The sequence below is a fragment of the Alosa alosa genome, chromosome 1 (genome assembly GCF_017589495.1).
Source record: "Alosa alosa isolate M-15738 ecotype Scorff River chromosome 1, AALO_Geno_1.1, whole genome shotgun sequence".
Lineage (NCBI taxonomy): Eukaryota > Metazoa > Chordata > Actinopteri > Clupeiformes > Clupeidae > Alosa > Alosa alosa.
This window is the reverse complement of record NC_063189.1, coordinates 34281094-34341811: the sequence shown is the minus strand read 5'-3', so window position 1 is coordinate 34341811 and position 60718 is coordinate 34281094. Positions and strand designations below refer to the sequence as shown.

Sequence of the window (60718 nt, the reverse complement as noted above, 5' to 3'; positions counted from 1 at the left end):
AGTGCAAACGGATGCCTTGAGAGTGAAATTAAACATAACATATTGCAAGTTACATTTCAATGTCATTTGTACCAACCCATGGCCAATTTTATGTTCTAGATCTCTCTATAAGTGCTTAACAGCTACAATTCAGGCCTGGGAATGGACTGAGTGCCTTCAATGAATTTACTCTGATATATGTTGATCAAACTTGCAAAATACTTGTCTATCATGAGCAGAAGTGTATAGCCAGGAATATTACACTTTTGTTGCCTTTATTAAACCCAAGAGGTGTTACACATTCATGCCAGTGCATTTATTTTTAGAGCACTGGCTTTCATCTGTTTGACAGGCAAGTGAGGTGTTCAAAGCAGACTTTGAACCCTGTCTGGGGCATCTTTTCCACATGAGTCTGCAGACATATAGACCACCAGAGAGCTGCAACTGTATATATTTGGTGTTTATGCAGTCTATGAAACTTTCGACTGTAAATGTATTTATTCGTTGTGGAGAAAGTGGGCATTATTATTCCTCACACTATCACTTACAGATATTTGAACATGTTCATGTAGCCCACACACACACACACACACACACACACACACACATCTTGGCCTTTAGGCTGCATTTAGGCTGCACATACACCAACCAACCCCCCACATTCACCAACACATATAGAAAAGAGGAATCAGACTTGAAATGCATTGATGCATTAATAGAGATGAAAGTTGTACCACAGTCTACTCAAGGATGGCTTGAGGTGTTGCATAACCTCTCCACTCTCTCTTCTGGGTGACAGTTGGTGAGCACTGATGCTACAATAATTAGATCCAGTCAGCCTCTGTTCACCCCTGGTTCCCTTCCTGCAAAGAGCTATAAGCACAAAGGCCAATCAGGGGTGGCTGGGGAAAAGTCTTTCCCAGGCCCATATGTGTTAAAACATGTACAGTAACCTTTCCTTTTACCTACAAGCGCTGCCTAATATGACCGAAATATAATTACTGGTATTACTGGTATTTTGGCCTACTACTACAACCTAACAACTGAAAACTGATAGTTGAAGATCACTATCACAATGTGGTGATACACTCCCCCTGCTGGTCACTTTCCGGAGTGGTTCTCAAGGAAGTTATTGGCTTTAATGTGGACGTTAAAAGCATAATTGAATGTTCAGTTTAGTGTTTATCATGGTGTTTACAGCACACAATCCAATCAAAAGCAGCTTGTTTCCAATTTAAATTTCAATGACCTTGAATGGATTTTTGGTCTGGAGACCGTGACGCTAGCTCCCAACTTCCGTTTCCGTTGTCTCTTTGGTTACCACTGTAAACACTTCGAACTGTAAATAGATTAGCACATGGACTGGACTAGTTGGGCTTCTGAATTTGAAACATTTAGGATACCAGGCTGCGAATTCACCTTACCCGTTTGGGTAGTGAAAGTTGCTGCGCTGACCAGACCAACTGGAAATCTACCCACTGCGTTCATTACAAAATATTAAGGTATCCCAGTTAGATCATTCCGATGTTGGAGTAAACTGGTCTCCTCGTTAGCTTATGCTTGCTTGCTTGCTTAGTTAGTAACTCCTTGAGTAGGTTGTAGTTACATCGATAGCTTCAGTTTTCTCAGCATATTTGCCTGACTTAAATATAATACACATTTTACACGACAAAAAATAGACATTTCAGGTATTCCAGATCTTTTTGTAATATCCTTAACGTGAAAGTTATTGTTCAGCGATACATTATTCGGATTAATTATTATCCGATTCACCACACGAATTTGCTCTAGGGAGGAGAGGAGGAGCTCCTCTGCGTTTCTGGTTGCAGCAGGGATTATATTAACATTATCGTTATGCATGATAGAAGCTGGTTGGTTGTGGTCAGAGCCATAGAGAGAAAGGTTCTCTCTATGGCTCTGGTTGTGGTGAAAAGGGGTTTTAAAGATCGCCAAGGTAACAGTCTTTCACCTGATGTCATGTCAGCGTTGTGGACAAATCTTGAACGGTTGAAAGTCATTGTCCTTCTTTTTCATCTAGATGTCTGATGATGATCCTTTCAGAACCCTCGCTTACAAAAAGAGTCCCAAAGTTTCAAAGAGAACCACTTTCCAGGTAATTCGTCCTGAAATGCATTGACCTAGTGTGATTGATTACATATTGTAGGCTCTTGTAGCCAACTGCGGCGCTTCTACTTAATATTTAAAGGTGCCATGTGTAATGTCCGGCAAAAAATCAATTCATACTCCACATTCCATAAAAGATGGGGGCAGTATACCTCCAGAAAGCGAGTTGGTCTACCCTAGAGTAACAACCGAGAGACGTGTATTGCAGTTTGGCTCGCGGTTATGTTGCCCGCATACCGCCTCCCGTGGCCGAAACTGGTATTATGACACCTGTCGGGCTGTGGCTAGTAATTTAGCATGCTAATTCAGGTTGATATCTCTGTTGCACTATACCTTGTCATTTTTTTTAAAGGTGCCATGTGTAAGAATTGAGGTAAAAATATCCAAAAAATGAGCTACACGCATCAAAAGAATGAGAAGAAATAAGGGTGATGATGTCATTAAAAAAATGGCAAGGTATAGTGCTGCAGAGATATCAACCAGAATTAGCATGCTAAATCACTAGCCACAGCCCGACAGGTGTCATAATACCAGCTTCGGCCATGGGAGGCGGTATGCGGGCAACATAACCGCCAGCCAAACTGCAATACACGTTTCTCGGTTGTTACTCTAGGGTAGACCAACTCACTTTCTGGAGGTATACTGCCTCCATCTTTTATGGAATGTGGAGTATGAATTGATTTTTTGGCGGATATTCCACATGTCACCTTTAATGACATCATCGCCCTTATTTCTTCTCATTATACGTGTAGCTCATTTTTTGGATATTTTTACCTCAATTCTTACACATGGCAGCTTTAAGATTACTTGATGTTGCTATGGAGCCCCTAAGGGGACATGTGCAAAACAAAAATAAATTCTCTAAACGTTTCTGGTGCACACCAGAAAGTTTTGCATGCACACCACAAAAGTGTCTGCTGAGCATATGTGGTGGTATGCACCAGAAAAGTACAAAGATTATTCTTTTTTGTTTGTCCCTGTCCTCTTTGGGGCTTTGAGTTTCTGGTGAGCACAAGTCTAGTTCTGGTGCTCGCAAGAAAGTTTATGGTGAGCACACAAAAGTATCTTGTGCGCACAATAACGTTAAACGTTTCTGGACATGTCCCTCTAGGGGCCCCATACATTGCCAACTTTGACGTTGCAACTTCAACCAGCATGCACCACAGAGAAGAGCAGTCTTTCCCTCTAGCTCCTGTTTCACTCATTTACAGTACCCCTGGAATTGAGACCACTAAATGTTGTGTTGGGGTTTTTGTGTCACTGCAAGCATGACAATTTTAGTAAAACAAAAATTTGAATTTTTCAAAAAGTTATATTATTGGGCTTTTTGGCCTTTGTTAACTAGAACAGTGAAAGAACGACAGGAAATGAGTGGCAGAGAGAGAGAGGGAGTGGGCTCAGGAAGTGACCCCAGGTGGGACTCAAACCTGCGTCCCCGTGGGCCCTGAGCCTGTTTGTAGTGTGAGACACCAACTTCTGCATACATTGGATATTGCTATAGATCTTACACCACTAGATAGTTTAACAAAAAAAATCTATTTAGTACACTGGAAAAAAACCCCATATGGTTTTCCTAACAAATAGCTTACTTCTAAACGTGCCTTTTCTCAACACGGAAACAAAGGCATGAGTGTCTTCAGAATCTACTTTCCTTTTGGCTGCTGCATCTTACTGCACCATCAAAATCACTCAATCTGAAATTGTAGTAATACCAGTAGTATGAAGATATTGATCAGATCAATATGGACCAGAAAGTGTAGTCGGGGCCAGTAGTGGCCAGCATATGCAAAACTGATACACGTGCAGACTCCAATGCATGTTTGGATCCTAGCCTTCTTAGTTTTTTTGAATTTTCCAATTTTTATAGATTTGTTTCTTTAAAGCAGATGTTATGTTTTAGGCACTCCTCCTATCAGCTTTGCTATTTAGCTTTGTATAGTTGTATCATTTATCTAGTATAAGTATACTCTTTTACGTCTAGTAGCCTATGCTGTATAGTATAGTATAGTATAGTATATATACTCTTTTGATCCTGTGAGGGAAATTTGGTCTCTGCATTTATCCCAATCCGTGAATTAGTGAAACACACTCAGCACACAGTGAACACACAGTGAGGTGAAGCACACACTAATCCCGGCGCAGTGACCTGCCTGCAACAACAGCGGCGCTCGGGGAGCAGTGAGGGGTTAGGTGCCTTGCTCAAGGGCAATTCAGCCGTTCCTACTGGTCGGAGTTCGAACCGGCAACCCTCGGAAAGAAGTCCGAAGCGCTAACCAGTAGGCCACGGCAACCATCTGTCAACAACCTACTGTATATCATCTGTATCTAACTTGTACTCATTTTAAAACGCTGTGATTTCCACTCCTCTCTCTTATTCCAAAGAGTTACTTCGGTAACACTTTACTTGACGGGTGAGTTCATAACACATTCATAGCAGCTGTCATAAACTGCACATAAAGCATTCATGACTGTTTCATGAGACATGACTCAACATTCATACCAAACCTTTCATGAATGTGGAAGACAGAACTACAAAAATGTGTCAAAATAAAATTGCAAAAAACAATTGCAAAGCAGCATTGTCGTTTTTGTTCCAAACCTCTTACCTGATCACGTCACATCTGAGTCAATGGCCTACTCCAGTGCCAAAAAGACAGAACATGGTCAAGCAAATGATTTTTGTTTCATAAAAATGTATTTGTTTTATGATACCTTTGCAGATGATTTCTCATCTTTTGCTACTGGGAATGTCCAACCGTTCCAGTTTACACAAATACGGGTCAGCTGAATGTAGGCTAGTTTACCTCCCAGTGTTAAATTCAGTGATTATGAATACTTCACAACTTGTATAGTAAAGTGACATTCGATGTAGACTTCATAAGATATTCATGAAATATTTACAAAGGCTGGAGAGAAAAGCCCATTGACTCAGATGTAACGTGATCAGGTAAGAGGTTTGGAACAAAAACGGCAATGCTGCTTTGCGATTGTTGGACTTTTATTTTGACAAGTTGTCATCGTTCTGTCTTCCACATTCATAAAAGGTTTGGTATGAATGTTGAGTCATGTCTCATGAAACAGTCATGAATGCTTTATGTGCAGTTTATGACAGCTGCTATGAATGTGTTATGAACTCACCCATCAAGTAAAGTGTTACCGTTACTTCTATACTTTTTGCTTATCCTGCTTGAAAATAGCACAGATTGAACCCAATAGTTGTAAATGGAACCTTAATAGTAAATGAATGAGTTCTGTCAACATGGAAACCTAATGTTACAGTATTACACAATATAGAGAAGAGACTGTGTCACATTGTAAATATTGTAATGTTTTTGCCTTCAACATTTTTTAGAACTGGTTATTGATTTTCTTCTAGGATGAGTTGGAGGCAGCTGTGTCTACAAGAGCAAGGAAGAAAAACAATAAGGAACATCAGTCTTACTCAGATGACTTTGAGGACGATGGTATGGTGTATGAGGTATACTTTTGAAATCCTGTTAAAATGAGCTAACATGGATCAGATGTAATTATTTGCATTTCCTCACAGATGTACTAACAGAAATACTCAACAGACGAAAGAAAAGGTTGGAAACATTCCGTAAAGGGAACAAGCAAGGCAAGGTTCAGGAATTTCAGCTGTCAGATGAAGAGGAGAATGCCAGACCCAAGAGGGTGTCCTTCTTGAAATCTAGGAAGACGAGCTCTCCTGTGGATGTCGAAAAGGATGAAACTGAAAAGACCGGTATCCACAGTGCACTGAATGAATCTTCACAGTCAACTTTGTCTAGTGGAAAATCAGAGAGTGGTCATCATGGCCATTCAGTTTTGACCCCGATGTCCGAAGGGAGCCCACATGACCCATTGCAGCTCTGGCAAGATCAGTCAGAAACTTCTGTCTCTCCGAGGGGCCAATCAGAATCTCCCATGGAAAAGAGAGATCTATCAGGATTTTCACCCCAGTGGGGTCCGTCAGAATCTATCCAATCCCATAAACACTTTTCATCTCGCAGTGGGAGATCTGATTCGTCAGCGTCAACTCTTTTCCACCCAGACAGCAGACAGGGGGACTCTTTGTCACCCCCCTTATCTAAAGAGGGGCTGGGAGTTGTGCCTGACTCAACAGAGAGTAGTGAACATGACAAAACACTTGCACCAGGTCCACAGAATCCACCTCTTCCACACCCAAGAGAGCGAAGTGTGAAAGAGAAGCCCACAGCAGGTCAGTGATAGCACATCGTTGTTGTATGAATTGAGTGAATTGAGGGCTCCATTCTCTGCCCGTTAGATACTATTTCATCACAACAGTTACAGGCATGCACAGTGTCATAAATCGTAAGTAAAATAGATTACTAAATGAAATTTCACAGAATTAGGTTTACTGAAATAACAGTGAGCACATGAATAGTTCATTGTAGAGAGAGAAGGCTGATAATTTGATAATTATTAATAATGGTACTTAGAAACAGTAATTATCAATTATTGATATCAAAATAAATCATTAGAGACCTACCAGTATGCACATGTTGACTGCAAGGTGTGCCAACAAGTGATGTTTATCTTTGGCAGGTCTCTAGGGGTAGTGCCCCTGTGATAATGGAATATCTTAACATTCTTTATTCTTATTTTTAATTTGTAGAATTTGTATTTATGCTAGATAATTCAACTGAATTGGACTGTTCTATACCGGTCTGTCCAGATTTGCTGCCAAGAACATCTTGTGTGCAGATCATGGATAATTTAATTGATTAATGGAGCCACTATTTTCATAAAGAGTGGTGAATAAACACTGCATACGCAATGAGCAAGTCAGTCAATAAGTCACAGTTGCATTAAGAGATGCATGCTAATTTTGCAAATTAGGTAAAAACAAATAAAATAGTCAGATGTACCAAACAAGAGAGCAAAAAACAAGAAGCAAAAGAATCAAACAGTCAATAACACAGGTTCTCATTCCCCTGCTTTTTCCTCCTGAAAGACATTAGCACTGAAGAAGGGCCTCCCAAACCCAAGCCACGTCAGAAGATGCATCGGGCGGGCAGCCCTACCATGGAGGAGAGGCCAGGAGCAGAGGGCCCCTCCAGCCCTACTCTCTCCTCTAAAGCTGTCTCCCAGTCTCCCACCAAGAGGGCCGGCACCTCCTCCTCTTCCTCCTCAGGGAAGAGAGGCCCATCCAGGGGTAGTCCTCAGGTCAGTAACACTACACTGACCCGCCTACACTGTCAGTAACACTACACTGACCCACCCACACTGTCAGTAAGACTACACTGACCCACCTACACTGTCAGTAACACTACACTGACCACCTACACTGACCCACCTACACTGTCAGTAACACTACACTGACCCACCTACACTGTCAATATCACTACACTGACCCACCTACACTGTCAGTAACACTACACTGACCCACCTACACTGTCAATATCACTACACTGACCCACCTACACTGTCAATAACACTACACTGACCCACCTACACTGACCCACCTACACTGTCAGTAACACTACACTGACCCACCTACACTGTCAATAACACTACACTGACCACCTACACTGACCCACCTACACTGTCAGTAACACTACACTGACCCACCTACACTGTCAGGTCCAGACAAAGACGTTATGTTTGGAGAATGACTGTCACCACTTACAGTTGGCTCACCTGTGCCAATGCACTCAAATTATGTTTCTAAAACGGATAGTTCCAGTCCTTGGTTGTGAATGGCTGAATCGTCTTTGATGCTATTGTAAAACCCAGCACAACCCTTCACCTTGGCTGCATTTCATTCTGTATTACTGCAACACTCACTGCGATACGAAAGTCAGAGTTGCGTCTCGGCATTGCTTGATAATCATTCTGATAAAAGAAATATAGTTCTTGGTTGAAGAATGATATCTATGACAAATATGATATGACAAATCATTATATTTCTCACTGCTGTGCCTTTATTTATTATGAAATATTGGCAAGTATACTGTATAGTAACCATTTTAGAAAAGCAATGATTCGCGTAGTGCCCTTCACTGGAATCACTGGAACTTAGGGCCTCTTGGGGCTTATTGGTTAAATGTAATGGATCTAGAACAGTGGTTCTCAAACTTTTTCTGTCATTCCCCATTTTGGAGGTGGGGAATTGCCCCACCTGACCTGACCCCTTCAACCCACATTTCGGTTCCATGTTACATTTCTTGGTCCGCTAGTTCAGATGTTATTTTAATTCATATGTTGGTCTGTTTATGACTCCTATGTTTGTGTGTGGCTATTTTGTTTTGAATCTATGATCTTCCTTGTCAAAAAAGAAAGGCATTGTGAAAGATAGGCACTAAAAAACTAATTTCCTCTTGTTCATCGCACCCGACCTGTCATGTCTCTGTTCCCCACGAGTGGAGCCCGCCCCACACTTTGAGAACCACTGATCTAGAATCTAGATCTTAATTGAGCATCTTATTGAGCATTTCATGACCTGATTATTCAAGTGAGTTACTGCCTAGCCATAAGTGAGACAGTAGTTAAGTTAATTATTACAAATTAAGTTGTAGAACTTTACATTTTGTCCCCAGGTTGTAGAAAGAGATCCCTCAGCATCATCGAAGCTGAGCAGGTACTCATCTTCTGCTGGTGATGGGATGTCTTTACCGAAATCTACTGAAGACTCTTCCTGCAATAGTAAGGGCTTCGTTCTAATTTGAATCAAAATGTTTATTTTTATTTTATCTCTTTATATCAAAACTTAAGCTAAATAGTTTAATAGCTACATATGTGTGTATTGCTTTTTTGTGTATTTAAGAGTAATTGTTTTTTATTTAGATGGTTTGGAAGAGACAGAGGAAGTCAAAGGAGATACATATTCAGTCAATTTTGAAGAATATGAAGTAAGTGTAATATCCTCCTTTATACCGTCATCTCCCTGCCTATTCAGGCCATGTCCACATGTAGCCGGGGATTTAAAGAGGAGATTTTTCCTCCTTCGTATTGCAAAATAATTCCATCCACACGGATATGCAAAATCAGCCATTGAAGGCCGTTAAGAACATGTCAGTCAAACAGAAGGCGACATTGGCCAGTCGGAGACCTGACGACATTTTAAAGAAAACAATCCAAAAACTCAGTTCAGTAAGCGAGAACAGTGCTTTCGTGTGAACGAAAGGCCAAAACGCAGCGGCGGCTCCTCATATGGGCAGCTGTCCGGGGGGTCGTTTCTAGAAAGCATCGTTTGCTAACTTGCGTCGCAACCTTGGTAGTTCGCTCCATCGTTCTTGGATTTGGTGTTTCTAGAAAGGGTAGTTCGAACTCTCAATCGCAAACAAGGACGCAAAGTTTGGTCGTTTGAACTACTGCCCCTAGGCAGTCGCACTTGTGTCGTTCCTTGGTAGTTCCTGTTGGTGTCCGGAGCGCACAACCAAAAATCACAACCGCCTAACCAAAAATTGCGAAGTGGATGTTTATGTCGTGACTCAATGATTGATCTATCCTGTAGCTTAATTTTGATTAAGACACTGACTCCCCTACTTGGCTCATTCTTGCTATTTATGTTAATTCAAGTATTGCCTTGCTTTTAGTATTATAATCTTCCCAGACCCTTATAACAGTAGTGATAAATGGTGTAGTGGCTAAAGCAGATGACTTATTATCCCAACGTTATAGGTACGTTGGGATAATAAGTCATGGTACGACGCAACTTGCGACCAAACAACGACACTTTTACACCTGTTTCCAGAAAGCATCGTACCTATGTCGCAATTCGCTACCTCCAACGTTCGAACACCATAGTTCCAACAACGTCGTTGATGATGCAGCGATACATATCATTGGTGGAAACAGTGGAAACGTGTAATACCCCACCCCCTAGAAATGTTCTGTCACGGCCTATGTCGACATGTTTCTAATCTAAACCGAGTGATTAATGCTGGTATTGTCATTGCCATCAGCCAAAACCTAAACCTATTGCAAGCATATAAAACAGTTAACTTAAGCAGACCAATATGAGTCATTATTTGTGTTAAATACCTGTATTGGAAAAAATATATAGCCTGGACAAATATCTGGGTATCCCATAGGTTATCAACTGTCTGGTATTAAACGGGCAGCGTTGGTGCACTTGGCGCTCGGCCGGAGTTCGCATCCTAGCTCTTCTTTTTATCTCTGAGTAGGCCTACGAGACACAACAATAGGTTTTGGCCATACATATTAATGTATATAGTTACTCTACATCGAGAGTACAATAGGTAGGTATCAGTCAAAAACAATTGAATCTACGTGTCACACTAGTTCACCTGCAGGTAGCGAGAAGCAAGAGGACAATCTCACATCATAAGAAAATCGAACCTACAACGTTGGGATAATAAGTCAGCTGCTTTAGCCACTACACCATTTAACACTGCTGTTGTTAGGGACTGTGAAGATTATAATACTAAAAGCAAGGCAATACTTTAATTAACATACATAGTAAGAATGAGCCAAGTAGGGGAGCAGTGTCTTCATCAAAATTAAGCTACAGGATAGATTAATCATTGAGTCACGAAATAAACATCCACTTCGCAATTTTTGGTTTGGCGGTTGTGGTTTTTGGTTAGGCGCTCCGGACACCAACAGGAACTACCAAGGAACGACACAAGTGCGACTGCCTAGGGGCAGTAGTTCAAACGACCAAACTTTGCGTCCTTGTTTGCGATTGAGAGTTCGAACTACCAAGGTTGCGACTCAAGTTAGCAAACGATGCTTTCTAGAAACGACCCCCAGGGCGGCATGAGCTCTTGCAAAAAATAGGAGTACCGGTATATGTTAGCTTTCAATTGCGCCAGTCGGTTTTCTATCGCTCATTTGCACATCAAGTCAATCATATGTGACCGTGTGGAGAGTGGGCACCCTATATTCTTTGCAGGCAGGTGTGTGTCCTTGCTGCTGAGAAGGTCTCACATACAGAAGTTGAGAAGGGAAAGGAGAAGGGGCAGGGGGGTTCACCTCTGGAGCACGTCTCCCTACTAGAACAGGGGGAGCGGGAAATAGTGCAACACAAGGAACACAATTAGTAGGCTAAAGTCAGTCACATAGGCTGCATGTTATGTTTCTGGACTGTGTGATGTTGTTAAATAATAAAATAATACAAAAATAATCTGGACATCAATATGAATTTGTTTTGTCTTTACAATTGATTGATGGTATTGAGGGATAGGTAATTTGATTCTGGACAAGAAAGGGTCAAAGCAATCAGGTAAAAGAGGAAAGACGGGGGCGCTGAGGGGGTGGTTGACCAGGGCCTCATACAAGCTATGTATGTAAAAATATCAGACGTGTAGACATGGCCTCAGTAGGAACAATGCTTAATGTGAATTCTTTTTGGATTGACATTGATGAATCAATTGATATTGATTCACATGATTATGTTGACATGCCATTCAAACACAATTGAAAAGTTTAATTACACAAATAGGTACGTAAATCTCTGTAAGTCAAAAATTACATTGAATGATGGTTGGCTCTGAACTGGCTTTAGTGTTTAGTCTAATTATCAAATTCTAAGTCTAAGTCTAATTGGACTAATCATCAAGGGTTAAAACAAAATGCAAGTACAGCTGTCTACCATATCATTCTTACCAGGGCCGAGCTCAACCAAGTTAGTGCCAATGGCAAAATTGGATCTGATTTAGTAAACAGTGGTAGGATGTACATATCAATACATAAGTTATGGGATTGCCTTCTACTAGGACATGACTAACTGATCTGGTAACATTGTACTGGTCTCTAACTAAAGTGTTTCACACTACAGTGAATAGAATAAAAATTATGGTGTGGCACCCTCATTCTCCTATATTAGATTCCGCTTGAAATTGGCCGTTGCACCCTTCAATAGCTGGTAACATTGCCTGGCTTGTGGTTAGATCAATACAGGCCAAACACCCTGAGCTTAACCAATGGATCAAAGGAGTCTTCTTTGGTCAGGTTATTTACTGAGTGTGACTGTGAGTGCATTTTAACCTCTATTTCCATAGAAAACACAGCAAAGGTAATAGTAGGATGTGCTTTATGTTTTCATGTGAAATCCTCAATATTGTGTTGCATTTTAAATGTAGGAGTCTGCAGATCGTCCAGATGGTGCAGTAAGCCAATTGAGCAACACCTCAGGCAAAATTGATACCATCAGGTAAACATCCTCCTCTTAGACATCTGCCAAAGATTTGCAGTCACTTCCATAATGCATATCCTCCTGAAGATATTGTTGTTTTAAGCAGAATGTGTTGTGTAAGTCCTCTGGTTTTTCTGATCCAAAATTCATAGTTGTTATTTATCCATCCCTCTGAAATCGCTATGACGAAGACACACAGCAAATCTATGTTTATTGTTGTTCTTAACATTTGAATGTCTGTGCATTTTCCCAAATGCAGGCCCTCAAGTGCCCAGCCATCCAGCTCCAAGAAGTCTGGTAGGGTGAGCTCCCGCACAGCCAAGTCTAAATACCTGGGGTCCCTCCAGGTCCTGGACAAGCAGCTGCCGGAGACGGACTCCCAGCCAGAGGCTACCTCCCTCCGGGCAGCTGTCTACCAGGTACTAAAGACAGCATCAGAGATCATCTGGGACACTGGGAATAGATATATATAAATATATAAAATATATAAAAATATATAAATATATAAAAATATATATTACCGGAGGTGCCATTTAATTCACACTTTTTTGACCCCACTAGTATGATGGAATGGAATGATGCTGCATTCACTGATGTCCTACACTTTACTAATGTGTGCCTTAATGTTTCTGGAAATGAACAGGAATGGCTTCAGAAGAAACAGGAGAAATTACGAGAAGAGTTGAAAGCCAAAAGGCATGAAGAGAAACTAAAGGAGGAAAAAAAGAGAGAGGTATAAACGCCTACATCATATCCAGACAAAACAGTTGCATGTTAGCAGTACTGAAAGGTAACACACTGTAGACATCCCACCCCCTGACTGAGTCTCTTGTCCCCTTAGGAGCAGCAGACCAAAAGAGAGGTTGCCATGGCCTCTTTTGAAGCATGGAAGGAGAAGAAGAGAGAAACGATCACAAACATGGTCAAAGATAAACAAGAGGCCCTAAGAAAAAGGAAAGGGAGATGAGTGAAAAAGAAGAGAAAAAAGAAACAGCAAAAAAGGTGAATCACTCACCGAAAAAATTAAGTTGGTGCTGGCAGGAAAATGTTTGGCTTAAAGGTGCTATATGTAAACATGTATTGTAATACATCATAAATGCCTTACCATAATATGCCTTCAGAGATTAAAGAAACATGTTAGTTTCAAATACTGGCTTTACTGACAACAATGGTACAGTCAGGATGCTCACAATTCAAACTTTCATTTGCAGTCTGCAAATCCTGTTTACTGTATGTTTTGAGTTTGTGTTTTGGCTTGCTGCGCCATCCTCCACCAGTTTACCAATCACATAGCTAGTAGCATTTCTGACTTTGGATTGCCAGATTAGCCTACTTAATGCTTTCAAATGTTTTGATTCCGTTTTAAACACTAGTGGTCGTTCTTACATATAGAACCTTTAAGTAGATTTCAGTGCAGTGAATTACTTTACATGGAAACCCATTTTTAAGATTTCTTTCACTGTGGCCTAGTGTTGGGATTCAAGTTTTAACATTTTACTTAGTGTCTTATTTCACAGGTGTTTGAGAAATGGAAACAAGAGCAAGATGAGATTTTGAAGGAGAGAATCAGGAAACAAACTCAGACTGAAAATAAGCTGAAGCAGAAGAAGGAAATGGACAAAGAAGAGAGAAAGAAAGATGCTTCTGCTGCTTTCTCCAAATGGTAGGACTAAAGACATTCCACACTGAATAACACTGAACTTTGAATTGTACACACACAAAGGCAGACATGAAAAAAAAATGTTCTCCTTTATGTAATCTGTTTGGTTAAAATAGTTGGGTGGAAATATTAAATATGGCTAATTACAGTGCCCAGGTTGTAAAGCTTTGGTCACAGCATATTTTAATTCTCTGTATAATTTCCATGCTGTCTCGTGTGGGTTAAAGTTAGGGGTGTCACAATTTCGGCTTTAAGTCGAAAATCGATCAAAATTAGACTGCATCTTGATCTCGAACTTCGAAATCAAAGGTAGAATCGACAATGTAGCCACACCCCCAATGTCACATCCAGCATGCATGCCGAGAGGCAAAAAGCCCACACGTGTTGAACTGCGGTGCGTCAACATTATCCTCAAACTAGAAGCTGAAGCCAGTTAAAAAAAACACATCAATCGAACTCACAGCCCCTTCTCCTGCTACTCTAAATTGTAGTTACAGTCAAAATTACTTTAAAGGGGAACTATGCAGGTTTTTAGCTTAATTTACCTTAACTGAACAGCTTCGGAGTCGTTGGAATGGTTATAATTTTTTTGGGTTGAGCGGTGGCCCTCTTGCTTCCCCCTAGCGCCTGTGAGTGGAAAAACCACCCATGCAACTTTGGGCCGGCCGGCCGACGGCCTCAGAGACAGAAAGTGTCGCAGCCTCACGATGTAACAAATTGCTTTACTGCACTACACACATACACGCCAGGTACCGGCTAGAACAAGGTAGCGATGGAGTTTCTCAGACATTTGCCACGGCAGAGCCAGGGAAAAGAAGCAGAAAGCGAGTAAACCGTTGTAGGAGGAACAGGGAAAGAGGAAACGGCAGACTGACCGATTGAGGAGTGTCGCAAAATACTCTGAAGCTGTAGGGGGAGCTCTGCAGAGAAACCTGTGAGCAAAAAGCGAGAAAACAGCAGTGCAGGTAGACTTGTTTTATTTCAAACCTGAATAAGACATTTCGCTACAAAACAATACAGACTGATGTAAAAGTTTGTGACTGTAGACTGTAAAGAGTAACCATAACTGTGATATAGAGACTTGTATCTGGTATAAATACCGATCAGGGGGTCGTTTCTAGAAAAGTTAGCAACGACGTTGCTCAACCACCATGGTACGACGCAACTTGCGACCAAACAACGACACTGTTACACCTGTTTCCAGAAAGCATCGTACCTGTGGTAACGTGTAAGACCCCACCCCCTAGAAATGTTCTGTCACGGCCTATGTCGACATGTTTCTAATCTAAACCGAGTGATTAATGCTGGTATTGTCATTGCCAGTTGACAATACCAGCATGTAGCAACAGTTAACTTAAGTAGACCAATATGAGTCATTATTTGTGTTAAATATCTATGTGTTGGAAAAAATATATAGCCTGGACAAATATCTGGGTATCCCATAGGTTATCAACTGTCTCGTGGCTTAATGGCAGCGCGTTGGTGCACTGTTCGCATCCTATCTCTTCTTTTCATCTCTGAGTAAGAGTAGGCCTACGAGACACAACAATAGGTTTTGACCATACATATTTATGTATATAGTTACTCTACATCGAGAGACCATAGGTACAATACATCAGTCAAAAACAATTGAATCTACGTGTCACACTAGTTCACCTGCAGGTAGCGAGAAGCAAGAGGACAATCTCACATCATAAGAAAATCGAACCTACAACGTTGGGATAATAAGTCATCTGCTTTAGCCACTACACCATTTAACACTGCTGTTGTTAGGGACTGTGAAGATTATAATACTAAAAGCAAGGCAATACTTTAATTAACATAAATAGCAAGAATGAGCCAAGTAGGGGAGTCAGTGTCTTAATCAAAATTAAGCTACAGGATAGATCAATCATTGAGTCACGAGATCAACATCCACTTCGCAAATTTTGGTAAGGCGGTTGTGATTTTTGGTTAGGCGCTCCGGACACCAACAGGAACTACCAAGGAACGACACAAGTGCGACTGCCTAGGGGCAGTAGTTCAAATGACCAAACTTTGCGTCCTTGTTTGCGATTGAGAGTTCGAACTACCCTTTCTAGAAACACCAAATCCAAGAACGATGGAGCGAACTACCAAGGTTGCAACGTAAGTTAGCAAACGATGCTTTCTAGAAACGACCCCCAGATTGGAGTACTAGTAGGTGTGAAGAATATGGATAAGTTTGGCTATCAGTTGGCCGAAAAACATTATTGACGCTTGAAAGGGGCTGAGAGAAATAATCTGGGGCCGCCGTTTACAATCAAGGGGCCGCATGGCTGTGAAGATCATACCGCTGTCTGATTGACCGGCCGACCCACGAGGGCCCGCTGCCCCTCTGGCATCTGCCCAGTTTCCAGATTACCAGTCCGTCACTGCTTTTGACATAATACGTTGTACAATAAAGAAAACTGATGCTCTGAATACTGATTCAGCTTTCTCTGAAAGTTTTTCTTATTGATGCATTTAACCACAATTTGGATTACACTTGCTTTTAACAGGCGGAAGCTTTTCACTGCAAAACAGACGTGCGCTGTTTTCATACATATGGTGGAATACCTAATCAATCGCTATTAGCACTTCTTCTCCCCTGTAATTGCACAATACTCCCACTTTTCCCTCGCCCTCCCATAAATGCATCAGTAAGAAAAGCGCAGATAGCCATTCTATGCTCCAGCGGCACGCAAAATGCACTTTGATACACATGCGATCAGTTTTGTACACACATGCCATGTTTTAAGGTGCAAAAAGCGTGAGAAACTCGGTAATTTGCCGATAATTCTTAGTACCGTACATCTAGGCCTGTGTGTTTAAGTGTGTGTTTGTGTGCATAATATGCGTGTGTGTGTGTGGGTGTTTTTGTGTGTGTATGTGTGCATGCCTGCGGGCACGTGTGTGTCTGTGTGCAGTGTGCGTGCTGTAGAAATGTAATAAGTACCGGCAACCCTTCGCTCAAATCCACCATCTGCAGGCCGATTGGTGTACAGTTACTATATGTGCACATAAATTCATTTATTGTATGCCCCCCCATGAACGGGGGGGGGGAAACCTAGCTACGCTAGCTGCGGTCATAATAAGGCAAAAAAGTAATCAACACAAGAAATGCATTAATAATAATATAATTAAAAAACGATCGAAAATCAAATCGAATCGCAACTTTAAAATCCAAAATTAAACCGAATCGAGGATTTGGAGAATCGTGACACCCCTAGATAAACTATTGCACAGGAATATATAAATAACTTTCCTCCTGCATACAATTCTAGGAGTGAGACCAAAAAGGATGTCATCAAAGAAAAAACTAAGACAGAAAGAAGAAAGGAGGAAGAAAAGCAAGAGGAGGAGCGATATGAAAAGGAGGAGAAAGACCAGCTGGCTTTGGAGATGTATGAGAAATGGATGGTATGTATATTGTTGGCACTGGAGATGTATGAGAAATTGATGGTATATCTACTGATCTTCCCTTTGGTCCTATACATCATTCAAGTATTGGTATTTTTTGCATTGTTTAAAGATTTGCTCTAACCACTCTTTCCCAGAAAAGAAAAGAATTCCAACTAAAACGAGAGAAGAATGAGAAACGAATCCAAGCCATTCTTCAGGATGAGCCTCGGCCTGCCTGGAGCCCCCCGAACAAAACTGTGCCTTTTGGAAAATGACCCTTCTAATACAACACTCAGAATGCACAACCACCCACCACCAGCTCCTGCGCACTGTGTGCTCACGAGAGACTTCCTGGAATTAGGACAAACCTTGTGCTTTATGCGCCATCTTCTTCGCTCTGTAATAATCAGTGATTCCAATTAATCCCTAAATGTTCGGTCTGTTGAGGTCTGAAATAGAGCTCATATCCATGAAAGCTACGTCACGTCGGCTGCTGGGAAAGCCTTATCCTGTTTTAATTTTTTTTTTGTTTATTTGTTTAATGCTTGTAATTTCATAGGGACTTGATATTTATTGTATATGTTTACAAAAAAACAGCACACTAAAGAAAACCATGACTTTTTTAATGCAACAGGTTGTTTTTCTTGATTCCACAGCATATCTTTAACAGACTAAACACAGTAAAAAAACAGTACTAAGAGATAGATCATGTAATACATTGAAACTCACATGATGAAACAACTAACACTAGTTCAAGCCCTTAGTTTAACAGATGCTTTGCCATCTACAGTTAAGTGTATTAGTTTTGGGAGTTTTTCAGACAATGGAACCTGGTGAACTTCTCAAAGTAAACAGTAACACTAAAACAAGGTGCTACATTGAGATTTTTGGTAGAAAAGATCAGGCAGTCTGCCGAGAGATCTGCCCCAATAGGCATCATTGGACCTCTATGATCCCAGGTCCCTACTAACCCTGCTAACGTCTGTATACTGACAAAGTAAACTCGTGTCTCTCTGAAGAACAAATCCACTATAACACACACAAGTAACAAATAACACTACTTACCCATCCAGGTAATCCACCGGTAGCTTCCATGTTGATCTTGTAGTTGCGATTGAGGCCAGAACCGGATACCAATGACTGTACAGCAAGAGCCTAGCTGTCGTTGCACAACGCCTTTGCACAACACTGCCATCTGCTGGTTGTTCAGTGGAGGGTGTCTTCGCATTCAAATCTAGTGGTATTTATTTGTGGATCTTGGTGTGCAGTAGGAATGTCTCAAAATTACGTCATCGGCATAAAAGCAAAAAGGAGATTCACAAATGCAGATTCCACATACAAAGTCAAGCATATTTATTTTCAAATCTCGAAAATTTATTTACAAAGACACGTTTATTTATATAAATTTGTTTATTTATTTGTATGTCACATTTTTATATTTGTATTTTGTATTTGGATATTTATAAATGTATGTATATGTATATCCTTTTATATACTTTTAAATCATTTTGAGACAATCCTCACTCCATAGTCTGCCTGGCCCTTTGATATTGATGCCTTAGGGCCCTTCCACACGGAGACACTTTTTGGGTTAAACGCAGAGGTTTTGCTTCGTCTTGGCCGAGCGTCCAAACGAATCCTGTAAATGCACTGCCCGAAACCGCACTTTTTTGAAACCTGGTCCCAGAGTGGAAAAATCTGAAACCGTAGCCCTTTTGAATTCGTTTGGACAGCTTAAACCAAGACATCCTACTTGGCGTGATCGATGATGTCATCGCCACACCTCAGCTGCCCTGGACGCCTAACAATACTAGTTTTCATACATGACATTACCTACGATTACACTCCGTAGGATAAATATCACAACTGGTGCTGCGCAGCGCCGATAGCTTATGACTTGGTGGACTGAGCACTGTTTTTCCCGTTTTTTTTTAATGCATTCTAGCTACTGTCAGTGACGCGAGAGAACTAACGGCTCGTGTCCATTATCGCGGGAAAGCCCACCTCGACTAACGCGAGGCGGTTAGCCAATGAAATGATAGCCAGTGAAGTTCGTCTCTTGCGGGTCCTACCGGAACGATAGAGCCTAGAAATATTTGTTCCGCTGATTAGTCGTGCAAAATGGAGGAAAAATTCATCGTGGCTGTGGCTAGTTTTCCCGTTCTTGTTTTGTGTGTGTGTAGCCTACGATTTTTGATAAAATAAAATGTTAAATTTGCTTGTAGCCCATTGGTTACATAGTAGGCTAGCCTATGTTTATGAGTTTAGCCGAAATATATGACTAGCGGTGGCGGAATTGAACAGTTTAAACTACACGCCCACAAGCGGCAACTGATTTCAGCCCGCGACCGAGAGATGGGCTAGGCATCTGCAAGCGTCTATGCGCCGCAATAATGGACACGAGCCGTTAAGTTATTAGGGAAGTGCGGTGTAAGTTTACATTAATTTGTGCGTTGTGCCGGTGTCATTCATTTATTTTACATGTCTTACAACATAAATAAATGCATTCATAGTGAAGTCAGATATGAGCATACAAAGACGCTTAGAACTCATGTTAAGCCTATAGACGCGCACTACATGCGAATGCGCGATTTGATGCAAGCAAAAGTATTGACTGTTACTAACAAAGGTATTATAGCAATATTATAGATGTGGCGACGGAATAGCCTAGAACTTGGGTACGCCTAGCCTTTGCACTTGCGGTGAGAACCAAAACTACTGTGAATCGCGGACTATCCTACAACCAAAGAAAGTAAAGATTATTTTTACCTGCGTTAGCCAAATAAAGGACGGGACTGCACCCTTCACAAACCGTAAAAATTAAGTTTATTAGTTTTACAGTTGACTACAGTTGACAGTTCACTATAAGTCCACACAAACAATTCTGGTTTCCTTGCACTAGCCAGTTTTGTCGTAGCCTACTCTGTCTGTTGTATGGCCTACACAGTGCGCAAGCTTTGGTCAATTTCTGTAACAAACAGTGCCACCTATAGGCCTGGGATATGAAGTAACGTGTTGAGTCGTGTTTCCGTGGATCCGTTTGGACGCAAATATTCTTGATACGGTTCCAGGGAAGACGGAGGAAAAAAATAGCGGTTTGAACCGATTTGAACCGATCTTTTTTTTCCTCCGTCTTGGTTTGAACCTATCTTTTTTTCCTCCGTCTTCCCTGGAACCGTATCAAGAATATTTGCGTCCAAACGGATCCATCTCAACACGACTCAACACGTTACTTCATTCCCCAGGCCTATAGGTGGCACTGTGTCTTTACAGAAATTCACCAAAACTTGCAAAACTTGCCCTGTAAAAACAGACAGAATAGGCTACGGCAAAATGGCTAGTGCAAGGAAACCAGAATTGTTTGTGTGGACTGATGGTGAACTGTCAACTGTAGTCAACTGTAAAACTAATAAACTTTATTTTACGGTTTGTGAAGGGTGCAGTCCCATCCTTTATTTGGCTAACGCAGGTAGGCCTAATCACCTTTACTTTCTTTGGTTGTAGGATAGTCCGTGATTCACATTAGTTTTGCCCATCACCGCAATTAGGCTACTAAACGCAAGGCTTACCCAAGTTCTAGGCTATTCTGTCGCCACATTTATAATATTGCTATAAAACCTTCGTTAGCAATACTTTTGCCTGCATCAAATCGTGCATTCGTGATTCAGTGTGCTACCATCGGCTTAACGTGAGTTAAGCGTCTTTGTATGCTTATATCTGATTTCACTCGACTGTGAATGCATGTATATATGTTGTAAGACATGTAAAATAAATGAATGACACTGGCACTACGCACAAATTAATGTAGCCTAAACTTACACCGCACTTTCCTAATAACTTAAGTTCTCTCGCGTCACTGACAGTAGCTAGAATGCATAAAAAACACCGGAAAAACAGTGTTCAGTCCACCAAGTCATAAGCTATCGGCTCGCGCAGCATCAGTTGTGATATTTATCTTAACGGAGTGTAATCGTAGGTAATGTCATGTATGAAAACTAGTATTGTTAAGCAATAGGCTACTATAAGTGCAAGTCCAGGGCAGCTGAGGTGTGGCGATGACATCATCGATACGCAAGCAGGATGTGTGGTTTCGCTGTCTTAACGAACTCAAACGGGCTACGGTTTCAGATTTCTCCACTCTGGGACCAGGTTTCAGAAAAGTGCGGTTTCGGGCAGTGCGTTTACTGGATTCGTTTGGACGCTCGGCCAAGACTAAGCAAAACCTCTGCGTTTAACCTAAACAGCGTCTCCGTGTGGACAGGCGCCTTAGAGAAGGAAAATCCACTGACCTTTGGTCCTCAGTGGAGTAATTTAAAGGTAATTACTCTCCAGTTGAATGCCCTTCATCTTAATGAATGCTTCAGAATGGCCCCAGTGGACAGCTGACGAGAAATCAATAGGCCTACTGCTCTGTGTCCATCATGTTTAATGTCTTGTGAGAGTGTTTGAGAAACGTCAGAAATGAGAGAAGTAAAAGAGAGAGGACGCAGGAGGAACGGAGGAACGGTTTGTTGCAGCATTCACTGTTTTACAGTGACTGTAGGCTACTCAAATACATTGAATAGCCAGCTCACCATTTCAGTGTATTGATTATGTTGTTCTTGAAGCATCTTAAAAGCAGCAATAACATTCAAGATTGTTATGGTTTCTCAGTTATATGATTATTTCCATTTGTCTTTCCATTTGTTGGCAATCATGTTCATTTCATTTAATGGAGAATCTTTCTCAAAGGGAAAAATACTGGAAATACTGGTCTTGAAATGCCTTTAAGCAATGACTGATGACCTAGACCAGTTCTCGAGGCTACAATATGTATAGCTGTAGCCTGTGGTCAATATAATTAAGGAACAATACGAAAGAGGGCATCCTCATTTAAGAGAAGCCATCACATGACTCTTGGGTAATTATCTGCAACTTAAGTTCATATTGAAAGCCATTAGACTGCACTAAAGACATTGACTGCACTTAAATAGCATGGATTGCAACAAGCAGGGGGACATCCATCATTATTTGAATTCAATTATGACACACTCACCATGATTTCTGCAGAATGGATTCATTTTGAAGATTTTAGTCAGACATCAGTATTTTTGTAGCCTATGCAGCCCTTAAACACAAATTCCAACGTCAACATCGACGATTAGCAGAAAAGCTCTATTACACAAAGAATAATCGTTTTCCTAATAATACTAACTGTGATTCTGGCTCAGATCCACATTAAAAACAATACATAATGGTAATGTAAAACTCTTCTTTCCTCTAACAATAAATGTGACAATACATGAATTGGAAAGAATTTAAGAATGTATATTGTCCTGTGACTATGAACATCTCTATTTAGAGGAATACATTATGTAAGCAACGATCAACAAGCAATAAGGTTGCCTCCTTCACTAAACAGAACAATTCTGTGTAGGCCTACAATGAGCAACGAACAATGAGTAGGCTACAATTTCGCAAACCCTCTCTATTCGTTGGAATGGATGTATAGCCTACAATGGTTCCTGCATATCTACCAGTAGCCTATTACACGACTAGGCTAATATCTCAGCATAATTACCAGCAGACCGAGGGAGCAGCAAATGCACATATATCATCTCGACTATTACCTTAGTGACACCACCTTCGCCTATATCACCTTAAATCTCCCTTACAATATGCCCTACAACAAACATGGCTAGGCCTACGTAAATTGCGTAAATCACCTTTACACGGATAATGCCCACAGATCTTATCTTAAACATTCGTTACGTGTGTATACAGACAGTTAATGCCCTTTCCTTCCTTCTCCATTCTTCTGACTGGACCCCTGTTGGCCCCAGCCTGATCAGCTGTCCAGATACACTTGCACACAGCAGTGAATGCAGTTCGGTAGTTCCGGTTCATCCAGCCGTACAGAATCGGGTTGGCAAAAGTGGAGCACATGGCAGTTATGTGGAAGGCGGTGTACAGGAGTTTAAAGTCTCTCATGTCGAGAATACTGTCGTGGAAGTCAACGGCGAGTTGAAAAGAATGAAGAGGCAACCAGCTGAGAGCAAACACCACTACCACGGCCACCAACATCTTTGTAGTTTTCTTGCGGCGTCGATGACGGTTGTTCCGGCCTCCACCGCCTGGACTTACATGCCTATGCAACTTGATCCAGATGCGAGCGTATGCGAAGGAGATGATGGAAAGTGGAATGCCGTACTGTAGTAAAAAGGTGGCAACACTGTACACGGTCCCGTCAACACCGCCACCTGGCCACTTCTCCGTGCACACCTGTATGGACTGCTCAGGTGTCAGATCAAGGGACGCATACTCGCGAAAGATGGCGAGTGGACTGGCCAGAATTGCACTGGCAATCCAGGTGAAAACTATGACCACTGCGCACATATACCGTGACATTTTAGTCTCCATGTGATAGACAATGCTGCGATACCGGTCCATTGCTATAACATTAAGTGTTATAGTAGAGACGTGCACAGCAAGGCCTTGGGCGTAAGGTAGCATGAAGCAAAGTGTCCACCCAAACTTCCACTCGCCGTGGAGCGTGTACATGAGTGTGAAGGGCAGGCACAAGGTGTTCACCAGCAGGTCTGCCACGGCTAGGTTCACTATGAAAAAATTTGTCACTGTATGCAAGTTTTTAAATTTATACACAACATATAGAACAAGAGAGTTACCTATCACCCCCAAAAGAATTATGGTACTGTAGGCAAATATTAAAACCGCTTGAACTCCAACTAGTTTTGTACTGTCTTCCAGAAGAAAGTGTTCATCTTGCACAGTCGTTGGCGGGTTGGAGGAATTAACTTGAGACCCGAAAACTTCGTCCTGAGAAACATTTCCAACATCGTGTGCATCCATTCCCAGAATGTGTGGTACAGCCTATAATTAGAGAAGCAGATGTACAATCGTTCGTTAGCGCGTCGCGCACATGAGGGAGCAGGGACGCGATTATATTGGTAAATCAATGGAAAAACGCGCTCAACACCTCCTGAGAATTGTACACTGGGTGCTGGATCCTTACATGTAAAATACTGAATATAAAGAAAAAGGACAGCACTCGCAGTTCCTTAAAAAAACTTTTAATCGCCCCGTTGACGTTTCGAACAGAAAGCTTTTCCTCAGCGTGTCAATGGCGATTATATTGGCCCATCCAGTGTGTTTGCCAAGTGTCTTCAGAATAGTTCAGAATCAACGTGTCACTAAATAATACGTATTTAACTTCAAACCACCTTTTAAGTGAATTCAGATGGAAGATGTAATTTTATTTAAATCTGTCTGTATTAATTCCTGAACTGTAGACTATTATTATATGTAATTACTTTTTACCAGATTGATTGATTGTTAAATATCGAAGTAACACTTACCTGGTTTCCAGAAATAAGGGTATTCCATGGATTTTTCCACGAACGCGTTTTTTCTTAACGCATTGTTTCAGAATTCATGGTTTCTGAATGTAAAGCTAGTATATCCAACTCAGTGAGGTATTAGACATGTTTTTCCTGTCATTACCTGTTTCCCCTCGCCGTCTGTTATGTGTACACCAAGCGCGTCTACCCAAACGGTGTGCGCAACGGAAGCCAATGCACTGCGCAATACAATAGGCTTGCCAGAGCGTCGTGGGTACGCCGGTGATGACTGGCCAGTGAGACAGACTGCACTCTTCCTCTGTTGCGTGTTTTCTAAACAGACCTTCCTATAAATAAAAAGAAAATGCGTCGAGATGTATTTAGATAATATACATACAAGGGCTTTACTATGCACCACTGGGTCGTTATTTCATTTCAGAACAAAATCCTTGATCATTTTGGTGAACAAATTAACAGACAGTTCTTGGAGACATCAACATAAGAAAAGAAATGTTATAATATGATGTCTGTAATATAGACTTTAATGCACAAGCCACAATATTTACAATGTTGGTAAATGTGATTAGATGAAGGACTCTAGGATTATGACACAAAAGGAACCATGATCTCTATCAAGCGGTAATGATCATTGTGCTGTGAGATAATTGTATTGCCATTAAGGTTAACCAACCTTGTCTATGTGAAACAGCTGCATGTTAAACACATTGTTGTAAAACTCATCTGGCTATATAATTTGGCGGCCAACATAAACATAATGACTTGAAGTCTGTTATATCAGCTTCACTGTGAAGTAATTGTTGTTCCTGTAGGGCCAATCTTTTCCCCTCCAGCTCAAATTCCTTCCTACATGCAGAGTTGATGACCTTGTCACAAAGAGAAGGTCAGTCTACTCCATCTTTGCCTTATTCAGCTTTCTTTGACTTGCTTTGAGATCTTTTGAGATTTTAAACCCTCACCACTGAAGCTTGTTTTGTAGAATTTTAGGAAATATTCATAATATAATACCACCAGATTTTTGACTTCTTTGTGTATAATAACTAGTGTATCAGTGTATAATAACTGGAGATGATCCGTTGTCTTTGTACTTGTACTCTGCACAATGACAATACAGTTAAATCAAATCTAATATAAAGATGAAACAGTTAAAAAATAAACAATATGTGCAGCCAGCTTGAGAGACAAACCCACAATGCTGGAGAGCTCAATTTGAGGCCAACATCTTAGCAGCCCTTTTCTGTATGGGTGCATGAGTAATTAAACAGTGAATCCATGTAACAAGGTGGTTGCTGCTTAAGGTCTGTGGTGTAGATATATCAATAGAAGCTTTTTTTAGAGACAATCAAACCTGGAACATGTTGTGGTCTGTTACAGGTAAGAGCTGACTCAGACTTGAACAGATAATACACTTGAAGACAAATGCAAAGCGATACCAACAGAGCCGATTATTGATTCCTCTCCTCTCCTTTTTAATTAAGCATCCTGTTGTCACATCAGTCAGTTCAGGCTCATAATACCCTGAGCTCAGCTCACTGACATTTTTTCATGAGAAGGGCTGGACACGGGAGGTGGAGAGTCCATTGTGTATTAAGTGCCCAAACAATAACCCCAATGATGTGGAACCTCTCTGTAACTCTCAATTATAGTTAGATTAGTTGAACTTAATTTATAGCTCTTGTTTGTCTGCATATAGCAAAATGTATTTGGATGCTAATTAGTTTTGAATGGCATTTGTAATAGAAATATGTTTTATTCATAATGTAATCGTGGTTGTGTGTTTTGTGGAGGACCATGCAGGCGCAGATGTGGCTATTCTCAAACACAGAGGAGGACAATGTGAAACTGAATGAAAAAGAGGAGTGGTCATGCAATGGGTTTTTCCATTTAATGTGAGGTAAATGTTTCTCGCTGGCTTTTCTCTGACGTGTTTGATTCTGTACACTTGCATAGATTTCTGGGCCCAACTGGCCCTTTGAGTACAATTTGACGTTTTGACGTTTGTTTCTTTTTTTTGTGTGGAGTGTAGCATGGAAGGCAGACAGTTCTCAAATTCTTTAGCAAATAATTACACCTCTGAAGCCAAACTAATGTTCATCACTGAAAGAGCACATGTGCAACATCCTTTTTATGACTTGTTTCCTACTCCAGATAATCACAGTTTTTGATGAAACACTTTGAAATTGTATTTAACTCACAATATAAAACTGACCTTGACTGCATGTCCAGTTTAGTCACTTTAGCTCTAGGGACACTCTACAACAATATAAAGACTGCCTTTAAAACAGGCTGGGATGTCAACTTGTGGTAGCAGCAATGTTTTGTGGGCCATTTTAATCCCCAGTGTAGCACACAATATCTGGTCCTATTGATTTATTCTGTAACTGTGCCTAAAAGGATAGGGATTTGTGATGATTAGTGTATGCCACTGGGGTCGATGTTAGGCTGTCCATTAACAGTCTGATCACTTAAGTGTTGTATAGTAGCCAAAGAAACAAAAGCTTATAAAACGTGGTTTATGTTCAATGCCAGGAGAGGACCAGGCCAGAGCAGACAGGTCCAAGGACGTTCACTCCACTGCTTTAACCATATTTCTCTGCCAGTCTTTTAAAGTAACCCCTTTCTCTCTCTAGGAGAAATAGTAGTTTCTCATTTGGCCTGTAAATACTCTGTAAATATGAACTGTCACACTGAACCTAAAATGTCATTAGTCAGTGCAGCGTACATAAAAAAAGCCTTTCTTGAATCGCCTCCCACTAAAGAAGCCTGTGGTAGCCTTCAGAAGTATGTGCAATTGGTGCATAATATTTCCTTTGGGATCAGTGGCTGTGGGGTGTGTCAAGCTGGGGCATACTAAAGAGGGTTCAGATGAAAAACAAAGACTCTCGGATGAAAAACAAAGACTCTGTTTTATGCCCAATTAAACTCAGATGTTGCTAAAAAGACGAAACAATTCAGTCACGCTTTTATTGAACAGTTATATTAAATTGCATCAGCGTTCATTAAGTGCAGTTAATTATTATAACAGTATTCTTACTTGCTTGCTTTGTCTGCTGTAAACGGGTGTGAGTGTTGGTGTATGTCTGTGGCATTTCATCTTGTAATTCTGTGCCTTTCTCCATGGTCCTTCCCATCCCACCGATTAACCTTTCTTTATCTTTTGATGTATCTTTAGGTCTCTTGCCAGGCCTACACTGAAGTATATATTATATCTCGTGGCATGTGGTCTTAATTATTTTACTGCCTTCCCAGCCGGCACACGACCGACCTTCAACGTTGAAATATAGGGGAAATAACGTCAGTTGTTGCGTCAATGTTGAAACAATGTTGAAACAATGTTTAATGCTAAATGGTTGTAAAAGGGTATGTAGACAAACATTGAAACAACGTTGGTTGTAAAAAGGTCAAGAAAATCAATGTTGAATTATAGGTGAAATAATGTTGTAGTGTCAATGTTGAAACACTGTTTTAATGCTAATTGTAAAATGTTGACAAATGGTTGTAAAATAAGAAATCAAGGAAATCAGCACCAATGTTGAAATGGCGGATGTTGAAATAATGTTGCGATATCAACGTTGATTCAATTTGCAAATCCAACACATAATTCAACGTTGATTCTCCCGTTTATAACGTTTATTTACCGTTGAATCAATGTTGAAATGCCAGCAGGGTTACTATAAGTACTATAATCTTACTATAATTTTACTGCCAAAGCCATTGAAATATGATATGTCCCTCGGATGGGACCTCAAACCCTCAGTTCACATTTGCTTTACTCACCCAAGTCCTCAATATGACCTGGGGGTCGTTTCTAGAAAGCATCGTTTGCTAACTTGCGTCGTAACCTTGGTAGTACGCTCCATCGTTCTTGGATTTGGTGTTTCTATAAAGGGTAGTTCGAACTCTCAATCGCAAAACAAGGACATAAAAGTTTGGTCGTTTGAACTACTGCCCCTAGGCAGTCGCACTTGTGTCGTTCCTTGGTAGTTCCTGTTGGTGTCCGGAGCGCCTAACCAAAAATCACAACCGCCTAACCAAAATTTGCCAAGTGGATGTTTATCTCGTGACTCAATGATTGATCTATCCTGTAGCTTAATTTTGATTAAGACACTGCTCCCCTACTTGGCTCATTCTTGCTATTTATGTTAATTCAAGTATTGCCTTGCTTTTAGTATTATAATCTTCACAGTCCCTAACAACAGCAGTGTTAAATGGTGTAGTGGCTAAAGCAGATGACTTATTATCCCAACGTTGTAGGTTCGATTTTCTTATGATGTGAGATTGTCCTCTTGCTTCTCGCTGCAGGTGAACTAGTGTGACACGTAGATTCAATTGTTTTTGACTGATGTATTGTACCTATGGTCTCTCGATGTAGAGTAACTATATACATAAATATGTATGGTCAAAACCTATTGTTGTGTCTCGTAGGCCTACTCTTACTCAGAGATGAAAAGAAGAGATAGGATGCTTGGTTTAGATTAGAAACATGCCGACATATAACCTGACCCTAGCCAGATGAATGTCGTTCCGCTTAGCTCCGCCTAGCTTCACTCACATCCATCTGGGACCTCTTCCATTGAGAGTGATTTCTCCAACCAACTTTATGGTTTAGCCAATCAGGACGCAGGGCGGGAGTTTCATAGATGTGACATAGCGTAGAAGCGACTGTGAGTCTGTTATTAGCGTCACGGGTTGGCTTCGATGTGAGTGGTTGAAGTAGCACGTCAATAGATGACGGACAAGTGGCTTATTCAATCATATGCAAGCATTTTTTGATTAGGCCCAGCCTTCTGAAGCAACACTTCAATGGATCGGTTCCAGATGGATGAGTGGAGCTAGGCGGAGCGAAATTCATCTGGCTATTGCCAGGTTAGCCGACATAGGCCGTGACAGAACATTTCTAGGGGGTGGGGTATTACACGTTGCCACTGTTTCCACCAATGATATGTATCGCTGCATCATCAACAACGTTGTTGGAACTATGGTGTTCGAACGTCGGAGGTAGCGAATTGCGACACAGGTACGATGCTTTCTGGAAACAGGTGTAACAGTGTCGTTGTTTGGTCGCAAGTTGCGTCGTACCATGGTGGTTGAGCAACGTCGTTGCTAACTTTTCTAGAAACGACCCCCAGGTCAGCACTATTATTGTTCATTTGTTAACTCCACCCACTCTTCAAACTGGATCATGGGTTTCAGCCGGGAATCAGGAAAAGTATAATGAGGCAAGATCCCACCACAAAACAGCGAGCCTTTTTTTCCACATCCATTACAGTACTCAACCTTCCATGTTGATGAGCATCCTACAAGACCCATTCCCACACTATGAGACATTCTTTCCCAGAACAATGGAAATAGCCTGTGGTCTCTCCAAGCAATTTCATCCCACCCCTATTTGTGATGTGCCTTCCAAAATCTGGCTCAAGCAGGTTTATTTCTTATTATAAAACACTTCTTATGTATGTTGATGACAGCTGATGTGCAGTTGCTGAGTCTTCCTCTGTACTGTAGTGCATTATGGCTAATGAGGCCTGGGGAACAGGACCAGCTGGGGTGTTTTCAAGGAAATTGACTGCATATAAATGTATTTCTATGAGATTACTCATGTGGTGAGGAAAATGAAATGTCATCTCTTGTTCATCTCTGTGGATAGTGTTCAAGCTAGTGCTCTCATGATGCCATAGCAACAAAGTCAGAATACAGTACATAGTTTTGGATGTGTGCGTGTGTGTGTGTGTGTGTGTGTGTGTGTGTGTGTGTTGTGCGTGCGCGTGTGTGTGTGTGTGTGTGTGTGTGTGTGTGTGTGTGTGTGTGTATGTGTGTGTGTGAAATGCAGAAATGTATTTACAGCAAAGGTACACCCACATACATTGTTTCCTGACTGTTGATGCTGTTTGTCAGTTTGTAAAGTTTATGCAAAGTAGGAGGTAACGTTAGGAATCACTGATCAATGTGATTGGTTAGGATGGACTAATGATTTCAAACGTAACATTACTACACCTCTATCTTTATCCATGCTAGCTTGTAACCAAATCTCAACCATGCAGTGACCAGACTCTATTCACTGTGTGAATGAGTCTTGCTTTTCCCAGGGGGGGGGGTTCTATCAGGAAGACTCAGGAAGCAAGAATAAGGTTTACCATATTTAATTGGATTTTGAAGAAGGTTAACATTGCTTCTCCTTAGAGGATTACTGATATATACAAGACAGTATAATGAAAAAGAGTCTTTGGCGTAGGCCCCGTCCTCGGTCCAGGGCTCGGAGCGTTGAGACCCTCACAGCTCCTGCCGGATGGGTACGGCAGAGGCGGAGCCTACCCCCGGACAGTATGGCAGGGACCAAACTGGTGGTGGTTGGGCAAGGAGGGAGGAAAATCGAAAGTTGGTACCTGAGAACAGCAAACAGGTATGTGAGTGAAAGTGTTTTAAAGCATGTGTAGACCGCTGATTGTCTATGAGAAATGAATGAATGAGTGACGTAGCATTGAGTCTTCCTAACAGAACTAAACGCTGATGCTTCCATTACTGTCAATTTCATGAACTCACATGAGCAGAGTACCACCTTGTACAAAGTGGATCATGTGTCAGCGCAGGTCCACATTGGCTACTCAGATTATTATTCATTATTTTTTCTGCATGTGTGTCCCTCGAGCAACTTGGAGTTAAGTGCCTTGCTCAAGGGCACAACTGTGGCAGTCAAGCCCAGGTGGCAACTGCGGGAATCAAGCCCAGGTGGCAACTGCACGCTAGCCAAGCTCCTCAGCCACTTCACTATCACCACCCTCAGATTCAAATGCTTTTTTTGTTATGTTATTGGATTCAAATGCTATTCTTGTTATGTTATAGGATTCAAATGTTATTTGATTATTTGAAGGTAGAACTATCTGATGTTGCTTTAAGACAAGAGACAAGACATAGAGGATGTTCACATCAGGATTCGTCCGTGTCAATGATAGATGCTTGTCTGACTTCTGCTCATTTTACTCTCTATGTCTTCACTCCACATCTCTCTCTCTCCCTCTCTCTCTCCCTCCCACTTTGTCCCACTCTCTCTGCTTTGGCATTTGCTTTATCAATGTTATTTAAACATTGCTGGAGACCCTGGCTCTCAACCTGATCACTGATGAGGTGCTCAGTCTGTCTGAGTCGGACTCCACTGCCATTCATCACAATTAGCCTAACTCCCATTATAGTCAGGGAAGAGCGAGCCTATACTTTTAATAGAGCCACATCAACTCGCCTACCATCCATTCTGCTAATCCATTAGGTAGGTGCAGCACATCAACAAGGGACAAGACATGAGACACACTTCCAGGCCAGTGAAGAGATCTGACTTCAATAAACCAGGCCAATATGAATACAGGCCAACATGAACACAGGGGTACATAAGGCAGAACTCATCGGTTAATTGCTAATTGGGTTTATTGATGCCTCTAAGGCCTTTGACAGAGTAATAAACTATTTGAAAAAACTGAGCCAAAGGGGTGCCGCTGACAGCATTATAGAAAATATGGTAACACTTTACCTGACGGGTGAGTTCATAACACATTCATAGCAGCTGTCATAAACTGCACATAAAGCATTCATGACTTTCATGAGACATGATCAACGTTCATACCAAACCTTTCATGAATGTGGAAGACAGAAGGACGACAACTTGTCAAAATAAAAGTCCAACAAGCGCAAAGCAGCATCGCTGTTTATGTAAACTAGCCTACATTCAGCTGACCCGTATTTGTGTAACCTGGATAGCCTACCATTGATTTAATCTCTCCAGCCTTTGTAAATATTTCATGAATATCTTATGAAGTCTACATCGACTATACATTTACTATACAAGTTGTGAAGTATTCGTAATCACGGAGTTTAACACTGGGAGGTAAACTAGCCTACATTCAGCTGACCCGTATTTGTGTAACCTGGAACAGTTTGACATTCCCAGTAGCAAAAGATGAGAAATCATCTGCAAAGGTTACATCATAAAACAAATATGTTTTAATTTATGTTTTATGAAACATAAATTATTTGCTTGACCATGTTCTGTCTTTTTGGCACTGGAGTAGCCCATTGACTCAGATGTGACGTGATCAGGTAAGAGGTTTGGAACAAAAACGGCAATGCTGCTTTGCGTTTAGGACTTTTATTGTCTTTAATCTTAAATTGCTGTCGTTCTGTCTTCCACATTCATGAAAGGTTTGGTATGAATGTTGAGTCATGTCTCATGAAACAGTCATGAATGCTTTATGTGCAGTTTATGACCGCTGCTATGAATGTGTTATGAACTCACCCGTCAAGTAGCCTAAAGTGTTACCGAAAATATTATATTATAAGAATCCGTGCTTACTGGTAGGCTTGCCAACCAGAGTAGGGGAGACCGGGGCTGGTTGGAACAGGGGCAGGTTGAAACACTGTTAATATCCAGGTTACTAGAGGGAGCTGCAACAAAATTCCAACACTAAACTGACGGCCTTATTGAGTAGAGTAAACTCACGTATGTAACTGGTCTCCAGGTCATTAACCCTTTAGGTGAGAACAACATTTTAATTTTGTAGTGTCAAAACTTAGAATATGCACCTCCCACTAAATACATCCTAGAAGGGTAATAGTTAGGGATATATAAAAAATATTCATTATAATTGATTGCTAGGGGACTCATCTAAATCTTAAAATGAAGTTTGAAAACCTGAGGTGACTGATATTAGCAGGCTAACAGCATTTGTGCAAAAAAGTTTGACCTAATGTGGGCGGGGCAGGTTGGCACACTGATTTTGGGGTTGGTTGGCACCTATATTCCCTATGGCTATTTTGTGACAAATCTATAAACTTTGTATTTTACACATAAAAACATAATCAATCTTTATTTTAGCATTGTTATTGTAATTACTGAATATAGTTTTACATTTGGAAGCATTTCAGACATTTTTAAACATTTGAAGTAAAAAAACAATCGGTAGGGACCAAATTGGTCTTGACGGTGGGCCCTACTGAAGAAAAACACACATGAATGACATCAGCAAAGCCCTACAGGCAGTGATATAGATGAGTAATTCAAACAAAAGCCAAAGGGGTACTGCAAAGGACTATAACATCGGTGTTCCAACCAACCCCAACTACATGTGCCAACCAATCCCGTGCATGGGGCAGGTTGGCACACGTGCACAACACCACTTTAATCATAAATAACTCAAAACAAGGGATAATTTGTTGACATTGAATGTATACATTTTGTAGCTGAGATCCCAAGCTTTCAGTTAATCACAATTTGACCATTTCAACGCATTTTAAGATGGAGAAATATAGCCGAGAGTGAAAAGTGTTCCAACCAGCCCCGGTCTCCCCTATGCAGGTTAAATGGGGTAATACAGTCTCTGTCAAAGCTTGTTGTGAATGTACTGCAATGTAAAAAATGTATGTGTATGAGCTTACATTATGTGACATTTCAGGTGAGATTATAACCTCAAATTTATAAATTATCTCGAGAAAATATGGGAATATACATTCTGGGAATATATATATTTAATAAATTGAAAACAAATTATTACGGTACTTTTTAATTTTCAATAATTCTACCTCATGCAACTGTCAGCATAATGTGTATATAATGTGTATAGTTCAGCATAGTTCATGCTGACTATCATAATACCCTATAAACCTGTTTTAGTCAGCAGTTACACACTTCTCAAACCTGATTTGTTGTAGGCAGGTTGAAGGCAACTTTTCACCATTATTCTGTATTTATTGCCGCTCTTTAATTGAAAGTGTGATTGATTCAGCTCAGTGTCAGTGTGTCACTCCTCAAGGCTTATAAAGTAGTAGAATATCAGTCGTGTCGGTGGTAGATTTACTCTCCTCTGCAGTGTCTTGTCACATAAGTCAAAATAGGACATCCCTGGATCTCACATTCCTCACAATGACACACAGAGTTTTGTTATAAAGAGTAGTAGACTAAGCAGGAAAGGCATTTGGAATTAGGAGTAATGGGCAGTAACCCATACAGTAGCTCTTCAGCTGTGTTACAGTGAGTATGTAATGCAATGGTCATGGGTGCCAGAGATATCATCTTATTTATTTGAATTTTTTTATATTTTCATTACAGCTCACACCATCCAGAGTTTCCAAACAAATTAGGAAATTCCCACTGATTTACATCATTGGTGACTATTAGATTATGTGTAGATTACTTTAACATTGAACCATGGACCTTTCTGTTGGTTAGTGAAGTAAGGGTTGCTTCATTGGACTTGCTTTTTTATAACCTCAGTAGTCTTTATTGGACTTCCTGCAAACACTTCTCCAGGGGTTGAGTCGAGGGGCAACATCAATAATTCCCAAAGTAATGCCGTTTCCAGGCATCATACCCTGCTGTTACTGCATTGGCAGATGGAGCTGTGTAATTAACCCAATAAGGTCGAAATCCAGTCGTGACTATCCCATGCCGGCTTCAGTGTCAGAGGAATCTGGCCAAACACCTATGTCTATTTTAGTAAGAGATTCAGGTGTCTTACACCGCACACACATTTTGGATATTGCAAATGGAGGTGTAATCACCATCTAAAATGTATTAGATAATTATCTTTGACTTGATATTGTTTTCAAGTCTTTGCCATTGCATTATGACATAAAGAAGCATCATGGACTGAATGCACAATTAGTTTCAGATTTAATCCACAGTGAGCTGCATCACCATAAAGTTTTTAGTTCCAGCTTTGCACACAACATAATAATATTTTGCACTTATTGCAAAAACATTCCTAGACTCAATGAATAATTCATATGCTCATTCATTTGATATTTTTGTGGTGCCGAGTCTGGCCAAGCACTGCTTAAAAGGAAAGAAGCATTGTTAATGCATATTGTTAATGTGTGACCAATATCAGGGAGACCGCAGGTTTACAGCTATATTTTGTTTTTGGTAAGGAGGGCTCTGTTGTGTGATTGTGTGATCAACACAGACCTGCCAAGTTACAAGATGTATTTCAGTGTAATAACACTCCACAGAATAGTTACTTGTCTGTCTCCACAAATGAATGTCCATTTGAAAAGCAAGCAATTGATCATCAATTGTACCAAGAGGGTACTACGTGAAAACACAAATCCCATCAGTTACTGTTCCCCTTGTCAGTATGGTAAGCCTATTCTCTAACCAAATGTCAAAATTGATCTCATCTTCCCAGAGTGTCTTTGTGTCTCCTTGGATCATGTTTGGTAATGGAATAATTTGCTATCTTTTCATGGGCACAATTTTACCATGTCATACACTGTAATTCCCCAATTCCCACAGTTCATTTTGCCCTGCCATGAGACAGAGAGAGAGAGAGAGAAATAGAGAAAGAGTAAGAGAGATGGAGAGAGAGAGAGAAAGAGAGAGAGGGCGAGAGATGGAGACTAACACACACACATACAGACAACAAATGTTTGCGCTGTGTGACACTGCCTCGTGGGTTAGATCTCAAGAGTACAATGGCAGATGCTTTGTGGAACTTCAGCCCCGGAAAGCAAATGAACTCTGTCTCCGGCTGAGGATAACGAGATCGTGACTCTGTCATCTGTTCATTTGCAGGGATAGAGTGCTTGCTTTCCTCTGCCAACTTGTACTCTATACAAAGGATGTAATTAAGGTTCTTCTGATGAGCATTTGTGTCTTGTGCATGAGAGCAGCACACATCTCTGGCCTCCACAGATATGCAGTGTATTCAATTTCATTCATCCCAGCCTGTGTGTTGAAGTAAACTCCAGGTACAGGAAAGCATCTCTGTCAAAAAGTGTTATGCACCTAGCGCAAAGCAAAGGTGGAGGGAATTGGTTTTGAGCCTGAGTTGAGCATCAAGGCTGTTACCCTTTCACATGTCTGTAAGTGGATTAGAGTGGATATGGCTGGCGTGTGTTTTCATTATCGAGAGCAGCTGGGGTGTCAACCTGCTGGCCAGTGCTCTGTAATGACTGCCGAGGGTCTGCGGAATATTCAGGGTGCGTGTGGATTGTTTGTGACAGGTTGGTCAGCAGCCACTGCTCTGGCTTTCTGCAGGTGTAGCAGAGGGCATCAGGACCTCCATCCCTCAGCGATGTGGGTATGGAGGTATCAGTGTCGTGGCCCGGGGGTAGCCTGGCCACAAAACCCCTTACTACAGCAGTCACATGATCCACCACATGGCTGTTGATTGGCCCATGAAGTATGTGCATGGAGTCATGTTCACATGGTGTAGGAGTTCAAGTACAAGTGCTTGAACTCTTGTGTACAGTGTAAATGTGTTTGTTTGTATGGCCACCATAAGAGATCTTGAAAGAGAAGTAATTTTCTATTTACTACTATTTACTCATTTTGAACACATGCATAATGTCATAGCAGCCTAGTTTAATCAAATATGTGACAATGTTATACATTGTGCATACCCAAATTTACTGAATACAAAAACGAATAAAAACGAATATATACGAACGTTATACGAATACAAAAAAGTTATATGACAATACATTAAAATATAAGCTTTAAGATTTACAACTGATTTAACAGTTAACAGTTAGAACTGCTATTCACCTCAATAATAGTTATCCTAACTGACTACTCACTATCTGTTACCTACATTTTCTCTAAAATAAGAAAGCTTTTAAATAACCTTTTAAACAAAATATTCACATCCCACATAAAACCTTTCTGTGACACTTTCTTTCAATACAGTACATTACATGCATCCTTCATAAAATACACACTGTACATATTTGTCCTACTCTTATGCATGTGGATGGCAAATACCCTTATAAAACCAAAAGGCATAAAATGACAAATAAAAGAGTGTGATGATCTGATAATGATCCATCTGAAAAGGGCAAAGCTGCCAGCTGGCTACGATGCCATCCAGATGAGGAAGGGGGTGAGGATGGTGGGCAGGGTGGTTAGTGGCGTGACGGAGCCGAGGTAGCTCATGATGCCCATGCCGGTCAGGGCCGACAGGAGGGCACACTTCCTGCTGCAGAAGATCTTCCTCACTGCCTTACAGAACTGGGAGAGGAAATGGACACAAGGAAGAAGGGCACACATGTAAGATTCTGAGACAGACAAAGTATGACAGAAAGATGCAGCAAAGACTTAACACAATGCAGAAAGTCCAGACTGACCAGACTGTCCTAAAACAGGTTGTTCTCTGAGGCATGGGATTGGATTGTGTTACTACTTTATTTTTAGCACTTTCCTTTTCAATTTTTATCATTTCAAATATAGAATTTTCAGCATATATTTAATGTTGGCTAAATGATTGTGTGTCTAAATGATCACAACTTGTGTTAGGGTAGCTTTGTACACTAGATGGAGCTGCTCTCATTATGATTGCCAATTATGCTCCCAGTCCCCCACAAACCAAGGCTTGCTTTTGAGATCAACTGTATTAACAGAAGGATTTAGGAGAAGGCTAAATGCCTGGGGAAGAACATTAGAGAAGTCTAGTTGATGATTGATGTACACTTCTTGCTATTCTGCAGAAGGTTGCAATTTACATTTCTCAATTTTCTTTGGTTTATCAGCATTGCTGTTTTCAAATATCAGCTGTAAAGGTCAATATGACCTTTAGTCATGACAGCTCTTCATCACTTGAATTCCTTCTGTTGGACAATACCGTCTATACAGCCCATATAGATGTATGGGATCACCAACATATCTACAGCCCATCCACAGTCTGCAATTATTCTATGAGATGTATCCCTGATCTCTCTATCCCCCTTATCCCCCCACCAATGTCAGCACAGTGGTGTAAATAACTCAGCTTTTAACAGAAAAAACACTTGTTTAGTCAGTTCTTAGTGTAATCTGAATACGCTCATTCCAAAGACTACCTACACGTGAAATAAAAGCCCCGTGGAATAAGTCTTAAGTTTAATTGCTCAGTAGTCTGCATTTCTGGCATTTTCACAAGAATTGCAACAACTCTCTTAAGAAGCACTTGGCCTCTTAAGATCCTTCACATGTGAGCATGACCTTAAAATACTCTGGCCTGAACTGTTGTTGCCTTATTTTCCCTGCTATAATTTCACACAGCCTCAAGAGCAAGCCCTCAAAAAAGTCTCGACTGACACAGATACAGTACTTTACACATTATTTCAACTCTCAGGAGCCCCCACCCCACCTCAAAACCAGGCTCCAGTCCCAGCTGCTCATTTTGTTCCATGTGCGGCCTCATCCCACCCAGCCTCCCCCATCCTCTACCTGGTAGGTCTGAAAGCTGATGGCCGTGCCATAGCGGCAGTACATGACGTAGTGCTCACAGTTAAACCACAGCAGGCTGTAGGCCACGTCGCCCAGCAGCTTCTCTGCCCCCTGAGCCACCTCCTCTGCGTCTAGGGCGGGCTGGCTGCACACATGGTCCATGTGGTTGACCAGAATCTTTGAGCCATAGGCAAAGTCCTCCACTGTGTCCACGCGTACGCTGGCCTGCTTGGCGATCACCCCCATGATGAGACGGTCGTTGGTCACCATCTCGCTGATAATGTCCTTGTTGGTGGAGAACAAAGGCACGATGTCTGGGATCAGGTGTGCCACCCTGTTGTTGCCCAGATAGATGCCAAAGTGGGTGAACAGGGTCTTGGGCACCTCCAGGAGGTCACCCCGTTTGTACAGGGACAGGTCGTACATGGGCCTCCTGCTGTCCTCCCCCTCCCTCCTCTTCTCCTCCCACCCCTCCTCATCCTCCCTCGGGTCCTCGTGGCCCTCCACACTGCTGCCGATGAAGAACACGGTGAGGAGATGGAGGGGGAACATGTTTGTGTGCAGTAGCTGAGTAGACCCTTGGCCCTGTTTTATGGAGGCCCTACTAGGAAGGGCCAGGAGAGGATTTAACAGCCTACAGAGTCCTGCAGAGCCCTACAGAGCATGAGTGTGTGAATAAACAGCTTTACTCCATCACATGTGGCGGTGGTGGAGGTTGTATTTCACAATACAGTTCCAAGCCTCTTTGTCCATACATTAATGTAGCCCATTAAGTAGCTTTGAAAGTTGAAGTGACTAAGTATTCGATTAGAATCAGTTGTATAATGCTTACTTGCTTTATGTGTGAAATGTGATCCATTCTCAAATAAAATTGGCCTCTTTTTTGATAGCGGTGCCGAGGTGTCAGTTCATTTTTTAATCAATAAATCAAGCAGCCAAAGCCGTTTAAGAACCAGAGAACTTGAGTACAGGCTATCTCTTATACCACTCACCTGGGCATCCAGCTCCAATGAGAATTTTACAGAATCTTCAGCCACAGAATTACTCAGCACAAAACTCATCTCATCCATATCCAGATAGTTTAGTTTAAACAAGCGTTTGACACGAGTGGCAAAGGAGTGCATACAGCCTTACACGGTGGCCTGTATCGGTCAGTCAAGGGTTCAGAAACAGTTCTGAATTTAGAGATCTGTCAATCGATTAGTCATTATAGATATTATCAATAATTAAAGGTCATTTAAAAAATGCTCCACTGAGGTCATAAAGTAATTTACATTATTAGAGCCAGAATAAAAAAGAAAATAACACAGACATCAATATTGTGTAAGCAGCACCTTCAGGTGTGCCGTGGAATTTTGAGGAACCCAATATGTTTTTTTACAGGCTCATGAAATAGACTATAGGGCTATTTTTAAATGCATAAATGACACAGCTTCTTAATTTAAAAAAAGCTCAGTTAAAATCATGTGAGCATACCTATTGCTGTGGTCTCAGCTCATTAACATTATGCACAGAGAAAATATGGGCATAAGAATGAACACCCCCGTTATAGCCTATAATAATGTGTGTGACATAACGCTATAATCAGCAGAGATGGCAAAAGTACTCACTTCCCGTACTCAAGTAGAAGTACAAATATTTGTGTTAAAAAATACTCTGGTAAAAGTAGAAGTACTGATTTAACTTCTTTACTCAAGTAAAAGTTACAAAGTACAGGCTTGGAAATTTAGTTAAAGTATAAAAGTAAAAGTCTTGTAAATGACAACCATTTTTTATGCAACGGCACCTGGATCACACACAGTGCCAGTCTCTCTTTTTAAATCTTCCCCTTAACCTGTTGGGCCATTTCTAGGCTTTCACCCCCAACATTGCACTGCCTACTTCAGAAGGCAGTGTGTTCTTTTGGCCTACCATCAAATGCTGGACATCTTTAGAAAGCTAAGATCCTGGGGCCTCATTTATAAAGCGTTCTTACGCACAGATTTGATCTTAGACCGTGCGTACGCTCAAATCCATGCCAACGCTCAGATTTATAAAAACCGTCTTTGACGTGGAAAAGTGCTTATCTCCACGTCAGGTTCAAACATGACGTACGACCATTTCCTTGTGGTAATGCCGCGGTACTGCAAGTAATCTGAGGTCCAAGTGCGATGCATTTTCAAAATTCCAAGACCAACGATCTCATGTCTTTCTTTGCCATATGCATGATCAATATCAGAAGATTTTTAAAGACGTTTTTGGACGCAGCTTAATGTTTCATGGTTTGGCATAAAACTGCTAATGAGAACTTTAGCCCACTTAAGAAAGTGAAAAGACGTATAGCTTACTTATTTCACAATATCTAAAAAACCCCACACCAAGACCTACGATAGAATAATTGAAACATTCTTACAGGTGATATAGTATATTTAGTATTATCACCAATCTAATATTGACCATCAAATGTCCAATTGCCCTCGTTTAGGAGAGGAAGGCATTCAAAAAGGCATTCGAACAGTTTGATAATGTTGGAGGTTATTGTGCAGTATTGGGAATATAGCAGAGGTGGGACCAAGTCACTGTTTGGCAAGTCACAAGTCTTAGCAGTCAAGTCCAAGTCAAGTCCCAAGTAAATACAGAGAAGGGCAAGTCGAGTCCAAGTCCAAGTCACATCAAAGCCAAGTCGAATCCAAGTCTAAGTCCCAATCTTTTTCAAGTCCTGAACAAGTCATCAGGTACTCTTCACTTAATAATGCCATTATTAGACTATCGATCATAATTTTAGCACTTCCATCTAATCCACAGTATTTTTTAAATACAGATTAAAATATGTTCAATGTTTCTGTCTTGTAATCTTTTACGACATATGCATGCGCATACCTGTGTAATCTGTAAACGGATAGCTACATAACACTCAGCACAGCTGCAAATATATATATTGTTTTTCCAAATTGCGGAGCCCACTGTAAGGATGAGTAATAATTTGACTGATGGCAGTTCACTGCGCTAGGCCACAGATTTGCCTGCAAACAATTTATTAGGCTGGCTGGCAGTGGCGACTCATAAGGGAAGCCAAAGTCAACACTTTTATATTATTTAAAAGATAATAATGACAGTAATTTTGTTTTAAAGTATTTCTTAAGAAATACTACACATTTGATGCTGTTTATCTCATTTGTAAATGGTGCACTGTCACTTTAAGCTCATTGTGTCACACGTTCTCATAATGATCTTTTTTTTACCAGCTCCGTTCAAATATAGCCTATGGCTAGTCCACAAACTCAAACATTGTTTGTGCCACATGTATAGCACAATATTAACAATGATAAGCATGATATTAAGTTGGCACAAACAGCTTTCATTCCCTTGGAAAGAGAAGCATGTATGACATGATGTTTGTTTGACATTTTCTGTTTGCAATTAAAAGTGAATTATGAGCCTGGTAGCCAGCCACCTAGCTACAGTAGCTGAGTGAAATGTGTTTCAATCGGCATATCATGTGCTTCATGTAAATAAATTATTGAATACTTCAAGACTATTAAGACCAGTTCCATTACACAAGGCAAAGACAACTCTTCATAATATTCTTGTCCACTTTCCAAATCACAGTGAGTGCAGCTATGTCATAGTGACCTGGATCTCATAGTTTATAACAGTACAGTAGGCTAGTGAGAACCGGATAATTCACAATCTCCTCTAATCTCGTATTTGTTGCCTTCACGATTTCCTTTTATTTAAAAGAAGATATCAATCATCATCAACAATGACAAGTCAGCTGGAACCTACTCATTTTTTCTCCCTTTCGTGCGTGCTTAGATGCGTTCTCAATTAAATGCAGTAGGCTAGCATAAGTTCAAGTCGGATCTTAATGGAGAGGACTCGAAAAGTATCAACTTTATGTAACATGCTGTTGGTGCTTTTTGACATTAAACGTTCTCTAACAAGAGTGCAAATCAGTTTGCAGTAAAGCTACTAGTGATTGGCTAAATGTTGGTCCTTCCTCTGTCTCTTGGTGCCCTACACACAGTGCGTAACGCGTGTGGGGGTAGCGGCAGTAGGCTACTGTACTGTGCTCTGGCCGCTTGTCTCCGCTATTTTTTTTTTTTTTTTTTTAGTCGCGGGAAAGCGTCTGTGGGGTGACTGGTCCACGATCAGGAAATTTAGTTTTTGATTCGAGACATGTCAAGTCATCACAAGTCAAAGAGGCAAAGTCCGAGTCAAGTCTCAAGTGAATAGTATTCAAGTCCAAGTCGAGTCGCAAGTCATGCCGAATTTTATCAAGTCAAGTCTGAAGTCATTAAAATCATGACTCGAGTCTGACTCGAGTCCAAGTCATGTGACTCGAGTCCACATGTCTGGAATATAGGATAGTATTTGATCATACCGTTTTGAATGTTAAAAGTGAATAAACTTTTTTGAGAGGTGGATAAACTCTAATAAGAGGTGGGTAGGCCTAAACTCTATTCCTGAAATTTCAGAGGTGGATAAACTGCGTTTACTCGCGTTTAGCATCCACTACATCCTAATTTGCGCTCATAGGCCTATTCCCAGCTTCGTAACAGAAAGGTAATATTTGACTGTAAGCTATACAATGTAGGCTATAGATATTTTATATCATATATAGCCTACACAACCAAGGGACGGAAGTTATCCTCTGAAAGCAGGGCATCTTCATATTTAGTGTTGCGTCTGAGTTGCAGAGCGCGCACCAGTTTGCTTTTTTTGACTGGCAGTGCCCAAGATCAGATGACAATACGTGCGTTGAATAATGTAGGATAAAAATGTAAAGGTAAGCCTAAAGCAAACAATAAAGGACAATGTTTAAGGCATTGGACATTATTGAAAGAAAATGATAGCAAAGATATGCAGAATGAATGAAAAATGACCGGCGAACTAGGCTACTTTTTCAGCAAAAACATAGCCTACCCTAAAAGAAACGTTAAGCCTACATGACATATCACGCTTATAATTTAGTCCTCTGTTTTGTAGGCTAAATCAGCATATTACCCTGGGTCATATTGGAAACGTACAGTAGCCTACTGTACCATAACGTACAGGATTATAGGCCTAGAGGTCTTTCCTTCATAAGCTAGGCCTACCCATTTTTTCTACAAAGTAGGCCTAAACATACGAAATGGACAATGGACATGGATGCATACGATCTCTTTCCAGAAAGCTTTGCTGGAAAAAACATAATTAGTTAAGTTATTCGAACTGACGCATATAGGCTAGTTAACATCAGATGGCATAGGCTAGACCTATACAATGTTTTCAATATATAATTGTACATAAGCTACAGCTTTTAGGTCATTGATTTCATTTAAACATATGCTAATGATATTGATGAGGGGGTGTTTACAAGGCGGAGACCTAAAACCATCCGGCTGCATGCGCACAAGTTGACGTTCATTTGTGATTTATAATGGGCACATCTGGAAGGGTGGCGTACGCACGTTTTTTGTGCGTACGTTCGTTTTCTCTGAATCACACGTACGATCATTTCAGAAATGATCTAAGATCAAATGAAGGATGGTTTCTACGCAACCCTTTTATAAATGAGGCCCCTGTAGTTTTTTAAGAAGCAGTGGCACAGAGCCTATAATATTGTTTTTTTATTTCTTTCTGCCGGATAACAAGCATCTCTGAAATGACCACATCACCATGTTTGGTGATGGTGGAGGTTATTGTCCAATGTTTATATAAAACAAGTGCCATTAAGTGGTTCATAGAGTGTTGATGAGTGTACATATTGTTATTGTGGATAATACCGTGATTTTTAAATGTTAACAGTTGTAATTGGTGGATAAACTCTAATAAGAGGTGGATAAACTATTTCTGAAATTTCAGGTGGGTAAACTGCGTTTAGCTTACTTGCGTTTAGCCTCCACTACATTCCTGTTCAAGACCCAATGCTGCATCTACTTATTATGACCGCCGCGCAGCGAAGCGGCGGTCATATATGTTTAGTCAGATTTTTTCTTTTTTTTCTTTCTTTTTCGCATGTCCAAATTTCCGTCAAGGATTCCCGGGACACTGAAAGACCCGGGTAGACGAAACTTGGTGGGCATGTAACCCCATATGGATAGCATGGAACCATCGTTTTTCGTTTTGATCTGTAGCCCCCGCTGGACTGCACCCCCGAAAGGAGGGTAGGGCAGACACAGTTTTCTGTGAATATCTCGAGAACCGTAAGGTTTAGGAGGACCATTTTTTTTTATGTTGATCTCAAGGGGCCATGTCAACCCATTCCATAAACACTCCTTTCATGTATAGCGCCACCTAGTTAAACACAAAAAAGTAAAAATGAGGTGTTGTAATCGCAGGTATCATAGTCAAAACTGCACGAAATTGGAAGTGTAGGATCATTATGACACCCTCTGAATGCACGCCAAGTTTTGTGGAATTCCGTTAATGGGGGGCCACACAATAAATTAATTTATGTTACTATACACCAACTGGCCGGTAGGTAGCCAGAGACAGTTTTCTGTGAATATCTCGAGAACCGTAGGGCCTAGGAGGTCCACCTTTTTTTAGTATGTTGGTCTTAAGGGGGCATGTCAACCCATCCCATTACCACTTATTTCATGTATAGCGCCACCTAAAAATTAAAAAGCAAAAAATTAGGTGTTTTCATCACAATATCTCTGGCTGACATGGTCAAAACTGCACGAAATTGAAAGTGTAGGGTCATTATGACACCCTCCGAATGCATGCCAAGTTTTGTGAACTTTCATTCATGGGGGGCCTTACAATAAAATAATTTATGTGTACATTTAGTGACCGTACACCAACAAGGATTCCCAGGACACTGAAAGTCCGGGGTACACGAAACTTGGTGGGCATGTAACCCCACATGGATAGCATGGAACCATCGTTTTTTGTTTTGATCTGTAGCCCCACTGTACTGGACCCACCGAAAGGAGGGTAGGGCAGACACAGTTTTCTGTGAATATCTTGAGAACCGTAGGGCCTAGGATGACCAATTTTTTCCGTATGTTTGCCTCCAGGGGTCATGTCAACCCATTCCATGTGCACACATGTGCATAAACAGATACACACGCACCCACATACATTCACAGTTATCATACGTATGACACATACTCACACAGTAGACATATGTACGCATGCACATACGCAGGCAAACACACAAGCACACACACACACACACACACACACACACACACACACACATAAACATAAACATAAACATGTACACGCACACATGAACACAATTCAAGAATTTCTTAGATTTATGAAAAGGCAAGATGGGGGTGGGGTTGTATAAAATGAATTTTACATGTGAAATCTATGAACTAATCATGTTTTGGTACTTGTTGTCTAGCAGATACCAGTGAGAATTGAGTGTGGATAATGCAATTTAGTGAGACAGTTAGAATCATATAGGCCTTTCAGCGTGATTTATTTTTGTTGAAAAAATGTGCTGGACTGGGCGGAGGTCATATTTTGTACCGCTCTGCGGTACATCTAGTTGCTAACGATATAGGCTACACTGCAGCTAGAAGTTAAGGAAGCACCAAAGGCATAGAGAGGAGGAGGGCATTTTGACTAAATTTAATTGAGACATAGCCTACTACTAACGTTAACGTTACTGCCATCAAGCTGCATATATTCCCACCCGCTATTGATGACGCGAAAAATAATAACGGTAGCCTAACTCCACTGAAATTATTTGAAACTAAAGTAACGAGCCAGTTTTGTAAAATGTAAGGAGTAGAAAGTACCGATATTCGTGTTAAAATGTAAGGAGTAAAACTAAGTCAAAAGTCGCCTCAAAAATAAATAGTAAAGTAAAACATATCTGAAAAACCTACTTGAGTACAGTAACGAAGTTACTTCCCATCTCTGATAATCAGTAACCATGAGTCGGTGTGCCTGGGCGTTTTGGTTTGACTTTGGTCAAGAGGTTGACAACCTCTGCTCTATTACACTATAATTGCATCACATTAAAGGATTATGTGGAAAACTCCCATGATCTATCTATCTATATCTATGATATATGATTAGTTTTCCTTCAAGACCAAAGCAAAAGTCTCTTTGTATGCAAACAGTTTTAAATGTGACTGATATCCATACCTGAAAACATGTTGTGCATCTTGTGAGCGTTGTGATTGGTCCAGAGGGAGGATGCTCTATGACAGGGAGTGCTGTCCTCTAACAGGACCATAGGATTCCCTAGTTTTCTGTGAGAGCTGGCTAAATTCAATATGCTGCATGGATCAATGGTGGGTGCAGTGTATCACAAACTTCTGGTGACTGCAAAGCAAATTCTATTCAGAGACATGATCAGAACATCAAATTCAAAATGAACATATATTTTCCATGAAATAGTCAAATTTGTAATTTTCAACATTTGATATGTTATCTGTGTCCTTTTTTGCAACTAAATATGAGTTTAAGAGATTTGCAGATTATTACATTCTGTTTTTTATTCACATTTTACACAACGTCCCAACTTTTTCTGTTTTGGGGTTGTACATATGTATGTATAAGGGGGAAATATATTCATTTTATTGGTTTTATTAAAAGCAAACTTTGTGAAATGGGCTTGGGACAGTCACACCATATGAGCTTTTCCTGGTTTGGCTGAAAATTGTGAAAAACAGGAATATGACTGGCATGAATGGTCTATTATGTTCATATAAAACAGCTTTTTCTGAACAATATAACCACATTTATTTGCAGATTAGACATTTCTTTACTTATGTTTGACATAAAAAAGGCCATATCATGTCAACCACCCTGATATACTTGTATTAGCATATATGGAAATATATTTTAATCTTTACAAAAGAAATGATACAATCAAGACAGTTAATTCTCTTATTCAGTACAAAAATAGAGCATCTAAATATACTTCAATAAAAAGGCTATACAGGCTGTAATTGCACTTTGCGTAGATATCAGTTTTCAGCTGTGCCAAGGTAAGGAGGATTTCACTGAGGAATGTGTGCTCATGCAAATGGTTACTCAGACAGTTAACCTACAGACTAAGATATAAAGTTGTAGAGTCATCACAAGGCCTGTTAATCAGCGATGTCGTAAGCGATATTGACAGACACGTCGGGAATGCGGTCAGCATGAACATTTCTGTATCGATGGTTTCTAACAGCACCCTTTAGTTAGTGAGATCTGAAGTGTGACAACCAAGTGTGGTCTCCCCTAAAAAAAAAAAAGAACCAAAACAAAGTGGAAATAGACAAATAAATCAATTTCAAATCAATTGTCCTGATCAGTGCTGCACACTCTTACATATCTTCAGCAGCCTAAGCATTCTCTAGCCGCCATTAATTCATAAATGCAAATGACCCAGAGATCCAAAACTCTGTGTGCAAAATTAACAGACTAAAGCATTGGCTTTAAACAAACCATCTTATTCTGTACATATCTCTGGGATGATGCATTTACAACAAACTTGAACCCAGATGTTCATCTGTTACATCTGTTACATTAGTTCTTGAGTGGACACCCTAGTGTGAAGTGTTCATGTTTAGGTTCCTCATTGTAGTCCATGTCCATCAACCTGCCATCCACAGTGTGAATGGAATAAGTACTGCTGGCAATGTAGTTGACGGTGCCAGGCCAAAACAAACAATGGACAGCACTCCCAGCGAGATAGTCAGCAGGACACTCCTCTGGTCACGGACGACTGTTTTCAGAACATCACAAAACTGATGAAAAGACAGAGGAGAAATGACACATGCAATATCAGTAACACCATCACTCTACTTCCATTGACACTTGTTATTCAGAATGAGTTATTATGATAATTTAATTAGAAGATTTTGTTTTGCATTGAAAAAAGTTTTTATTAAGTGAAAAACTTCAAAATCGAGAATTTTACTCAGAATCAGCTTTAATTGAACTAACATAACAATTCATGTATTTATTATAATTACAGGCCTGTACCTGATCTGTTTGCTGACTAACGGGTGAGCCGTATCTGCAATACGTTACAAAGTGTTCACAGTTATTCCAGAGCAGGCTGTAAGCTACTTCTCCCACCAATTTTTCTGCTCTCAGTGCGACATCCTCTTGAGACAGTGCCTGCATTTTCATTCTGCTGTCCATGGTGTTGACGAAAATACTTGCGCCATATGCGAAATCTTCCAAGGTGTCGACGCGTATGCTCGCTTTCTTGTAGATGCAGCCAAGGATTAGCCTCTTATTCGTCACGACTGACCTTATCTTCTTCTCGTTAATGGTGAGTATGGGCATAATGTCAGGCATGAGATGCGCAACTTTGTTGTCACCCAGGTAGATACCGAAATGGATGAAAAGAGTACGCTTCACCTCCAACAAATCCCCCCGCTTGAAGGAGGATGTGCAGCAACCTTTTTGTTCTTCTTCCGGCCATAAGTTGAAATTGGATAGAAGGAATAGCTTCTCAAAAACGAACGTGAGTGAGTCTAGCATTTTGTTTTTCTGGTAATTTGTAGTGATGTTAGGGGTGTATTTATATGTCTAAAAACTAGCTTTGGCACGTGTCGTGTAAGGTGGGGACAATGGTACGGCTAACTAATCCTAAGAAAATGATTGGTTGCGAATAAGTTTCTCACGGCTTGCCCGAAAGACTGTTAACCCCATGAAAAATACGATAGTTCATTCTGACAAAAATATGTTGCATTTGTGTTGTCAACTTGTAGGCTATCTATTAGAACGGATTCGAAACGAGCTTCATGCTAATTGTATTTACTCAAAACAGTGAACTGTAACAATCTGACAGGAACTGCAGCTAGAAATTGCCCATGCATTGTCATTAATGTGCACAACATTGATTATGGCATACAGGATCATTACTGTCCAATAATGACAACACTAGGTAAACTTTATTGGTAACGCTTTATTTTAAAGTTCACATGTTAGCAACTAATACATACCTAATTAATTCCTGTATTAGTGACTTGTAGAGCATGTGTTAGGCAACATTAATAATACTAGTATACTGTCTGAATAAATACCGAATAGTGGGAGAACAGTTGTAGAATAAGCAAGTATGGCTTCACCTCATTGCTGTATTTCACTGCCCAGGTTGCTGTGTTAAACAGCACTTAACAACTGGGAGATTATTCTACAACTGTTCTCCCACTATTCGGTATTTATTCAGACAGTATACTAGTGGGTTATACTGTACATATTCTCTTTTGGTACTTACTACTAATTAGTAAGTAGAGATCAAGGCTTACTAGGTCATTATTTAGATTATATCAAGAATAAAGGCCTAATTCGCCATGAACAAGAAATTTGTGAATACACACCTAACAAATTATTACACATGCCTTACAAGTCACTAATACAGGCATTAATTAGGTATGTATAGTGGCTAACATGTGAACCTTAAAATAAAGTTGTGACAGTTTCCCAGCAAAATGTGATCCAGGCTGCAACATATTATGTGCACAGCATATGCAACTCACTGTGCAAGTGTGGGTCACCTTTCTTTCTAGAACTGACTGAGGCACAATGCCACTGCTAATATCCAATATATTCATACATTCAATCTTTATTTATTCACGGAGGTTCATTGAGGGAAATCCTCATTTTCAGTGAAGCCGAAATATATATATATATATATATACAGAGAGAGAGAGAGAGAGAGAGAGAGAGAGAGACAGAAATAGTGGGAGAGAGAGAAATTGAGAGATGAATCCAATGGTAGAAACAGATTTTACACATTAACTGAAATATTGCTGCAATGTCTCAAACATTCTACTGGTAGTACTGAAACTTTAAACCATCTAACCTATATAGCTGATCTGAAATGGACAGAATGCAACGGATTCACAAACAGATTAAACAAATTCTGTACAAAAGAACCACAAAGCTGATAAAGAGACTCAGGCGCCAATGAAGTTCAGACGCAGGATTTGGTATAGAAGGAATTCCATGGCCTAGTTTATCGAACTTATTGCAATGCACAGTGTGTAACGAGCCAACACCGGGCCCTTAGGCAAGATTATCAGGCTGTAGAACTTTGAAATTGTCCAAGTTCAACGTGTTTGCTGTTTTGCACGCAATACGCATGTTCACTTAGCCTACCATATCCCACAATCCCCAGTCACAAATTACACCAAATTACGCCTGGTTGCTCTGGGTCCGTAAGCGATTGCATACCCTGCTTACCGATAGTTACGCCACTGGCAATGCATCAAGTGGGAGATAATTTGTTAGACAGCAAAACAATTGAGAAAATATACTGACCTGAAATGATATCTATCTAAAAAATTGCTGTAGTGTGAGAATGACTTTTATGGCATAGCTATATTATGCCTCGAAATTTCATAAAAGCAGTTCTTTTTCCAGTCATTATATTAAAGAGGCAAAACTGCTTCAACTTTTTTAGACTGATGATAATGTCAGATGTATTTTGTCATACAGAACTATGAATGGCTCCTTGCAGGAGAGAGAGAGAGAGAGAGATGATTTCGCTCAACCTGCAAATACCTATTCACATCATTGGATAGTGTGTCCAGACTCCAGACAATTATCAGATAGCGTCTGTCCAGTCTTCACCTCTGTCCTCAAACTACAATCTTCCATCTTCAGTTTCAGGGGATTACCTCTGGGCATGAATCAAAATGTTGTTCACTCTGACCCAATTCACTGGGTCACCTAGTTCTAATTGCTCAGCAAGATTACTCTTTGGGATCCTGAAATGTTATTGTGTGACTGATCCAAACAGCAGTGTTGAAAGGAGGTGCGCTGTAAGCTTCTTTGGGGTTAATTGGCAGTGGGACAGAGGACAAAGAAAAGCATCAGAATGGCCACTGCCTCCTCTACCCTTTCACGTCTAAAGACCGGTTGTGCAAGGCTGGAAAACTAGTGCAGTTCACTCACTGATGGAGCGTGTCTGGAACATACAGGGTTTAAGGTATGGATCCTACAGGGTTTAAGGTATGGATCCTACTGTAGTATTTCCCATTTAAGATTTCTTGCATTGATTTGGTTGCCATACAGACTGTTCCCAAATGAATGGAATGTAAGAGGAAAGTCGCTTTCATTGATAATAAAAACATTTTTCCCTTCCATGCAAATCAGCACCATGTATTGTACCATTTGAAACCATATATTGTACTTCTTCTTCCTGTCATTACAAATATATTTCTTCCTGGCATTACAAATATAGTGCAATGGTTATTTTATTCAGGATTAGATTGATTAGATAAAGACTGTTTAGACTACCGTATTTTCCGGAAAATTAAGTCGTTCCGGAGTATAAATCACATTAGTCAAAAAATCCGTCATGGACAGGAAAAAAACATATATGAGTCGCACTGGACTATACTGTAAGTCGCATTTATTTAGAAATGTATTTCACAAAATCCAAAACCAAAAACAGAGACTATGTAACTGGACTATTGAGGCCAAAAAGATTAATGTTAATGAAGACAAAGAAGGAGTGAAAGCAGCCAAGAAGAGGGCCGGATAGGCCTAATTGTAAAGCAAAACATTCACTGAAAGAAAATGCCATGTGGCACACCAAAATTTAGCTAAAATGTGGAGAATGCAATGCAATCAAGCATTTTGGACGATATATTGACACAAGCTGGCAGCAGAACAAATACTCGACTGGCCACCTCCGAGAGAGGGAGAGAAAAACATATGTGCATTTAAAATCAGGGCCTAAATTTCAGCGCGGGATTGCGGGTATTGCGCATAAGTTATTAAGTATTTAGCATAATAATAAAAGTCCCACAACTCCATCATAATGAGAGAAATTCCCACACATGTTAGCTGTCTGATAACATTAATCTAATAATGGAGCGGCCTGAATGCGGGACTATTGACTGGACAGACCAACTCTGACTTCAATTGAACCCCATGCAGACACACACGCGCGCATGTACCACTTTGCAGGTGCCTCTCTCTCTCCCTCTCATGGCTGAAGTCAAATTATAGCCTAGGAGGTGCTTCTACATCAACCGCAATCGACAGAAAAGGAAAACAAACGTTTAGCGATCAGGAACCTTCAGGAATTTTGCAAACACAGAAGCATGACAGCCTATAACGCAAGAGAACATGGATGTGTTCTCCATTTGAGGAACGTTATAATCGATTGCAGACGTGAACAGACAGATACAGACAGGGAGCGCATAGTAGGCCTACTTTCACTTTCTAGTGTGCGTATTCAGTACGTGAAAGATAATTAGTAGCAAAACAGCGATCAAATATTAGCCTACATGGCAGTGAGTTTTGTTTTCAAATGTTTTCATGCATGTCTAGATAACGGTAAGGAATGCAAAGCACAGCACCTTTATTTGGGCCATGGTTTACTGTTTGATTATATTGCTAAATATCGGGACTGATGACCACTGAAATCTGTGGGGTATTTGATGGTTCACTATTAAGTTTCATGGGATTTCCATCCGCTTATTGCGAGATAAGGCATCCGCTTTCATTTATTCATGGAACGTGTGTTGTGCTGAAATGGAAACCTTATTCAGCCTAAATTTAGTTATTTTTTTAATATGCATTTACTTTTTTATAAAATTCGTAGGCTGATTGTGTTTAAATGTAGGTTACTTCTTCAGCCTCTGGCAAGCTCAGAAGGGGGCGGCATGCAACTGGTAGCTTGAGAGCAACGTGTTGGAGACTCATGGTGTAAGACAATGACTTTTCATTGGCAACAATATTAAACCAACCAACAATATAAAATATGAAGAAGAGCTCTTTTATGAGTTAAATTGAAACAAAATTATTACTGGCCTTTATTTGTCCGAATCTGAGGCCCAAATAGACTCCTGGCCATAATTTGAGGATTTAGGTATGCAAGTGTGTTTCCGGCATAGCGCTAATCTCTGACTGAAAGTGCAACTTGAGCATTTGAGAGCGCTCTCTCGCGGCTAGACAGTAATGTTTCATGTAGGGTTCATGTCAGTTAATATGAATTAACATTTAAAAACATGTTCAATTATGTATTTTTTCATATATAAGTCGCACCTGACTATAAGTCGCAGGGCCAGCCAAACTATAAAAAAAAGTGCGACTTATAGTCCAGAAAATACGGTAATATATTCACCCTTTGTAATTTCATGTGAAGGGTGTTGCATTAAAGAGATGTTTCCTCTTTCAGGAATGCACAACTGTTTACTTACATGAAGTGTATGTTACTCAGCTGGCAAATTAATAAAACTAAAGTTTGACTGAAGAATATTTACACCCCATTGGCTTACAATTGTGTGTGTGTGTGTGTGTGTGTGTGTGTGTGTGTGTGTGTGTGTGTGTGTTTGTGTGTGTGTGTGATAGAGAGCGAGCGAGAGAGAGAGAGCGAGAGAGAGAGAGGGAGAGAGAGAGAGAGACCAATGAAATGCACTTTCAAAAGGTATCAGTATCTTTGGACCTGTAGAGATTTACTGGTGGGCATCTAATGAACCCCAGCAGCACCCAGCAGATGTGGAGTAAAACCAGAGGTCTGTCAGGCAGGACAGGAGTGACTTCCAGGTCATTGCAGAGTCCTGATGAACTCTCCCTGCCCCTCTGTTGTTAGAGTCGTATCTTATGATAGTAGTTCACACCAGAGACATGAGTCTCTGCAGACTCAGAATGCAGTGGTGGTCTTGTCATCTTGTCTTGTTGGACAAGTGGGTGTCGTCATAGCAACAGATGTGGGAGTTGGGGACATTTCAGGACATTTCAGCACTGGTTCAACCACCCTGATTTGACATGCTGGCATCAGTATGTGAAATAATCTAAATAGAGGCAGAAATTGTTGACATTCTGAAATCTTTACTTTAGCCAACCTAAGAAAACCTATAATGTGCAATGGTAAAAGTGACTGTTATTAGCGTGTACTTAAGGTTGATTTCTCAAAATCAAGTAAATCAAGATTGTTTGCATACAGCGTTACAATGTTTTGTTACTTTTACTTTTCTGCAAAATGTATATAGCTGCAACAAAACAACACAGCACAACAATATGCAACGCCTAATCTCAGGCACAACTGTTTGCCATAGATGTGTTTAATGTCATCAGAGAAGAGTCAAATAGTCGGGTGTATTTATTAAACTATAGGTAGTTCAACAAGAATTAAACCCTAAATCAATACAACCGCTAAAGCTAGGGCTTGTAATTGTGTATTATTTTGAACTGTCTGTACTAATAAAAAATTATGACTCTACAAAATCACTTTAAGCTCATAAATCCCAGAATGGATTGGTTGTTTATGAGTGAGTGAGTTATTTTCCAAATGCTAAATCGCTGAGATCCCCGTCTGTAAGAAGGTTAGTGTGCTCCCAGTAGCACATGTTTCTCTCGTACCATGATCAGGGTCGGAGCAGCAGACTTAATGCTTTTGGCCAACTTGTGAACTCAGACCCTCATGGAAGCAAGGCTGAGACCAGCCCCTCTGTCTTCCAATGTGGTGGATTAAGGCCTTCAGACTTGAGTGCTGGTCTTTGATTACTGGGCTCTAACCTTTCATAGTCATTTTGTGTACATGCCGGCCAGGGGCAGCCTTGTGACCCTGTGTCACTGCAATAAACCAATGCCCTTTTTTGGGAGTTAGTTTATGGAGTTTTCCCATAATGAGGTAGTTTATGGAGCTTTTCCATATTGAGGTTACAGCAAGGCTCTGATGAGCTCAGCTGTTACAATTAAACCATTTTCATTTTGTCAGGAAAAATGTGTCTGGAAATTTCAACGTTGACATGCTGGTGACCCCAGCATATCTTATCAGTTGTTTGTGAGTCTGAAGATTGAGCAGCATTCTACTTGGGGCTGGAGTGGCGTCTTCCATCTGGTCTTGGGCAGTTCAACTAGAGGCCATTGCTGTTTAGGTTCAGACTCACAGTTCACTCTCAAGTATGAAATCTGTCGCCTGTTGCAACCCGCTGTTATTAAAACAGTTCACAACAAAAGGCAAGATTTATGGCAGTACTAGTAATCTAATACTACAGCTGCCATGATCGGCCATTATTGAAATTAGTAATAAATGGCTCTTTCTTGACTTTCTTTACCTCCTGCTACCTCCGCTGTGACCTTGTTACAATTGGGGCTAGTGATGACCTTGTTCGATAGCAAGTCAGAGGAAGATTGTAAAACTCACTGACCTAATATTTACCTTTTCTGCCAACGTGATCTGTGATATATTGTTTGCTAGGTTTCACTTATAATTATTCACATCAAAGTGTTGGATTTTCTACCTATATAAATTCCACAATAGTCACCTTATATGTGTGTATAACATGTGTATTATTATTACTTACATGTAAATATACATCAAAATAATAAACATAGTATAGTATGGTTATATAGAATGACACTGTATGAGGTGTACAGAATATAGATCTCATCTCAATGTGTTAATCGCTTTTAGAATTCTCCAGAGTCCGTATGAACATTCCAAGGTCCAGTGTATCTTGGTGCACTTCGATGAACTTAGCATGTCAAATAAAGGACACATGAGGACAGTGATTCTGCTTATACTCAGGGGCCATTGAGGACCTGATGCTCGCTCCTCCTTAAATGTCTGTAAAAAACAACATTTAAACTATTTATAACTGATTGTCCTAGCTAATTGGCTACAAATAAACAAATCTGAACTTGAGTCATTTTTGCACTTTAGATGGTTTGTGTTTGTTCCATATTCATCTATAATTAGTCTATCATTTGTGATTCAGAGATAATGAATTGTCATGAAATGAATGTAATGAAATGTTTCTATTATTCAGCTCTGACATGAAAATTGTTACTGTCTTTTACATATTGTATTTTAAACATACACCCTAATATAATTTATAATATAATAATTCACTTTTGGAACTGCCTTTTCAACTTCACTTTGCTCCAATATAAAAAAGACAGAATTACACCTGGGTTATAATGAACTATGCCACTTCCCTGTGGGATACCTTGATTTGTTGAACACCTTATAATGTCAAAAGCATTATACCTTAAAATCCTGGTAGTCTCACAGATAGCTCACCACTCCTGTGATAGCATGAGGCAGGGAGCTATAATTCTCAAAGCACCTATATACAGTATTTTTTTTGTAAAACAAAGGAAACTAACATTATTCATACAACATGCTCTTTACAATAATGGTTCATCGGTTATAAAAAGTATTGATTACATTTTTTGTAGAATTGAAAGAGAAAAAAAACCTGTTACATCTGAGTCTATGTACATCTGTCAAAAAAAAAAAAAAAAATTCAGCATTCGACTCATCCAATATTCTTTTGTTCTAAAGCAGTTGGTTTTATAGAAAGTTCTTATATTTTGATAATTAAGAGGAAATAATTGGATTATCTCACTGGCACATCATTATACATACAGTATGTATCACAGCCATAATATACAGTATGCCATTATAAAATGGCCTGTCAGTGTCGCCTAAGATAAATCCTTGGTTTTGCAGTCATGATGCCTCACAGAAAAAATAATGTGGACGTGTGGACGCTCACCTGGTAACCTGGATTACAGATTACCTGACCGAGCGACCACAGTTCGTCAGACTGAAGAACTGTCTCTCTGACACTGTGATCAGCAGCACCGGAGCGCCACATGAAACTGTGCTCTCTCCAGTCCTGTTCACCCTGTACACATCTGACTTCTGCTACAACACCGAGTCATGCCACATGCAGAAGTTTTCTGACGATACTGCAATTGTGGGGTGTATCAGGAACGGGCAGGAGGAGGAGTACAGGAGCCTGGTGGAGGACTTTGTGCAATGGTGCAAACTCATTCACCTTCAACTCAACACTTCAAAGACCAAGGAGATGGTGGTGGATTTCCGCAGGTCTAAGCCCACTCTGCTACCAGTCCCCATTGATGGGGTCAATGTGGAGGAGGTAAGCACCTACAAGTATCTGGGTCTCCACCTGGACAATAAACTGGACTGGTCAGCCAACACTGATGCACTTTACAAGAAAGGGCAGAGCAGGCTGTACTTCCTGAGGAGGCTGCGGTCCTTCAATGTGTGCAAGCTCCTCAGGATGTTCTACCAGTCTGATGTTGTCAGCGTCCTCTTCTATGCAGTGGTATGCTGGGGAGGAAGCACAAAGAAGAAGGATGCGGGGCGAATTGACAGGCTGGTAAGGAAAGCTGGCTCTGTAGTGGGAGCTGAATTGGAGTGCATCACTTCAATATCTGACAGAAGGACCCTGAACAAACTGATCAACATCTTGGACAATGAGTGTCACCCACTCCACAGCACTATTGTTAAGCAGAAGAGCCTGATCAGCTGGAGACTTCGCTCACTGCCTTGCACAACAGACAGACTGAGGAAGTCATTTGTCCCCAGGGCCATTGAACTGTTCAATGCTTCACTTAAGGGAAGAGGAGAGATAGACTTCTCTGTGTAGCACTGTTAGATTCAGTGCCACTAAGGCACCGCGCATGCGCGATAATCTTTCTCTTGCTTTTGCGGTCCAAGCACAGAACATCACCTTCTTGAACTATAGAAAATATTCGATATAACTACACATTTATAACTTCTAGAAATATCTATCGTGATAGATTTTCTACTTCTTAACTTTATGTCTCTTATATTGTGCACCAAGAAGATATTTTATTTTGTTTCAACAGGAGAAGAGCTTCGGTGAGTTTATCTTATCACGGTTGTGAATGATATGTGAATAGTCAATCTTATGGTGAATTGGAGACCATGAAAGCTCAAAAAAAAAAACAGTCGAAGCATTTACACATACACACACATACAGACACTTTTATTTGCTGAATTTGAGTGGTAGGAGATCCACATTTTCTTTGGTTGTTTTGATTTAAAGTTTGAATGTAACTAGACGCGAATCTGCGCAGCTAATCTGTTCATTGAATTCACATGGTGATATTAGCTTGCTAATATACTTAGAAATGAATGTTAGGTTGACAGTTAGTCGACACTTGTGGGTGAAATATGTATTGTTGTATATTTTCCTTGATAATTACGGGTGTATTACCGAACCGTTCTATGTACATACTGTCTGCTCAAGGTTGGTTAGCCGTGCTGGCTTACCAGTAATTTGTGCTAGCGATCTGCTTGTTGCAGCTGAGATGTAGCCTCCATTTATGGCAGTATTACGGCGTTATGCCTATTGATTTTTGATGCTATAGCAAAAGTTTAAATGAGATCTCATAGAAAAGAAATGTTTGATGGTAACACTGTTACACTGTTTCGTGTAGATTGTTTTTTTTATACGGATAGAAGATTTCAGTGGATTCCAGACGAGCAAAGATGGCGAGCCTGTCCAAGATATTCAACGTGTCGACCGCCCAGCCTGCTGCAGTCTAATCAACTGCAGCAAGGTTTCTTCACCATCTGCGTGAACTTCGAGCAGCGCACACGGATTGCAGATAAGCGTTCCTTCCCACACAAGGAGCCCAAAGGAAACTACTTTTGAATTTTCTGTTTATACCATAAGGGACTTTTGCATTTATTTATAGTTCAACATTTTCTTTAATACCTAAAAGGACTTTTTCTTACTTTCACAAACTCACTGAACTGCACTGATTGAATTGCACTTGCTCTTGAAGGGTGATTGATTGATACTGGGAAAGTGTTTATTTGTCATTTTTACAATTATACTGCCTTACATACACCACATCCATACATCATACATTGCTACATTTTACTAATAATTACACACATCTATTTTCTTTCATTTACTAACCTAAGGAAAACTGTACAAAATAAAGTGCTTATAGGTGCCATATCTCGGGTTCAGCTGACCCTATGCAGTATGAAAAAACAATGTATGGTGTAATAGCCAGGGGATGTCGTTCTTCCAGTGTAAACTATGCTTCCTGGTAACACAGAGCCTAGTAAGGGTCTCAGATCTGAGAATCAAGGTCTTCATCCACTGTATGACATGTGTCACATTTGGATGTTTGCAGAGTTGACTCATGTAACCACAAGGCCTAGCTTAAGCTATGTGATGTATCAGACACAATGCAATTCTTAGACTAAGGGTTAGTATTTCTGATTTACACGCCATGGATCTACAATATTGGGCATGCTATTTAAGTGTCTGCTGTAAAGCAGAATCAGGTAGTGGTCTCAAATTTAGGAAACAAGACTATTTTATCACATGTGTCATCTCCATAAGCATGTCTCTTATGGCCACTGGCTTACTCACAGGAGCGTAGCACAAGATCCTGGGCCCTATGCATAGGCAGTCCTGATGGGCCCCCATAATAAATATAATAAAATATATTTCAGACTTTTCAAAGGCCCTCCCTCCCCTTGGGGCCCTAGTAATCAGTACTGGTTTTACCCCAGTCCGACGCCCCTGCTTACTCACTGTCCCCTCCCTGCCACCCTGTTGCCGACCCCTCTGCCCTGAAGGCTCTCCTAGAGGAGAGGATGCCCTCTGCTGGCAAACTTGGCTTGTAAGGTTGTCTTATCGACATTGGCTTACCTTTCAGTCATTCAAAGGGTTGCTCAGGCACTTACTAAGGTAACATTCTGGCTGCAGGTGAAATTCCCTCACGTTGAAAGTAGAAAAACAGTCCTGGGTTTGAAATGGGCCCAGGATGCTATCCTTACATCCAATATAAGATAAAACTACTGTGTTGATCGAATGAGTTACGGGAATGTTATCGATCCTGGTTCTGTGACACTGACCTATGTTGTAAGTCCTGATGAGCATAGAACAGGTCTGCTCTTTTCCTTAGGGGGAGGGTGGACGCTGATTCATGTCCTGACTCATGTCCCTTCAAATAATGACAAAGTAAGAATAAATTATTAACTGGCAGTGACTACCAGACACAATCTGAACTAGTTTTGCAGGAAGTGTTTATAATGCTGTCCACTTCAATTCAATAGTTAGGCTAAAGCATTTTTGGGGGGGATCCTAACAAGAATCCTTTCTCAAAAACTTTAAAATGCAGTTATACAGTACAAATGGTTGAATTACAATCTAGTCCTTCAAAGAGGGTTCCAAACAAAATTGTGA

General features: G+C 40.6%; 4 protein-coding genes across 4 annotated transcripts; 1 reads left to right on the top strand and 3 right to left on the bottom strand.

Annotated features, from left to right (window-relative positions):
• Positions 1–1310: 1310 nt before the first annotated feature.
• map9 (microtubule-associated protein 9) lies at positions 1311–17919 on the top strand. Its single transcript, XM_048248945.1, is given in 15 exon segments — positions 1311–1481; positions 2018–2092; positions 5480–5567; positions 5651–6322; positions 7079–7290; positions 8664–8769; positions 8911–8975; positions 12174–12244; positions 12486–12645; positions 12870–12959; positions 13068–13161; positions 13164–13228; positions 13744–13889; positions 17171–17306; positions 17444–17919. Coding segments are annotated over 14 exon segments (2100 nt in total). The 5' UTR covers positions 1311–1481; the 3' UTR covers positions 17564–17919.
• A 5002-nt stretch (positions 17920–22921) lies between these two features.
• On the bottom strand, positions 22922–24733 carry npy2r (neuropeptide Y receptor Y2). The gene is made up of 2 exons (XM_048258968.1): positions 24644–24733; positions 22922–24158 (listed from the first exon to the last, which is right to left on the bottom strand). The coding sequence occupies exon 2, from the start codon at positions 24135–24137 to the stop codon at positions 23025–23027; it is 1113 nt and encodes a 370-aa protein (XP_048114925.1). The 5' UTR covers positions 24138–24158; positions 24644–24733; the 3' UTR covers positions 22922–23024.
• A 12236-nt stretch (positions 24734–36969) lies between these two features.
• si:dkey-30k22.5 (lecithin retinol acyltransferase family protein) lies at positions 36970–39383 on the bottom strand. Its single transcript, XM_048258934.1, has 2 exons — positions 38832–39383; positions 36970–37634 (listed from the first exon to the last, which is right to left on the bottom strand). Exons 1-2 carry the CDS (start codon positions 39381–39383, stop codon positions 37479–37481), a joined length of 708 nt encoding a protein of 235 aa, XP_048114891.1. The 3' UTR covers positions 36970–37478.
• A 7859-nt stretch (positions 39384–47242) lies between these two features.
• On the bottom strand, positions 47243–49290 carry lrata (lecithin retinol acyltransferase a). Its single transcript, XM_048239548.1, has 2 exons — positions 48738–49290; positions 47243–48499 (listed from the first exon to the last, which is right to left on the bottom strand). The coding sequence occupies exons 1-2, from the start codon at positions 49242–49244 to the stop codon at positions 48347–48349; spliced, it is 660 nt and encodes a 219-aa protein (XP_048095505.1). The 5' UTR covers positions 49245–49290; the 3' UTR covers positions 47243–48346.
• Between the last annotated feature and the right edge of the window lie 11428 nt (positions 49291–60718).

Coding starts and splice junctions, on each gene's coding strand:
- lrata (XM_048239548.1), bottom strand. CDS start 49,244: ATGCTAGACTCACTCACGTTCGTTTTTGAGAAGCTATTCCTTCTATCC. Junction 48,500..48,737: donor TTAGTCAGCAAACAGATCAG/GTACAGGCCTGT, acceptor TCTTTTCATCAG/TTTTGTGATGTTCTGAAAAC.
- npy2r (XM_048258968.1), bottom strand. CDS start 24,137: ATGGATGCACACGATGTTGGAAATGTTTCTCAGGACGAAGTTTTCGGG.
- si:dkey-30k22.5 (XM_048258934.1), bottom strand. CDS start 39,383: ATGTTCCCCCTCCATCTCCTCACCGTGTTCTTCATCGGCAGCAGTGTG. Junction 37,635..38,831: donor TCAGCTTTCAGACCTACCAG/GTAGAGGATGGG, acceptor TTCCTCTCCCAG/TTCTGTAAGGCAGTGAGGAA.